Below are 72,089 nucleotides of genomic sequence, written 5' to 3'. Positions count from 1 at the left end.
GGTTGCTAATGAGAGATAGTGGGGAGACTAAGAGATATATGTTATGGGAGACTAAGAGATATATGTTATGAACATCTACATTTATTTTAATAAATTCATAACACTCCCCCTTTGATGTTCATTACAAAGAATATGCCTCATTAAAATCTTTACACAATTGTTATTGTTTAATAACAATCAAATTAATTATGAGAAGATGAAAACTAAATTTAAAAGAAAATTTCTCTATTTATTAGATAATAGAGAATATACAAAGATAAAAAATGATGATGCCACATCACCTCCTCAAGTCCCAACTTTATATATATACTAGAAAATAGAACTGCGCTTCACGCGACTTTGAAAAAAGAATTTAGTATTATCTTTTTTTTTTTACTTTACACTTGACGAAACTGATAAAAAATATGAATTAATTTTTTTTTAAAATGAGGCAGCCTTATAAAAAACAAAAAAAAGCTATTAGCCAGCAATACAAATAAAGAAGCAATGCAAGATAAAAAATAAAATGAGAGAATATATTATAGAGTGATTTTATTCATTCAAATTGTGTGTGTACAAAAAAAAAAGATGAGTTCTCCTTTTATAGTTATATAATCATTCTATGAAATTAATAAAAAATTATGGATCATAATTCCTTGTGAGATAGTGGGAGTTATAGGGAAGCTAAAGTTTGCTAATGAGAGATAGTGGGGAGACTAAGAGATATATGTTATGAACATCTACATTTATTTTAATAAATTCATAACACTCCCCCTTTGATGTTCATTACAAAGAATATGCCTCATTAAAATTGTTACATAATTGTTATTGTGTAATAACAATCAAATTAATTATGAGAAGATGAAAAGCTAAATCTGAAAGAAAAGTTCTCTATTTATTAGATAATAGAGAATATACAAAGATGAGAAATGGTGATGCCACATCACTTCCTCAAGTCCCAACTTTATATATATATATAGATATAGATAGTTTTATTTTTCTTCAAGCACCCACCATATATAACTTATAAAATCTATATGAAAAAACTCTCATAATTAATATAATTTCTCTTTTTCTTTTTAAAATTTTTATCAATTATTACCATAATTATCAAAAAAGAATTTGACATTTATTTATTATCTTCTATTGAGTGCTGTAAATTGATTTTTTCCACGATTATAAAAGTTGAGTATGTAATATTTGAGAAGTGATAATAATTTAAAAAATTAAAAAAAGTTAGATTATTTAAATTAAATATTAATAAAAATTATCATATCAGTGCACCTAAATACTATTTATCCTTTTAGGTTACAAATTATATATTAGTATAAAAGTAATTAGTGTAGGGTAATGATAGATAATGAAATATCAAATATCACAAGTCTTTTAGAAATGGATCTAGACCCAGAAATTAGTCTTTAGAGATGCAAAATGGACCATGTTGGGCTCGAGTTTCGGGTCGGCCCAATCTTGGTTAACAAATGCCAAACCCTGGGATCATGCCAAGTGAGAGAGGCCATTTTCAGTCATAAGATGATTGTGAATGTTTTCATACAAATTAAGAGTTACCCTGTAAGTCCAAAGTTTCAAAGTCGCTTGAACCAATAGTTTTCAAAAAAATTTATTTAATTGACCACGTAAGTTGAGTTATGAAGAATATAAGAGTTAAAAAATTGATATGACTTTACACACTTTTTTTTTTAAAGGTTATCATTTTGATTTATGTTACATTTGATTTTTTTCCTAAAATCGCAATTTAAAAATTAGGATGATTTTACTTTAATAATTATCTAATAAATACCACATTACTTTACACCTCCTCAACTTCAATACACATTTTAGGATATATACTTTTGATATGCTTAATATTATTGAACATATTATTATCGACATACCTTTGAGATGTTTAGCATCATTGAATACTATATTAGCGTTAGTCAACAACTCCGAACAATTTATTTTTTAGCAAAATTACTGATAATTGGTAAGCAAAATTTTTTTTGGCAAAGCAAGAACCCTAAGATTTGAAAATAGAATTTGGATTCATAATAAGTAGAGCTAAGTTTGGTACTGAGTTTTTCATTATAGTGATTAAATAAGAAATAATTAAATTTAACCGTATACTATTATAAAATATAAGCATATACACATCACAAATGATTATAAACACCCTCGACATACTTCTGCACTATATCCAAATTCTTCTAAAAGAAATTTTGAATTAAAAACTTTAAAAAAATTAATTTACTAGTAAAAAAGACTGAAAATATTTAATTGTAAGATAACCTCTAATTTACCTATTCTTTTCCACATTAACAAAAATAATAAGAAGGAAAATTCTATCTTAGCTAGAAAATTAACAAATACGGTTATAATAAGAAGCGTTAAAGCAGTGCAACCTTAATTTTCTTTTTCTTACAAAACCTTAAGCAAATAGAAAATTAACAAATACTTTTTAATGCATATCAGCGTTCCCCAATTGCTGCTTTGTTGTTCCGTTTGTGCAAAACTGTAAAAACATATCTGCATCTGAAAATAAGAAGAGATATATGGGAGAAAAATATACTCAAGGCAGATGCGGCAGTAGATTTTGCTCGAATGAGTGCTGTTTGCAAATCTTGGAGATTTATAATCAAAGAAAATATTAATGACATTCCCGCATTACAGCTCGATTTCCATGGTTGGTGGTTTCAATTGATCAGAATGATAAGGACAGCAAAAGTTTGATATTCTTTGACTTGTGTCAAGGCAGATTCTACAAATTCACCCTCTAGGAGGGTTGCTGCTGTTGTGGATCTTCCAAAGGTTGGCCTGTAATGCTAAAAGGCTCGAAAAGTGAATCCGCAGTTATTTCTCTTCGATCCAATTTCAAGACCACTAATTCCCCTGCCTCCACTATAAACAATTACTAGCTTTGTGTGTTATCGCAAAGTTGATGTTGCAGATCACTTTACTGGAGATTTCTTTACCAAGTTTGAATTATCATCCATAAATGTGCAAAACTGTATAGTTGCAGCGATCAATGTAAATGCTAAGGTCTTGTTTGGTATTGAGGTGCTGTAATTTAAACTACAGTTGTAAAAAAAATTATAATTATGAAATAAATGTTAATAAAATTTAACTATGAGGTAAAAATTAATAGTACGTAGTAAATATAATTTTTAAATAATAATTTTGATAAAATTAGTAAAAATATCATAAATTTTTCATTATACAAATATAAAATCAAATCAACTTAACTTTCAAATTACAATAGCTAATGTTTGCCAAATATTTTAGTGGTGTGGTTTAAAAACTATAAATATTCAATCTTAATCCCAAACGGGATCTAAATTTGGCAATGTGTAATCCACCACGCAAGGATGGACCGTCATTGAAATGGGTGAATTAACTTTTGTTGAAGACATCTTATTCAATAATGGAGTAATTCATGCCTTCATTACTACCTGATAATGTCAAACTAACAAATGAAAACGGCTATGATCAAGATGTTAATTGGAGTTGTTTACATGAATCTAGTTCAGTATGAATAGATAAGATCTATATCACTAACTTCTATTTGGTAGAATTAGCTGTGGAATTGTTAGTTATTCGCAGACAATCAAATATCATTGAGACTCGAGTACAATAAAATAATGGTATAAAGGACTCTACATCTTTATACCATCAAACAAATATATTTCATGCATTCAAGCTTGATCAATATCCTATCAGAATCACCATGCAACCAACCATATTATATAGAGGCTCAACATCGGTTCTTGTTCGACCAAGATATTTTAATGGCTTGGAAAAAGAATTATATTTTCTTTTTAAATCAATTTAATAACGATGATGAACAATGCTTTACTTGCAAATCAGGCATCTTCAATCTAGAAGATGGAAGGATTCAACGATGTTTTCCAAGTATAGATAATTCAATTCATTGTCGTACGACTTGGCTCTCCCCTAACATTAGATGATAAGATGAACAATTATGATTGAATGGTAAGATGTTATTTATCTTTGCCATTACTTGAGATCATTAATTTATAATCCTATATATTCTATCTTTTGTTGTTCGATCATTAATGTACCATCCCTTACTCTTTTGTAAGAACTCGGAGCTATTGAGCTCCAGAAAGTGCAATTAGGAGTTTGGGACTATAATGATCGTATGATCTGCTCAGGGTTGGAACAAGTTTTGAATTATGAAACGAGTGGTACAACTGTATCAATTGCTTACCAGTCAAGGTATTATATATTCTAGGGTTTCGTAAGGTTTTGATTTAAGTGCAGGGACAATTGATAAGTTTAAGTGCGAATCCCTAATTCTTAAGGCTTAGGGAAAGTTGTTGAAAAAATAGCATATGAATATGCTATTTTGAGTGGATCTAACTTAGTGAAAGTGGAAAATCTTGTGAGGCTCGGATTTTACTCCGTTAATACTTCAAAAGTGTATTTTTATTTTCTCAAAATGGTGCTTGGGTGAATGAGAAATTGTCTCTCAAAGTTCACCCTTGAAGTTGGAAATTTGAAAGGAAATGAGACTTATCCCACATGGGAAAAAGAAGCCAAGAGATTAGTGTTTATATATAAACACTTAACCATGCATGAACAAGAATTTTAAGGATAGAATTGCACGAGCACCTGTTTAAGCTTAGTTTTAATAAATTTTAAGGATATAAACACTTAATAGCAATTAAATTGCATATATTGAATTGCGAAATTTAATTTTTATGCTGCTGTTACGTACCCACATGAGTATAAAAAGACACCTTCCTCTTTTGTTTTTGGGCACACTAAAACCAGCACACAAAGCACTTACAATTTTTCTTTCCTCATTCTTTCGTTTTGTTTTCTGATCGAGTTTGCCGCTGTCGTGGTTCGCCGGAATTATTTGTCTGTACTTGATGGAAAATTTGTGCCCGTTGTATTCTGGGAAACAGTTACCAGCAAACTTAAAGTACTTCAGTAGGTGATAAATCTGTTTTAAGGACACTGTGTTACAGGCCTCGGGTTTTATTTTCTTCGTTTCGTTCCATTTCCAATTGTTGTTTTTCTTTTGCTGTTTTTAATATCAGTTGCTTTTTTGCTGTAGTTAAATTACCTACTGGTTTTTATTTGTTTAACTCACTGTGATTATTTTTTCTTACAAAAGTATCAAAGGATAAATAGTTGAGGTTTACCACTTTTACTCTATGCTTTATAGAGAATTAGGGCCCATGATTTAATTAGGTCCATTGTAAAATGGGTTTCCTTAGGCCAATGAAAATCTCACCTATAAATAGTGTATTATTTTTAATCTAAAGGTCATTCCTTCTTATGTGTTATGTTCAAGAACAGTTTGAGAGTTTTGAAGAGCTTTTAGAAATGAAAATAGCTTAATTCTTGAGTTTTTTTTTTAGTTTGTTTAGTGTACACAATCGGATAGAATAATAAGATTCATGAAAGCTCGTATAGAGTCTTGATTTGTGAAGATATTTAGCTGGTTTTAATTTTTTTTAAAATTATGTATTTTCAGTTTTTAAGTAAACATTTGTTTATATGGAACTAGATATTATAAGGACAATTAGAAAGTTAGTTCCATTGAGAATATATTCGTGAATCAATTGATTTATGACTATTATATTCTAATGATGTAAAGAAAAATATATGTCTTATTAGTTATGTTGTTACAAGGTAATTTTCTTATTGCTGTAAAAACTGAATACATTTTTACTTTTAGGAATGCAACGATTTCTTGGAAATCAACAAAGCAAGTTTGTTGTAACTTCCTCTAGCTAACACTGTTGTGAGATCCCAACATTGCAATATTATATAAACTAAAGGTATATGATTAAGATTTGTAATCCATCATATTAAGATTGCACATAAGTTATCTTCAAATATAGATTTCCCAAGAACAATATTTGATGATAATATTAACTGTATAGCTCAAGTCCGAGAAGAAAATATTAACATGTAACATAATAAAATAGGGTAAATGCTTGTGTAGTCCTTACATTATGGGTTAAGTACTCGTTTAATCCGAGTATTTTAAAAGTACCCCAATACATTCTGCGATTAGTTATTATACACTCATGTCCTTATTTTTTCTTGGCTTTTACAACAATATCCTTGCAACAATCTTAGAGACATTAAATGAAAGAAAAAAAACGTTAATTACCAAGTAACCTTAAAAGTAATATAAAAACTTATGTAAATTTTTATTATTATTTTATTTTTAAAGTTAATTTGATAAATAAGCTTTTTATTAATTTTCACTAAAAAGCTTAAGAAAATATAAAGGTAAGAGTGTAATCCTTAGTTAACAATTGAGATGTTTTGGAGTACTTTTTAAAATATAAGAAGTAAATAGGCGCTTATGTCAAAGTATAAAGACTAAGCAATCATATAAATATTTATTCACGAAATCATTACCTATAGCAACTTTCCAAAAGTTGGTGAAGCATGAACATGCATTTTTGAAATAGATTGTCAAAATAATTTTATTATAATGGGATTGCAGACTTTGGAATTTCTAACGTGAACCTTGAGAAAAGTCCCCACCACCATTGTTGGAGGACCGATCAACCAAAAAAGCCAAATTTTGTACGCATGGGGAGGATGAAGACAACCCTAAGCTTTTGTCCTTTTAGGACATGCTTAAGGAGGACCAAAATGGTTGGAAAAAGAATTGACAGGATGAGAAGAAGACTTAAGATATTGTGATTGAAAGATATTGGAAGAAGAATCGACCAAAAAGATATTGTGATTAAAAGAGAAGGTCAATTACCCTTAATATCTTTTTCTTAGAGGATCCATGCTCAGTTAGTCAAGCTGTGGCTAGATATGATTGTGGTCAGATTACTAGCCCGATGGATAGGTTAGAGAGCATTATGTACTAGATTTCTTCCTTGATTGCTTTAAAACTTAAGGAGATGCACAACATGCTCTAACATAAGGTGGATCATTCTTGGACACTATTTCACTTCTTGGGGCATGTCACTGAAATATAAGTGTGCAACCCAAGAGGAGGGGGGGGGGGTGAATTGGTATTTTAAAAATTATCCTAGCAAATTCACACAACAAACAATCTAACGTCTTAATAAAATTGAAAGCAATAAGTTCAATAAAAGCACAATAACAAATGAGTAAGGGAGAAGAGAAACAAACACACGAATTTTTACGTGGTTCGGCAATCCCCGCCTACGTTCACCCCTCCAAGCGATCCAAGCTTGAGGATTTCACTATCCAAGCTTTTCCAAGGCTTCAACCGTTTACAATTGACTTCAAGGTGTCAATAAACCTTTACAATAAAGAGATTATCTCCCAATCTCTTCACTCAAGTGTCACACACACTCAAACACTTACAATTAGGATGAAGAAATGAAAGTTACAACAAAACTCACTCAAAGAGTAGATATTCAAAAATAAAGAACAAGAGATGATTCAATGTTTTGTGATTTGCAAATTGAAAGCTCAATATATCTCGTGTGCTTTTTGTTTATACTTTCTAGAGAGCTTGAAAATGAATTGGATTTGAGTTTATATAGTTTGAGCTCAAAAACTAGCCGTTATGTACATTTTGGTCATAACTGGCTTACCGTTTATGGAATCCGGTTAGCCGCTTTTATATTACCGTTAAGGCAAAAATTTAAATTTCAGAATATCCGGTATGCCGCTTTTCATATCCGGTTAGCCGCGTTTGAAATCCAGATTGCCGCTTGCGAAATCCGGATAGCCGTTTATGCTCCAAAAGCTTACTGCCTAGAATCCAGATTGCCGTTTACCATATCCGGTTAGCCACTTGCTACAGTAACAACTACAGTGAAATATTTTTCAAATTTATAGTTTGACCCCAAAACTTTATAAAACTGTATTATGACCTAAAACGTTATGAAAGCTTTCAAATAGGTCCAATTTCAGAATTTCTAAATAATGCTTTGTCAATCCCAAAATTTTCTGAAATTATGATCCCAAACTAGGTGAAATTATAGAATGACCCAAAATATTTAAATAGTTTCAAATAGATCCAAATCTGAAATTTTAAAACAATATCAAAGGTTTTAAAATACTTTCATTTTAGTCCAAAACACTTTAATTCCATAACATCATTTTCTTAAAAAGCACAATTCATAAATCTTTGTTTAATCAATACATGTGGTTTGTTATCATCAAAATCAATGTTTATAGCCACATAGGCTAACAATCTCCCCCTTTTTGATGATGACAAAACACATTATAAAAATTTAATCTAGTTATTAAAAGCTCCCCCTAAATCAATGTAATTTATTAAAAAGACTCCCCCTGCATACATGCATACTCCCCTTGGATACATGCATATTTTTATAACACTTTTTATAACACATATTAAATTATTCTCCCCCTTCATCATAAAAAAGAATAAAAGCTCCCCCTATCAATCATCAAAGCTGTAATACAAGCACATTAGTTAAAAAAAAAATATCCATAAGCATAAGGAAATCCATATAATCCATAACAAACAATCAAAACAAATCCATATAATCCAAAACAAATACATAATCCAAAAGCATAATAACCATCCATATAGACGAAAATAAAAGAACATAATGCAGTAAATGAAATGTAGGTGTGTCCAAATACAACATAAGAGACTACTGAGGTGGTGAGGATGGTGGTGATGGAGGTGGATACAGATATGGAATGCCGAAGTGCTCAAAGAGAAGGCGCTATCCATGAATGAGCTGCTGCTGCAGCTGCTGAAACTCAGTCTGCCGCACAGAGAGTGTCCGCACCTCATCCATAAGCTGCTGAAGAGTAACCTCTTCAGAGGTAGGAGGCTGTGGAGGTGATGAAGCGGATGTAGAGGCACCAGAAGCTGAAGCAATCACAAGAGGATCTTGGCGTCTACGCTGCCCTCGAAATGAGAGTGAGAAAACGGGTAGCTGATCGGCTGGAACCACAGTATTAAGTGGCCGATCATCACTTGGAGCAAGAAAGATAAACTTGTTTTCAGTGAATTTGACCCAAGTGCCATTTTTCCACTCAAAGCCTAAGCCGAAAATAGCATCATCCCATATACCCTTAGACAGTCTACACGATGGTTCTTGAATCGGCACATCAAAATATTTAAGGATTCGGGTAATGAAGTGACCATATGGAAGGAAGCGGGTAATCAAGGCAGGTATGGTCAACATGGTTCGGATGATAGTATAGCCCAAGTTAACCAGACGACATCTAAGAATATAGTCAATCAAAGCAACGTCCATGTGAGAAACCTCATCCAAATGCCCTGATCTAGGAAGAACAATGGACTGAATAATGCGAAGCAAAATGCAAGTTTGAAGACAAAGACACTGAGTGCGGAAATGAATGGTACAATCTTCAACAAAAAGATCATTTCGCCGACAAATATTACGAACGATGTCAACATGAACATAACTATCAAGTTTAGGAGATTTCCTAGGCGAATAAATTTCTAGGTCAAAATCGGATGATCCTAGGATAGAGTTTAACAGGGAAACATCAAAATCAATCATAACTCCTCCAACATTGGTGATTACTCGAGTCTTGTTCTCCTCGGAAACGTCCATATTCGAGTAAAATACTTTCACCAAGTCGGGATATAAATTCTCCTCAATCATAAGTGTATCAATCCAACCAACATCTCCCAACAATTGAAATAAGTTTCTATGACTAATATTGAGAGTATGAATCCAATCCGGTAAAACATAAAACGTATTGAGTACCTCACGAGTCCTGAAGCTTTGTTGAAACCGTTTAACTAGATGTTTCTTGTTCTGAAAGTGTGTGGAGTCAAAATTGGATTGATTGGAGGTGCCCTTTGCTTCCCGTGACCGGTTGGTTTGTTGAACCGGTTCTTTGCCTTTTCTTCGAACCAACCGAGAGCTTAACATTGTGATTTTGATTGATTTGAAGTTAAAAAGAGCAAAAAGAATGAAGATTATAAAGATTGAAAGAGAGTTTGAGAAACAATTTGGATAAAAAACGGCTAAAGAGGGAGAAATCTAGAGAGAGAAAATTCGGCTGAAAACCTAGGTTGAATTTGGGATCTAGAGATTTAGATGAAGAAAATAAAGTTTAAGGATGATTTTGAGCATATGAAGTGATGAGGAATGATTTTCGTGACTCAATTTGATGCGAAAAGGGAAGAAGATGATGGATTTTGGAGTGAGAGAGAGTGAGGAACCGATTTTTAGAGAGAGAACGAGATATATCCGGTTGGCCGAATGAAGGAGGAAGAAGCATAATCCTTATAACCACGAATCCGGCTAACTAGATTTCTTTAACCGGATATTCGGTTATATTCCAGCAAGCCATTCACGCGAATCCGGCTAACCGGATTTCACTAATCGGTTAGCCGGTTATGGGACAGTGAACAAAAACCCGTATCCAGCTTTCCGGTTTATCTAACCGGTTGTCCGGTTTTGAGGCAGAAAGTTGCCTATCAAATTCAGCTTTTCGAATTTAAGAACCGGTTAGCTGATTGTGAGGCAGAACCATGCAAACCGTAACCAGTTTTCTGGATTTGAAGAACCGGCTGTCCGATTTTGAGGCAGAGAGGAAGCTTAGTAAATCCGGCATTCCGGATTGAATAAATCCAGTTATCCGAATGTTGACCCGAGAGCAACCAAAGCTAATCCGGCTTACTGGTTTGCTAAATTCGGTTATCCGGAATTTGTCCCGAGAGGAATCAATAAGAAAGCGGTTTTCCGGATGAGAGGAAGTGGTATACCGGTTTAGACTTGGAAATCTTTTTGTCTCTAATTGAAATTTGGCAAGCTCTTATACTTGTATTATACACACCATTTTATTTTTGGCTTTTAAAATTGATTAATTTTAAATCATTTTGAGATTTAAAACTTTTCAATGAGCCATTTAATGCATGAAACATAAAATCATAAAATTACAAGCATATCAAGCTATCTAATTCATGAAGCATAAATCCATATAATGACAAACATATCAAGCCATATAGTAAAACATAAGTCAAGATGCAACATTCATCATTCCAAGCTTATGTCTTATCTTTATAAAATGCTCTTCGCTAAGAGGTTTTGTAAAGATATCCGCAAGCTGATTTTTAGTAGAAACAAATTTAATTACAACATCTCCTTTTTGAACATAATCTCTAAGGAAATGATGTCTAATTCTATATGCTTAGTCCTAGAATGTTGAATGGGATTCTTGGAAAGATTTATAGCACTAGTATTGTCACACAAGATAAGTATTTGATCAAGTTTAATACCATAGTCTCTAAGGGTTTGTTTCATCCAAAGAATTTATGCATAACAACTACCTGCGGCAATATATTACACCTCGGTGGTTGAAAGCGCAACCGAGTTTTGTTTCTTACTAAACCAAGAGACAAGTGAATGGCCTAGGAAGTGACATGTTCCACTAGTACTTTTTCTATCAACCTTATATCCGGCAAAATCGGCATCCAAATAACAAGTTAAGTCAATATGAGTTCCCCTAGGATACTAAAGGCCAAGATTAATGGTGCCAATTGTTAACATAAATATTTCTTTATTGATTTTGATGAAAACAAACATGATTAAGATTGATTAATCTTTTAAAAAGCTTAACATAATTTTTATCTATTTTGACAAGTTTCATTAAGTATTTTTATAAAGATTTGGAGACAAAACAGTTATCTTGTAAAACAGTTCACTGTAGTAGTTTTTGTGGAAAACGGCGATCCGACAAGTTTAATAAACGGTTCGCCGATATCAAGCAGAACCGAAGATTAGTCTCTGGACTTAAACAGCGATCCGAAAATTTTCATAAACGGCTTGCCGAGATCAAACAGAACTGAAGGTTAGCCTCTGGACTTAAACGGTGATCCGACATCTAGATAACGACGATCCGACAATTTAAAAAATCAGCCCAACGGTCATATTGACCAGTCAAACGGTGATCCGACATCTAGTTAACGGCGATCCGATAGTGTGCAGAAAGTCAATAACGGCTAGTTTTAAGCTGCACCTATAAATAAGCTCATTCAAATTCAAACAAGAGTTGATCACAACACTACTACTGAGCTTATACTTGAGAATACAATCTTCATTGAGCTTTAAATACATTCTTATTTCATCTATTCACATATTGGGTATTATTTTATAATCTTAAATATTGTGAGAGGCAAAACAAATTTATAATCTTTTATTTGTGAGTGATTGTAAGTGTTGGGATACACTTGGGTTAAGAGATTGGGATAATCTCTGGTTGTAAAGGTTATTGACAGCTTGGAAGTCAAGTGTAAGCATTTGAAGCCTTGGAGGCTTGCTTAGTGGAATCCTCAAGCTCGGAAAGCTTAGAGGCGTGGACGTAGGCGAGGTTGGCCGAACCACGTAAAAATCTCAGTGTTTGAATCTCTCTTCCCCTATCCTTTTTGTTGTGGTTAACTTATTTGTGATTGCTTTGAATTTGTTTCATATTTGCATTGAGTTTTTATTTATAAATTGAATTATTTTAGAATTCCAATTCATCCCCCCTCTTGGGTTGCATAACTAGAATTTCACCAATCAAATATCGAAAAATGCGTTTGACAGCAAGCATGTGTGATTCTTTAGGATAAGATTGAAATCTAGCACACAAGCATACACTAAACATAATATCAGGCCTACTAGCTGTCAATTAGAGTAAGGGTCCGATCATACCTCGATATGTCTTGATATCAGCTTTCTTACCTTTCTCATCTTTGTCCAGCTTGATGGTAGTACTCATTTGAGTGCTTTTTACCGTTCCATTATCATAGCCAAATCTTTTGAGTAGATCTTTCACGTACTTGGCTTGATTTATGAAAATTCATTCCTCGTTTTGTTTGATTTGGAGTCCAAGGAAGTACTTCAACTCTCCCATCATACTCATCTCAAATTCTTTGTTCATACATGATGAAAATTCTTTACACAACAACTCATTAGTAGAACCAAAAATAATATTATCAACATAAATTTGAACAATAAGTATATTTTGGTTCTTATGCTTAACAAATAAAGTTGTGTCCGCTTTTCCCATTGAAAAATCGTTATCCAACAAGAAGTTTTTAAGCCTATCATACCAAGCTCTAGGTGCTTGTTTTAGTCCATACAAAGCCTTAGATAACTTATACACATGATCTGGAAATTTTTCATTTTCAAAACCAGGAGGTTGTTTCACATAAACTTCCTCCATAATATAACCATTTAAGAAAGCACTCTTAGCATCCATTTGATATAAAATAAAATCCTTATGACATGTGTATGCTAACAACATCCTAATGGATTCTAACCTTGTTACAGGTGCAAATATTTCATCAAAATCAATTCATTCTTCTTGGTTGTAACCTTGACCCACTAATCTAGCTTTATTTCTTACAACCACACCGGATTCATCCATTTTGTTTCTAAATACCCATTTAGTGCCTATAATGGATTGATGTTCTGAATTAGAAACTAATTCCCACACATTGTTTCTTTCAAATTGATTCAACTCCTCTTGCATAGCCATAATCCAAGATTCATCATTTTCCGCATCCGCAAAGGATTTTGGTTCAACTTGAAAGATAAATGCAGCATGCTCACATGTGTTCCTAAGAGATGAGCTAGTTGTAACACCTCGTGAGGGATTTCCTAAAATTACATCCTTAGGGTGAGAAGAAACATACCTCCACTCCTTGGAGAGCGTTTGAGAAGTACCTTCATTTTGGTCTGCATTTGTTTCTTCATGGTGCTCCTCTTGAATTCCATGTGGTGTATCTTTTTTGTTGTCAATTGATGCTTCTTCTCGTTGTTCTTCGTCTGCATTATCATCAACAGCTACTTTCTCCGTAGAGGAGGGATTAGACTCATCAAATGTAACATGCATAGATTCTTCCACAACTAAAGTTCTTTTATTATAAACTCTATAAGCTTTGCTTGAGTTTGAATAACCAAGAAAAATGCCAACATCAGATTTTGGATCAAATTTGCCAAGATTATCTTTTGTGTTCAAAATAAAACATTTATATCCAAAGACTTTAAAATAGCCAATGTTGGGTTTTCTATCATTCCAAAGCTCATATGGAGTTTTATTAAGATTAGATCTAATCAACACAGGATTCAAAACATAACAAGCAGTGTTGACGGTTTCGGCCCAAAAATACTTAGGCAAAGAATTTTCATTCAACATGGTTCTAGCCATTTCTTGAATAGACCTATTCTTTCTCTCTACAACTCCATTTTGTTGTGGAGTCCTAAGTGATGAAAATTGATGTTCAATGCCAAGGTCATTACAAAAATTTTCAAATGCATGATTTTCAAATTCTTCACCATGATCACTTCTAATACAAATAATAGAATAACCATTTTCATTTTGAACCTTTTTATAGAAAATTCAAAATGCATCAATGGCATTATCCTTATTAGCTAATAATAATACCCATGTGTATCTAGAATAATCATCTACAATTACAAATGCATAAAATTTGCCACTTAAACTAGCATATCTAGACGGTCCAAACAAATCTATGTGAAGTAATTGAAGCGGTTTTGAAGTAGAGACATGATTCTTGCTTTCGAAGGAAGTTTTGATTTGTTTTCTAAATTGGCAAGCTTAACAAATTCTATCTTTTTGAAAACTGATTTTTGGAAGACCTTTAACCAAATCATTTTTCACGATTTTTGAAATCAAATCCATGCTTGCATGACCTAATCTTCTATGCCACAACCAACCATCATCATGCAATGCAGAGAAACATTTATCATTTGTGTCGATGCACAATCTATATTGATGGTATAGACATTAACACATCTATTTCCTACAAATAAAACTTTCCCATCACATGCATTCTCAATAACACATTTTGATTCATCAAAGACAACTCTATATCCTTTATCACATAATTGACTAATACTAAGCAAGTTGTATTTTAAGTTTTCAACCAAACACACATTTTCAATGAGAGTAGAGGATACATTACCGACATTTCCAATGCCAATGATTTTCCTTTTGAATTATCTCCAAACGATACATCTCCACCATTTTCGATCTTAGTAAAACTTGAAAACCAAGAATAATTCCTTGTCATGTGTCTTGAACAACCGCTGTCCAAGTACCACTTATTCTTCTTCTTCTTCAAGCCATGTAGAGAAAATCTCAAGTTTTAGGTACCCAAACCTTTTTGGGTCCTTGAGAATTAGCAATGGTTCCTTTCGAAACCCAAACACATTTCATACCATAATATGCATTTCTCTTCACTGCACATCTATTTTTCATATCACCATATTGATTACAATAATGACATACAATTTGATTGTTAATAGATGTATTCTTCACAAAATAACTCTTGTAATATTTTTGTTTCAAATTTGACTTATAACCAATGCCTCCTTTGTCAAATACACATTTTTATGAGTTTAGCAAGTTGTCCAACATCTTTTGCCCATTTGTGAATTTTAGCACAATCTCATTTAGTTCATTGCTCTTCTTTCTAAGCATTTCATTTTCATTTTTCAAGTCATTCACGTGTGACTCTAAGTGCTCATGTGGAGTGCTAGAATTCTCAAATGATGCAACTCTATCATGCAATGTTTTATTCTCTAATTCTAGGCATGTAATCTTTGTACTAAATGATTCATTTTCATCTTTAAGCTCTATCATCTTCTTTTTAAGACATATATTCTTTTTACCAATCTTCATCAGCTCATCATACAAATCCTTAAAGGCATCATGTAATTCATCATATGTAGGAAGAACACTTACCTCATCAAGTTCATCACATGATTCTTCCCCAAAGGCCATGAGAGCTAAATTTGTCATTTGTTGTTGCTCATCATCATCACTTGTTTCCTCATTGCTATCATCTCACGTGGCCACCATAGCTTTCTTCTAGAGTTTGTTGAGAAGAGGACATTTCGGTCGTATGTGTCCGGGCTTCTTGCATTCATAACAAGTGATTGGCTCTTTCTTCTCATTTTTATTCTTGTAGCCTTTGAACTTTCTCTGCTCATTATTCTTCTTGTAAAATTTTCTGAATCCTCTAGCTAATATTGCCAACTCCTCATCATCCATCTTGCTTTCCTCATCACTCTCACGTTTTGAAGCCTTAAGAGCAATGTTTTTCTTCTTTTCCTCATGCCCTTTTTCTGCTGCCAAATCTTCTTCATATGAAATGAGAAAACCAATTAAATCATCAATAGGTAATACATTTAAATCTTTGGCTTCCTCAATGGCAGTCCTTTTTGGTCTTCATTCCTTAGGTAGCGACCTAATGACTTTCTTAACTTTTTCGCTATTTGAAAAGGTCTTTCCTAGGGCTCCTAGAGTGTTCACTATGTCCGTAAATCTAGTATACATAGAGTACACATTCTCATTTTGTTCCATTTGGAACAATTCATATTGTCGAGTGTACCTACTTATTTTAGATTCTTTCACTTGGTTTATGCCTTCATAAACAATTTCAAGTTTGTGCCAAATCTCATTAGCACTTTCACAACTAGACACTCTATGAAACTCTTTCATATATAGTGCACAAAACAAGGCATTCATAGCCTTGGAATTTAGAGAAACTTTTCTCTTTTCGAATTCATTCCATTCCCGTGAAGGTTTTAGAATATCTTCCCCGACTTCACTTTTAGTCAAAGGCATGAAAGGACCATCATTAACGATTTCCCAAAATTTCGTAATCTAAGGCTTACAAGTAAATTATCATCCTAGTTTTCCAATACGGGTAATCGTTTCCATCAAAGTAAGGTGGTCTAGTGGTGGACTGTTCTTCCCTAAATGTGGAATCATTTTGAGTTGCCATTGATCTTTAGCTCTAAACAATTATGTCGAAATAGGAGCACCTCGCTCTGATACCAAATGAAATATAATTGTGCAACCTAAGAAGGGGGGTGAATTGATATTTTAAAAATTATCCTAGCTAATCCACAAAACAAACAATCTAACGTCTTAATAAAATTGAAAGCAATAAGTTCAATAAAAGCACAATAACAAATGAGTAAGGGAGAAGAGAAACAAACATATGAATTTTTATGTGGTTCGGCAATCCCTGCCTACGTCCACGCCTCCAAGCGATCTAAGCTTGAGGATTTCACTATCCGAGCATTTCCAAGGCTTCAACCGTTTACAATTGACTTCAAGGTGTCAATAAACCTTTACAACAAAGAGATTATCTCCCAATCTCGTTACTCAAGTGTCTCACACACTCAAACACTTACAATTAGGATAAAGAAATGAAAGTTACAACAAAACTCACTCAAAGAGTAGATATTCAAAAATGAAGAACAAGAGATGATTCAATGTTTTGTGATTTGCAAATTGAAAGCTCAAGATATCTCGTGTGCTTTTTGTTTATACTTGCTAGAGAGCTTGAAAATGAATTGGATTTGAGTTTATATAGTTTGAGCTCAAAAACTAGCCGTTATGTACATTTTGGTCATAACCAGCTTACCGTTTATGGAATCCGGTTAGCCACTTTTATGTTACCGTTAAGGCAAAAATTTGAATTTCAGAATATCAGGTATGCCGCTTTTCATATCCGGTTAGCCGCGTTTGAAATCCGGATTGCCGCTTGCGAAATCCGGATAGCCGTTTATGCTCCAAAAGCTTACTGCCCAGAATCCGGATTACCGTTTACCATATCCGGTTAGCCGCTTGCTACAGTAACAGCTATAGTGATTGTTTTTTAAATCACTTTGTGCTTTGATTATATGCATGATTGTAGGTGATAAAAAAACTCAAGTTTTATGGATGAAATGCTACAACAACAACAGACTTGAAGAAATAATAAAGAATTTGCTTACAGAAGAATTAAATAAGTCTAAATAAAAGAAGATGTTGTAGCAATTCTTGTAGCAATCCAATAGAAAATACAGACAAGACTACCCACGTGTTAACTGACAAAGCAACAACATGCAGCATAAAAAGATATGCAATCCGAAGTTTCCAAAAAAAGAGACACATGGCTACATGCTTTTGGTTGCCCTAATTCCAAGATATAAAAAGAATAAACATGAAAAATGGGGAGAGTCATCATCAAGAAAAATAATAGATAAAACAAAAGAAAAAAAATAAAATAAGAGAGAATTGAGGGCTGCAGTAAAGGATTCCAGAAGTATAAAAAAAAAAAGATCGCGAAGACTTAGCAGAACTCAATTCCTCATATTTCTTTTCTTGTTTTCATCTCTCTATGGGAATGTATTTGATGGCAAAAATGAGTATTGTTATTATTTTGTCGCATATCATGAACTAAACTTTGATGTAGTTGGGTGTTAAATAAGCTTAATGGTTATTCGACTTATATATGTGCGTTGCTTTGAATCTACTGTAACATTTTATCTTGATTTTACTTATACCAAATTCTTATTTTAGTTGACCACTCATTTAGTGGATTCTAGCTAAGAAGGAGCCTAAAAAAGGTCTGACTTAGTGGAATAAATTAAGACAATACATGGTTTTAGATTAAGTTTCTTAAGTTGAGTTAATCTCGATTCGAATAGAGCCATACATGATCTAAGATTAGTGAAGAATTAGACATATGGATTCACCTTGTGGGGTAATTGGAATCTAGAACGTATAATATTTGTGTCTAATGTTAGCATAACAATTGGTCATTGTTAGGTTGTATATAGATATAATCCAACATGCGACAGCTAAGTATGTATGAGGGATTCTGCCCAATGCTGTAGTAGATGATGTAGCAATAGTACTGTAATTGAAAAAAATATTCAATTCCATTAAGTGAGTTTAAGCATTCAACTACTCCTTTCCCATTGAGTATATCTTTATGTTTGCCTCGAGCTTTTTCCTTATTGCATTCTGTTTATTGCATTTTTTAAAAAATTTTTTTAGGTCATTAATTTTGTTAATTATTTTATTTTAATTAGATTGAAATTGCATTGTTAAGATTACTATAGTAAATCGTATAACATCAATTCTTGTGGAAACAATCTGAATACTCATAATTATATTATTTGTTGTGTACATTTGCACATTTATTGTGTACACTTGCACATTTATTGTGTACACTTGCACACTGACACCTATAGCAATACGTATCAACAAGTTTTTAGTGCCGTTACTAGGGATTGAATGCTTATTGTGATTTGTGAAATCAATTTTAGTTAGAGCCAATTTTTAGTTTTCTTTTAATTTGTTTACTGTGTTGACAGAAGTGCTCTAGCAACCCTCGCATGTGTAAATACAAACTTGTTGAATTCCAATTTGATCTAGAAATTGAAAGAACTGTAAGGAGATTGAGAAAAGAGAATAGGAATTTAGGAGAGAGTTATTGTATACACTTGCACATTGACACCTATAGCAATACGTATCAACAAGTTTTTGGCGCCGTTGCCAAGGATTGAATGCTTATTGTGATTTATAAAATCAATTTTAGTTAGTGCCAATTTTTTGTTTCTTTTAATTTGTATATTGTGTTGACATAAGTGCTCTAGCAACCCCCGCATGCATAAATACAAACTTGTTGAATTCCAATTTGATCCAGAAATTGAAAGAACTGTAAGGACATTGAGAAAAGAGAATAGGAATTTAAGATCTGCTGCCATCATAGATGATTTGCAAGATACACAGAATTTGAATCCTCAAAGAGAAATAGAACCAGTCAATGCACAAGGAAGTCAAAAAGGTCAAAATGGATAGATTATTCATGGGCAACTAAGGAACAACAATATTATCTACATGACTGATGATAGAGACAGAACCATTAGAGATTATGTAGTGTTGACCCCTCAAACCATAAATCTAGGATAGTTAAACCCGAAATGCAAGCTGCTAATTTCGAGCTCAAACTAGTGATGTTTCAGATGCTTCAAACAGTTGGGCAATTCAATGGACTACGATCAGAAGATCTTTATCTTCACCTTAAATTGTTTCTGAAAGTAAGTGATGCTTTCGAGATTACTGGAGTATCATAGGAAGCATTGAGACTTAGACTCTTTTTTTTCTTTAAAGGATTGAGCAAGAGCATGGTTGAACTCTCTACCGACTGACTTCATTACTACATGGAATGACTTGACTGGCAATTTTTTTATGAAGTACTTCACATCCACCGAGAATGCAAAATTGAGAAATGAGGCCACATCTTTTTATAAACTTGAAGATGCAAGCTTGTATGATGCATTGGCAAGATTCAAGGAGTTACTTAGGAGATGTCAACATCATGGTATTCCTTTCTGTATATAATTGGAAGCTTTCTACAATGTCTCAACCGAAGTACTAGATCGATGGTAGATGTTTAAGCAAATGGGGCCTTGGTATTTAAGTTTTACAATAAAACTTATGAAATTTTGGAAAAGATAACTAATAATAACTATCACTGGCCATCAACTAGACAAGCTACAACAAGAGGAATAATAGGAGTCTACAATGTAGATGTCTTGATAGCATTATCAGCCCAAGTAACCTCATTAACAAATATGGTGAAGGTAATGACTACTGTTCCAACAATTGTCAACCAAATTACTGAGGTATTTTGTGTTTATTGCAGAGAAGGGCATCTGTTTGATAATTGTCTTGGAAATCCTGCCTTAGTCAACTATGTGGGCAACTATAACAGACAGAACCATAACAATTTTTACTTAAACACTTACAACCCTAGATGGAGACAACACCCAAACTTCTATGGAAAAATCATAATCAAAATGCTACTATACCCAGAGGACAAAACAAGCTTGCTCAACCACCTAGATTTCACCAACAAAATCAAGGGCAAAGAAGCACCAACAATGATCAACTTAGTCTCTTAAAGCTTTGATTAAAGAGTATATTGTGAAAAATAAAACGATTGTCCAAAGTCAAGCTGTATCCTTAAGAAACTTAGAAAATCAGATTGGACAGCTTGCTATAGCATCAACCAACAGACCTCAGAGTAGTTTACCCAGCAATACAGAGGATCAAATAAGAGAAGAAAAAGAACATTGCAAAGTAATTAATTTAATATCTATAAAGGATGTTCATATCTCAGTTGGTGTACTAAAAAAAAGAGTTGAACTCATTTCAACCCAAGAAGAAACTCAAGTTGAAGAAGAACCATAATATTCCACTTTCCAGCACACTGGTGTAAACAACCAAGTTACAGCATCTGTAAAAAATGATGATCTAGTATTTATTGGTGAAGATGTTGCAACACCTACCGCATCAATCCACAACATGAAAAAAGAGAAGTAGTCTATACAACATGCTACGACACAACAATTTAGGCACCCACCACATTTTTCTCAAAGATTTCAGAACAGAAATAAGACAAGCAATTCAGCAAATTCTTAGAAGTGTTGAACCAACTACATATCAATATTCATTTAGTAGAAGCTTTAGAACAAATTTCAAATTATGTGAAGTTCTTGAAGGATATTTTAGTAAGGAAAAGAAGGCTTGGAGAGTTTGAAATAGTTGCTCTGACACAAGAATGCAGTTATATGCTTCATAACAATATACCTCAGAAACTGAAAAATCTAAGAAGTTTTACAATCCTACGCTCTATAAGAACTAAAAACGGTGGCAAAGCACTTTGTGATTTAGGAACTAACATCAGTTTCACGCTTTTATCAGTGTTCAAACAATTGGGAGTTAAAGAAGTTAGACTAATAACAATGACTTTAGAACTTGCTAACAGATTTCATACCTATCCAAAATGCAAGATTGAAAATGTATTGGTGAAGGTGGATAAATTTATTGTTCCAATTGATTTTATAATACTGGATTTTGAGGCAAATAAAGAAGTACCGATCATTTTAGGCAGACTCTTTTTAGCCACAAGAAAGACTTTAATTGATGTGCAAAAAGAGGAATTGACTATGCAGGTTAATGATTAGCAAATTACATTCAACATACTAAATGCCATGAAGAGTCCTGATGATGTTAAAGACTGTAATTTTATCAGTTTTATGGATTTTATTGTAGTAGAGAGATTAAACAGTTGCTGCAGCAATGAAAAAATCAAGATTGTAACATTTGAAGAATTTAAAGATGAAGATCTTGAAACAACTGACATTGCATGGTTAGGAGAAAAGCAACATGGAAAAACTAACAAGCAGTTTGAATCTCTAGATCTTTCAAATAGGGAAGTAAAACCTTCTGTTCCCTATATTGAGTCATCTCCTATTTTAGAACTAAAACTTTTACCTTCACATTTGAAGTATGTTTATCTTGATGACAATGACACACTTCCTATAATCATTTCATTTTCTTTAAATGCAAAACAAGAAAAGAGTTTGGTGGATGTATTGGGGAGATACAAGAAGGCCATTGAATGGACCATGGCAGATATCAAATGAATCAGCCCCTTCACATGCATGCATAAGATTTTACTGGAGGATTATTACAGCGACTCTATAGAGCAATAGAGAAGATTAAATCTCATCATGAAATAAGTTGTGAAGAAAGAGATCATTAAGTGGCTTGACGCTAGAATCATTTACCCAATATTAGATAGCTCATGGGTAGCCCAGTACAGTCTGTTCCAAAGAAAAGTGGAGTAACAGTTGTAGCAAATGAAAATAATGAGCTCATTCCCACTAAAACAGTAACTAAATGAAGAGTCTGCATGAATTATAGAAAGTTAAACAAATCCACGAGGAATGATCACTTTCTATTACCTTTCATAAATTAGATGCCAGACAAACTTGCTGGAAAAGAGTACTACTGCTTCTTAGATGGGTACTCAGGCTATAACCAAATTGTTATAGCACCAGACGATCAGGAAAAGACAACATTCACTTGTCCCTGTAGAACCTTTGCCTTCAGAAAGATGTCATTTGGCCTATGCAATGCTCCAGCAACTTTCCAGAGGTGTATGATGTCTATTTTTTCAGATATGGTTGAGCAAACACTTGAGGTATTCATGGATGATTTTTCAGTTTTTGGGGAATCATATAATGATTGATTGCATAATCTTGAAAATGTGCTAAAAAGATGTAAAGAGACAAACTTAGTGTTGAATTGGGAAAAGTGTCATTTCTTAGTATAAGAAGGAATAGTCCTAGGTCATAGGGTCTCTAGAAAGGGAATAGAGCTAGATAAGTAAAAAATAGAGGTGATTGATAAGCTTTCACTATCTACTTTAGTTAAGAGCATAAGGAGTTTCTTAGGACATGTTGGGTTCTATAGAAGATTTATTAAAGATTTTTCTAAAATATCTAAACCTTTATACATGTTGCTGAAGCATGACAGACCCTTTAATTTTGATGATAATTGTTTAAATGCTTTTGTTGAGTTAAAGAGAGCTCTTGTTTCAGCACTAGTTGTGTAGCATTTGATTAAAGTATGCCTTTTAAGTTGATGTGTGATGCTAGCGACCACTTTGTTAGAGTAGTGCTAGGGCAGAGGAAATGCAAGATTTTTCACTCTATTTATTATACCAACAAGACCTTAACTGATGCACAACTCAACTATACTACCACTGAGAAAGAGTTGCTAGCAGTTGTTTTTTCATTTCATAAATTCAGAGCTTATTTGGTAGACACCAAAGTGACTGTAAAGTCTTTGATTTCAAAGAAAGATGTCAAACTCAGATTGATTAGGTAGATTCTATTACTACAAGAGTTTGACCTAGAGATCAAGGACAACAAAAGAACTAAGAATCAAGTTGCAGATCATCTCTTAAGGCTGGAAGTAGATGCAAACGCTTTAACTAAGGAAGACATAACAAAAACTTTTTCTGATGAGTAGTTGCTAATGATACAGTATGCATAAATGTTACAGCAATCTAAATTTCTATAGTATGCAGATTTTGCTAATTACTCAGTGAGTTGATTACTACCACCTGATTTGAGCTACTAGCAGAAGAAGAAGTTTCTTCATGATGTCAGAAACTATCAGTGGGATAACCCTAGTTGTACAAGATGTGTTCAGACCATGTGATCAGAAGATGTTGATGCAAAAATTTCAAATATCTTATAGTCTTGTCATGCTGCCACATATGGTGGACACTTTGGAGGACATAGAACAACAGCAAAAGTTCTTCAATCAGGTTATTACTAGCCCTCTATTTTTAGAGATGCTTATGAGTTTGCTAAATGCTGTGCAGGTGCCAAAGAACAGGGAACGTCTCTTGAAAGCATGAAATGCTACTAACCAACATCTTGGAAGTTGAACTTTTTGATGTATAGGGAATAAGCTTTATGGGACCATTTGCACACTTTTTTGACAACTTATACATCTTAGTTGTTGTGGACTACGTATCCTAGTTGTACAAGATGTGTTCAGACCGTGTGATCAGAAGATGTTGATGCAGAAATTTCAAATATCTTATAATCTTGTCATGCTGCCACATATGGTGGACACTTTGGAGGACATAGAACAACAACAAAAGTTCTTCAATCAGGTTATTACTAGCCCTCTATTTTTAGAGATGCTTATGAGTTTGCTAAATGCTGTGCAGGTGCCAAAGAACATGGAACGTCTCTTGAAAGCATGAAATGCTACTAACCAACATCTTGGAAGTTGAACTTTTTGATGTATAGGGAATAAGCTTTATGGGACCATTTGCACACTTTTTTGACAACTTATACATCTTAGTTGTTGTGGACTACGTATCCAAGTTGGTAGAAGTTGTAGCATTGCCGGCAAATGATGTCAAGCAGTGGTGAAGTTTTTACAGAAGAATATTTTCTCCAGATTTGACACTCCTAGAGTTATTGTTATTGATGAAGGAACCCATTTTTACAACAAGATGTTTACTGCAGGATTGGTTAAGTATGAGATCAAACATAAAGTTGTTATAACATATAATCCACAAACAAGTGGTCAGGCAGAAGTGTTCAATAAGGAGAAAAAAAAGATTCTGGAGAAAGTGGTAAATCCCAATAGAAAGGATTAGTCTCTTAGACTAAATGACTCATTATGAGCTTACCGAATAGCTTCCAAAACTTCACTTGGCATGTCTCCATACAGAATTGTTTATGGGAAAGCTTGCCATTTGCCATTAGAGCTAGAACATAAAGTATATTGGGCAGTTAAAAAGCTGAACATGGATATGACAGCTGCAGCAGAGCAAAAGAAGCTACAACTTTGTGAGCTAGAAGAGTTACGATTATTCTCCTATGAAAATGCAAGAATCTACAGGGAGAGAACCAAGCAATGACATGACAAGCAAATCCAGCAAAGGGAGCTCATTCAAGGCCACTAAGTCTTGCTCTATAATTTGCAATTAAAACTGTTCCCTAAAAAATTAAAGTCTAGAAGGTTAGGACCTTTCAAACTTATCAAAGTTTATCCTCATGGGGCTGTGGAGCTTCAAGATGAAAGGACAAGTCAGGAATTTAAGGTGATGGACAAAGGGTGAAGCACTACATTGGAGCGCAGTGAATAATCCAAGGGAGGATTTGTTTTTAGAGGATCCAACTTGAGCAATCAGGGACGGTGAAGCTGAAGGATCTAAAATCAAGCATTGACTGGGAGACAACCCAATGAGGGAAGTTATTTCACATTTTTAAAGCACTCAAAATTTAGTTTTAGATATTGTTTAATTTGTCTTATTTATTTTAAATTGTGCATCTAACTTCTATATTTTCTTTTATTTTCTTATCATAAGTAGAAATTGTTAGAGGAATTCTTGAATGTTAAAAAAAAAAATTGGACAAAGAAGCAGAAAGGAAATGTTGTAGCATCACTCATAGCATAGTAGACAGAAGATGGTTCTCAAACAATATATGCATTTACCGTTATTGCTGCAGCAACAAATTGGTTGTTACAGCAACAATTTTTACCGTTGAACTGTCAGTCTTAATTTTTATTGTTGCTGGCTGACACGCTTATGTCAGTGGATCAGAATTTTTTATAAGAAAGATAATGCAATCCCTGATTTTTTGTGACATATATTTCTTCCTTTCCATTAATTTTTTTTTAAATTCAATTTTTTTTACCAAACTTATCATTTTAATTACCTCTCTCTTTCCACTTTCCTTTTACCATAAATTAGGGTTTCACTTTCAACATTTCAATTTCACTATTACTTGCTCTCTTCTCATCTGTAACTCTCAGTATCTGATAAACAGTGAACTCGAAACTCAAGTGCTACAAGTTGTTTAGAGGATTCAATCTCAGCCGACTTGTCGTTTGAGGAGTTCTTCAGAGTAAAACTGACATCCTCTCGTTCGTCAATCAACCTTTACGTAATACACATGATTTGCACGTGTAGTGAAGTTGAAATCTCATAAGCTCAAGAACGACGTCTGTGATTGTCATTTCAAGCTCACTTATGCCGTCTTGTGACAAGCACGTGAGAGAGGAGCTTATTGGTTAGATTTGGCGGGAAGGGTAGTTAGTGTAACAACCCAGAAACAGAGGTTAAAAGGAGTAGGCTCTATCATCGTCTTCACATGTTTTGGGAAACACTGAGAGTAGAGAGAAGATAGAGAGAGAAAGGGGTTAACAAGTTCTTGTTCTCTGTAAATCAAATTCTATTCTTGTATTGTTTTGTGATCTCGATTAGTGAAAGATTGTTGCTTTGTTTCCAGTGGATGTAAGCACCACTTTTTGGTGCTGAACCACTTATACTTGGTGTCTTGTTTCTGATCTTTAAAGCTTTGATTCATGTGTGTATTTGTTGCTGGATAGTCTGTGTTAATCATTCTTAAACCATCGATACAGAACTAGTGTCTTGGGGAGAATTTGGTTAATCATATCAAAGCCAAATTCACAACAGTATCTTCACATTTCTTCCTCACATTCTTATTTTTTCAACACAACAAAACTCATTTTGAATTGTTGTAGCAATGCTAAAAATCAAAGCCCGTACTAGCAGCTTGAAAGATTCAGAACATTTCTACAGCTTCAAAGCCGAGGAGAAATATGAAGAATTTATCAAGCCTCGGAAAATTTTGTAAGAAAAGCGCTTCTAATTTCCAAAACAACCAACTGGGACGATGAACAACATTTACACTGCTGCAGCATGGAAAGGATGGATTAAGTTATGTGCTCACCCCCAACACCCAGTCCTCCCAATTGTTAAGGAGTTCTACTCAAACATGTTACAGTATGACCAACACAACATCTTTGTGAGGTTTAGCCATTGATGTTGGAAAAGTCATTGAACAAGAAATTAGAGAGTATGCCATAAGGAAGCAAAAGTCTGCTGCCTTACTATTTCCTTTACTTATCACAAGCATTTGTAAGACCTCAGGAGTAAAAATTGTGGCAAGCGATAAAAGAATCAAGAATGAAGGGGCTCTCATAGCTAGGACAGTTGAAAGGATTGCTGGAGAATCTACTGCTGCAACAACTCCAAAACATCATGCTGCAACTAAATCACGGCAAGCTACAGGGATTGGGATGATGCTGCAGGAACTTAGTGAAAGCTTGAATGCATGTGTCCAAGAGCAAAAGGAGGAGAATAAGAGGTTTTGGACTTGCTTTCTACATCTTAAAGCACAAAAACATCAATTTTCCATGTATATAAAGAGCAAACATGCAGATTTCCCTAAGTCTCTACTGCAGCAATTCAATTTTCAAAGAGCTAAGGAGATTGCTCCAGCTAAAGAAAGTGAAGAAGCCGAGACTGAAGGAGAGTCAGAAGAAAAGCAGCAGCAAGAAAAAGAAGCAGCAGAAGATGATGAAGAAGAGGAAGAAGCATAGAGTGAAGAAGATGACACAATGTACACTATGGTGTGTTTGACACACTGTATTAGCCATAATGCATTATGATTTATTGCATTAGGGTATACTGCATTAAATTGTAATGCAATACTATATATGTTGTAGTATGAACTATATTATAATAAAATCATATTTTTATATGAATATTGAAATTAAATTAATATTATTTAAATTTTTTAATATTTGAGGTTTTATTAGTAAGTTTTTAAATTAAGTATTAAATATATATATATATATATTAATTTTTACAATAAAAATGATTTAGTAATGTACTTTATTAAATAATAAAAAATATTACAATACAATATAATTTAATATTATATTGTAAAAATATAACACTATATAATTATATAGTATAATATCAATTAAATTACATTATAAAATAATATGATATTAAATTATAAATTTATTTTTATTTGTTAATTTTGAATATAATTGTTTAATTTAAATTTATTTTTAAATTTATCATTTTAGTAAATAATAAATGATTAAATAAAATTGAAATAATTTTATGTACTTAAAGTAAAATAATTAAAATGATTTTATAAAATGAAAGTAAAATAATGTATTATAATTTATTTATCAAATATTTAGGTTTATTACTATCTTATATTATTATTTAAATTACTTTTTTTTTCATTTAAATATAAGTTAATATTAAAAAAATTGAAATTTATTATTATTTATTAAATAATAAAAGTCAGATTATTATATTTAAAAAATAAATTATGTTTTAATGTAATATAGTCTAAACCCTAGCCCACATGAGTTCATTTTACACATCTTTTATTATATTAACCACTTTTTTAATATAGTGCAATGCAAACAGAAATTACAACCAAACATGAGTTTAGAATAATAGTTTTATGCAATGCAATTTGATGTAATACAAGTTGCCAAACATACCGTATAAATAAAGTGATTTATGTCATTGGGTGAACTTAGTCCATTTAATTTAGAGAATTTAAATCCCTACAAGTACGAGAACTTTAACTCTCTCCGTAAAATTAAGTAGCTTTTATAAATGTGCATAATATAAATAGATCTCTCTAAATATTAATTAAAAGAATATATTTTGATATAGAAATAATTTTCTAAGATTCACCGCAATAAAAGTGATCATAGGTTGGTTCTAAAGACTTCATAACCATGGACTTGCGTTAACATGCTTAAACCTTTGCCACTTCATAATTAAGGAAATCACACAATTGCACAATTGAACCCAACTTTTTCATTAAGGCTTTCATTAATCCTTACTACATATTAATATTATAATAATCATTTGATTGGGTTATTTTTACATACCTCCCCTGAGATTTCACGTAATAACAGTTTAATAGAAAATATGGTGGTATTATTACATCTCTCCCCTGCTGTTAGTATTTCTGTCAGTTGACTGTTTATGAGCTGAGAAAATGACAAAAATACCCCTTTAATCCCAGCTGATATTTGGCAATATTCGACGGTAAAGATATGTAAGTATATTCAAAAGTCTAAAATACCCACATCAAACATAAATTTCACATTGCTCACGAGTTTGAGATTTAGGGTAAAAAAAATTAAAAAATGCTTCCCTAACCAATTCAACACCTTCATCCCATCCTCAAACGTTGAGGGGAACCGATTCTCCGGTGCCAACCGCCACAACAATCACATCACAGAGCCTTGCGATTCTCCCGCTCACCCACCCGCCGCCGTGGAACTACAACATCACTACCAGTTTCCTCCTATTCATATCCACCGGCGCGTACCCCTTGTACACATTTGATTTCCCATTCAAACTCATTGCTTCTACGTCGGCACTGTCGTGGCCGCTGTAGCTGCTTCTCTGATACTCCTCTTTCCTCGCAGCCACAGCCGCATTCGGGGAGCCGTAGCTGTTCTTCCGCAGATGAAGCGGGTTGCGTGGTAGGTCCGCCTCCGCATTGGATTGCGGACTGGAGTCAGGCTCGGGAGGGTTTAGTGCAGACTCGGGGAGAAAAATGCGGATCAAGAGCGAAGTAAAAGGATTGATGTGGATATCCTTAGTGGCAACGCCTTCGGTGAAAGAAGAATTGGGAGCAGAAACAGATTCCTTAGGTCGGGTTGTGACTCCGAAATGATCAGATTCGTCAAGCGAAGATTGGTTCCGGTTCTGTAATCAGTACTTCAACAGAAACTTGAAGAACACACTATATTTCCAAATACCAGCTAGGAAATTGTACCTCTCAGCCTTAAAGGGGTATTTTTGTCATTTTTCAACTCATAAATGGTCTACTGACAGAAATACTAACAACAAGGGAGGGATGTAATAATACCATCATACTTTCTATTAAACTGTTATTACGTGAAACCTCACAAGAGGTTATGTAAAAATAACCCTCATTTGACTACTTTCTTTCTCATAGGCTCTCTTGTATTGTTACTATTGTATATTTGTATGTACCCACACAAACAATACAAAGAAAACAAATCCGAGAACGCAACACTGTTTGTTGCTCTCTGTCTTATTCTTGCCCATTTCATCATTCTCTTGAAATGATCCGCCAAAAAACGACATTTGGGTGAGCCTGAAACGCATTATCTGATTTAGGTCTGGTGAAAGAGAGAGGGGGGTAAATACTCATGGAAATTGAGAGAATCAAAGAGTTGTTGCTTCTTTGGTGCAGAATCCGAAGCACTCGTTCGGCACTCGTGGGTGGAAACCATACCGCTTCTAGGTTTTGCACTCGCTAAAACTTCAATCTTTCACATTGTTTTGGCTTTGATTCTTGTTCCATTTACTGATTTATGAACTTTATGCATGGGTATTCTTTTCTTCAACAAATTAAAGCTGTTTCGTGCTCAATTTTCGTTTACATTTGAGCCCCAATTGTGAATGATTATGGGTGTGGTTCGTAGTGGGTATCGAGTTAATAGTCAGTACGAGATAATGAACTCTCAAAATGGGTTGTTGTTGAATCATGACACTGTTTTAGTGTTTAATTTTCCAGATTCAAAGGCTCTACGTGTCATGTTACGATCTGTGTTCTTGGCTATTGTTTTACTCTCATTGGCATGTATTAGGTCCATTGTTAGAGGATCTTCAGCTTCTTTTCTCAATATTGATATTGATGATTATGATTTGGGTTCTAAAAATTTTGAGTTCTTGAATTTGCTATTTCAAGATTTGGGCAATGAGGGTCTTATCAAGAAGGGAGATAAAGCTCTCCTTGTAGGCTCTGGTAATATCGGGCCTGTGATTGCTAGTTCAAAATTCTTTAATGATAATGAGATTCATTTGGTGGTTAAATCAGATTTGGGGCAACTAGGCTCAATTGCAGATGAGAGATTCGATTTTTCGTTTGTTTCCAGCTCTCTTGATACTAAATTTGTTGATCATGTTGTGAAAGTTGGTGGCATTGTGGTTATTCAATTGATTGGTGACATTTCAGATACTTATGAAAAGCCGTCAAATTATAAGTTAGAGTATCTTCGCCGGTACAATTCTACAATTTTGGCGATGAGGAGAACTGCTTTGGCAAATGAGTTGATTGATTCCTCAGCAAAAAGGCAGCTTTGCCAGTGGACCTTGGAGGCCAAAAAAGCAGCATTGAAGGATTTAGAAGATGGCATTGCTTGAGCCATCAAGAAATGCTTTAGCAAAATCTAATAAGTTGTTAAAGAGAATCAAGTTTCTTCCTTAATTATTAGGCGTTTCTGTTGGAAGTTATTCACGTATGGTTTTTGTTGATGTGAGCTTGGCAGAGGAAAAAGGGGGTATAATGGACTGGTTTCATCATAGTTATCTGCTTGATCAAGATTTTGAGATGTACAGCCTAGAGTTGGTGACCGAGGGAGATACTGAAAGATTGCTTCGATTGTTGATGTTTCGGATTGGTTGAAGAAGAATGTGAAGAAAGAGTATGTTGTGAAGAAGGTAGAATCAGAAGTAGCAGAAGAGATGATAGAGAAGAAAGCAGTCTGTTTGGTGGATGAAATGTTTTTGGAGTGTAACAACCAATGGCAGGATGAAGGAAAGAAGAAAAATGATAAGAGCCAGAGGGCCTATTTGGAGTGCATGACTTTGTATAAAAGGCTGAGAGATGAGGGAGTTCCTGTACATCAATGGTGAGGATGAGAAAGAGACCTTACTAGCTAGTTGTCCATCTTGCTAATAAATAAGAAATATGCTTTTAAATTTTGAATTTATTTTTCATGCTTATGTGTTAAATTGTCGGTGGTGGGCGGGTTAGGGAGAGGAATTATAATTTATAGCCCTTTGAAGACTTTGAGGAATTATAATTTATAGCCCTTTGAAGACTTTTTTGTTGGTGCCTTTTGTTATTTCGTTGAAGTAAAGTAGCAGTTTTTAATAAGTGAATTTTCCATGCCACCGAGTATTGACAAGTTGATATTAGATTAAGGGGCCGTTTGTTTTTGTAACTTAATGATTTAATTAACTTAATTTTAATCAGTTAACTCATTAAGTTTGTTTGTTTTTTCAATTTAATGAAAATATTTAGCCATTAAGTCATTAAGTTATTTATTAAGTTAATTTTTTTAGCTTTTTGCTTAGTATAAAAAGTTTGAATAATATCATTAAAAAATATTCTCTAAAATATCCTTATCTAATTAATTAATTTTCATCCTTATTTAAATAAAATTTAATAATTAGGATTATTATTTATCTCTATATAACTTGTGATAATATATAGTGGTAGACTATTATTATTTTTATCTTTTTATTTTCTTCAAATTAGCATTATTTATATTCATAATTTTTTATAAATATTTTTCATATAAAAACATCATAAACTATAATAAAATTGATTAACATATACAATATAAAATATTAAACAGTTGTATTAAATTAAATATGATTTATGTTATGATAATATATTATTATATTTATATTCTTTGAGATGTTCATTATTTATTTAACATTTATAATTTGTAAGGGTATAAATATAAAATATTAGTTTTTAGATTTTTTTTAAGTTAAAAAATAATTTAATATTTATTTTTAGTGATTCAAACGAAAAAATAAATATATTATTTAAATTTAAATATTCAGTTCTATTAAGAATTAAAATTAATTCAAGTGTATTTAAATTTTAGAGAAAAAACAGACACCACCAAAGTATTTGATCCACGGAAGCACCATTTTATCCTTAGCAGAAGACTTATTTCCACTGCCTAATCACAGGATACGGCCGGCCCATTTTAAGTTTTCCATATGTTGGTGGAATATTTTCACTCATTGAACGAGTTTAGGACTACAATATCATTAAACCAGCATAAAAGAACGGTGGGGTTATTTGACTCAATTAATTTCCTCATTTTTTTTAATTAAAATAATAAGAACATCTACAAAAGTCTTTATAAATTTTACTTTTTAAATATTTATTTGTTTACCTATGTGACAAATAAAAAAGTGAAAAAATATGTTATTTTCTAAAAGATTCTTCAAATAAAAATAAGTTAATATTATTTTTATCAAATAATTATATTTTTAAAAGAAAAGTCAATAGCAATTAAAGCACTTCACTCTCATTCTCTAGTAAAAAGTAATAAAATATAAATTGAAGAGGGAGAAAGCAACTCTCCAAATTTGAAGAGAGATGATCATTTTTTATTTGAAGAATTTTAATTGAAGTATATTTTGGAGTCTTAAATATTGATGTGGCTCTTCAAATAAGTAATAAAATTTTATTTGAAGAGTCTTTTGGTGATGCTCTAATCAAATTATAACTATTATTTAATTTATTAATTTTCAAAAATCATAAAAATACGCTTGATCAGCTACTTTCTCTCCCTACTGTAATATTGGCCAAAACTTGAGCCAATTTCTCTCTCTTTCTATTTTTTTTTTTATTCTTTCTTTCCAAATTAATTTTATCTCTCTCTTACATTTCACTATAACATTATAAATTTTTATTAGGGATGTCAAAAATAATCATTCGCCTCGAGGATGAGGCTGATTGGTCCCGACCTTCACTTGATAAGCATAGGGTCTAGTCAAAATCCAAATTTCATGAAAAAAATATAAAATATATGTTATTTTAAATAATTATATTTATTTGGCCCATATGTTACATATATTGAAAATTTTAAACATTTAAAATTCATATTTTCAACTCCAATTTCATTAAAATAAAATTTAAAATCATAAAATTACAAAATAAATTGTAAAATATACATATATAATGTTCTAAAATATAGAATCAAGACTTTTTGAGCTCAGATAAAAAATCATGGCTTGATGCTTAGCTTTTTACGCTTGCCTTAGGTGTTAAAAAAAAAAAAAGGCCCGAGGCAGATCAGGTGTTGCCATACTCGAGACCGGCCCGAATTTTTGCCATTCCTAGATTTTATCTATTATCATTATTCAAAATTTGTGTTTTTGAAATTTGGCCAAAAAATATTTTAATATATTCAGAGTGGTATAGAAACTTTTATTTTCAACTTTTACATGATGGCAATATTCCTTTTATTTTGTTTTAGATTACAATAAGGTTGAATTTGTTAATTTTTGGACAATTTTCGTTTATTGGATGCAATATTTCCGTCATATATCACAATACATTTTTAATAAGGAAGAGAGATGAAAGTAGCTAGAATAAGGTCAACTAAGTAATTGATTAAATTATATTTTCATAATAAAAAAATTTAATTTAGAAAGGGATTGTGGTGAGGAATTTAGTAGGTTTAAATATCTCCACCCTAAAAACATATAGCCCACAAAAAAAAAGAAAAAAAAAGCTAGACTCAACTGTCAAATAATTAAATTGAGTTTTTTTATGATTCAAGAACAAAATCCTAATTAAGAAATATCATTGAGTTTGTTAGTTTCTTTTTTTTCCTTAATTGTCTCAGTAATAGCTATATTATCCAGTGTAGCTATAGCCTCTATCAAAACCCGGGTTTATTTCTTAGGGGTGGTAAAGAGGGTAAAAAAATATATTTGAGCTTGCCCACTCCCCTTAACTTTAAAAAAAAAAAAAGTAATAGCTATATTAACTTAAGATGTAAACTCAACTGTTACAGAACATAGTAAACTTCAATTCACCTTCACTTAAAGCATCATATTTCAATTTACTCCTTAAAAATATGAAAATCTTGATTAACCCCCTAAATACAATTTTTTTTTTAGTTGACTGATAATAATTTAGTAAAGTATGCAAATGCCCTTAACCCTAACGAAATATACTAACTGATAGTTTTGTGATATTAAAAAGAGTAATTTTTTTCTTTCCTTCTCTGTGGTTTGATGTATTTTCAAATTAGACGACAAAATTGAGGATGATTATTCTTGTATTGTTCATCGCTGTGAGATTGATGAGAGTGAAAAAAAAAATGAAAATGATTGTGTTTTGAATTTTTTAATTAAATATGACATTTGTTATAAATTTTGATTTTACTTTTTTTTTAATTTTTAATAAAAATCCCTTTTATTAATATTTTCCTTTTTCTCTTCAACAATCCAAATCATAATCTAACACCATCAAAATCCTATTCGTATTCATCGTAACTAAAAAAGGAAAAAAAAGTTAGGTCACTGTTGAAATATATTAAGTGCGGTGGAAATTAAGCTATCAAATGGTAAAGTCTTGACTTTTAATTAGTTAATTGATCGTCAAGAAAATATATAGATACAATTTTACTCTTTCGGCTATTAAAATTAATGAAGAAATAATGACATTTGAGGTAATATAAAATTTTCATATTTTTAAAAGATAATTAAGGTGCCATATTTACCCAGACATAAATAATAAATTCATGATTATTCAGAAACAAAAAGAAACTCATCAATACAAAAATAATAATCATAATTACAAAGAAAGTTTTTAATTTTTTTATTTGAAATCTTTAGTATTTTTTAAGACTGAACTGCTCATTTACGTATTAGAAAAGTTTTATACTGAAATGAACAAATTGAAAAATCCATGCCGTTTTAAAATGTTCTAGCAAGATTAAAACCAAGATTCATATTCCAACCGAATATTTTTTGTAATCTATTAATATAAAATATACAACAATAACGGCTTCCTACCATTGCTTCTGTAAAGCTACCAGGAATCACAATTATGGATACAAAAAGGGGATTACACAACCAACAAATCTTTCCAATTTTTTTACCAAGGACATATCCCCACTGAATTTACAGAACCTGGAAACTCCAACATGCGCTTTTCCTTTCCCTTTAAAGAAAAAAAAAAAAAATCTAGTATTCTGGCATTCTCAGGCTAATAAACAACGGTAATCTGACAAAAGTGTTTACCTAGGTATTCCGAGATTGAATACCAGCTTCAGCCGCTGATAAGCTCTCATGATACTCATCTATTAAGTAGTCACAAAGTTCCAGAAGCTGATCTGCAAGGGGAGGAATAGCGGGATGGCGTCCATCGTTGTACTTATGGGCATTAAAGGCAATTTGCCATACATCGTGTCTAAAATCCTCTCGGTCCTTGTACTCCATCCGCCTCACCTTACCCCTGATTGTGGACAAATCCATGGGGCGCTCTATGATATCCAGGTAATCAGGAGCTTCTTTCTTGGCCACTGGTTTAAGGTAGAGATATGACAACTCAGTATTTTCTCGGAGGGTCTCTACAATGCGCTCTAATATGTTTGACAGACCAACCTGTAGGATAATTGATTAGGAAATTCGAACAAAACAAGTCCTAGTCCTTAATTGATATAACACTTAAAGGAGAGAAATGCAACAAACCCAACTCAACAATTAGACATAACAATCAATATAGCTCTTCAAACTTATTCCCCTTTTCAACATAAAAGGAACTACCCAGGAACCTTTAATTCGATTATCAACCAACCCCATACAAACCTAATAGTAAGTTTTCAATCTTAGTCCAATTTACTTTATTAAGTAGATATAGAGATATTATCAATGGTTGAAAAATAAGAATGTGCTCAATATGAAAGCACATGTAACAAAATCAAGGATGGAGATAACATAGTGCATACCTTTCCCCCTCTGCGTCGCTTTGTCGGAGGTCCATAATCTGCACTGTGCTTTCCCAACTCTGCGCCAGGTTTCCTCTTTGCACCTCGATCTCTTTCTAGCATCCTTCTATCATTTCTTTTAGCCCTGTAGTCCTCTAAATAATCATCTCCTATTTCAGGTTTTTTCTTCTTCTTTGCTTTTTGGAGGAGTTCTTCCTCTCTCGCTTTTCTGATGGATTCTTCATACCTCCTAAGTTCAGCAAACCTTTCCCGCTCTTCCACAAACCTCCTTTCTTCCTCATAAATCCTCCTTGCCCTTTCTTCTTTGATCCTCTCAGCATTTCTTCTCTTCTCTTCCTCTTCCCACCAATTCCTCTCATCTCTCACTTTCCTTTTTGCTGAATCATTAGTCAATAAAGGGATCTGCTTTTCGCGCTTCTCGAAACTTGACAATTCAACTATTTTCTAAGTTTTTCTATACTCATGTGGGGACCCATCCTGACTAACCCTGTCCAGATCAATAATATCTTTCGGCCGTTTGATTATGATTTTCTTTTGAGGTGGCTCTCTCTCTTTATCAGCAGGTGGACGTATGACAATAGAGGGTTTATGAGATTCAACTAGTTCTCTATCTGTAGTTGTTACGGGCCTAATAAGAATGGAGGGCTTATGAGATTCAACTTGTTCTCTATCTGTATTTGCTGGGGGTCTTATAATAATAGAGGGCTTATGAGATTCAGCTTGGCTTTTATCTACTGTATCTACTGGAGGCCGTATTACAATAGAGGGTTTATGAGACTCTACCTGTGTTTCTTCAGGTCTTGGCTTGTTAGAAATTACTATTCTATTAACCTTACCAACGGACTTATTCGCAGTTTCAACAACATCAGAAGTACTCAGTTGGTCGGAACTTTGTGTAGATGCAACAGGAAATTTATCAGGAAGCTTATCAGCTGAGCTGCACTTGAATTTTACTGGAACCACTTTCGTCTTCAAACTGGATTTTTCTCCTTCAGGAGCTTCGATCAAAGCAATTTTTGTTGCACTTTTAGATATGAGCTTCTTTTTCTTCAGACTTTTCAGCTGGGACTGACTTGAAGGGTCCAGAGAGTTAGATTTCCCCAGGATTTATCCATATCTGCAGTTTCAAGCTGCGTTTCTGGCTCTGCTCTATATCTGGGGCAGTTTTTGTTGGTCCTCATGTGTCCATGCTGGTCAATAAGGAAAAAAATCACTGTAAAAATATATCCTTAAATAACACACAGAAGCTATGTTAACTTCGAATATTCCGCACCTGACCACAAGCTCCACAAACAAAAGTCCCCCTTGATGACTTTTTCTCCTTGAACATCTGGTTTAAAACCAAAAAAATCATATGTTATGATAATCTTCACAGGAAGCATGTATGTGTGCGTGCGCGTGTCTCTCTCTCTCTCTCTCTCTATAGATATATATATATCAAAGCACAGGCTATATGGGGAAAGCAACACTGCAGATCCATGGTACACTGCCTCTGAAATTATTAGTAGCTAGAGAAAACAAGGTGAATATTAAAGTAAAAAAGTACTTCATACATTTATACAAATAAAGGACACGATAACCAAAAAATTCATAGATAATATTAAGATGCACAAAATTCAACTGAACTTAGTTTTAGTAACAAATGTAAAGATATGACCTTATTAATCAATTAATCAGAGTATGCATTCAAAATATTTCCTTTAAATAGGGAGCATATTATATATTAAAATTTAAGAAGCAAAAATAGTAGAGTCTGCTCATTCTTCTCCATCAGATCAAGGCATGACTGGACAGTACAAATATGATTGAGAGAGGGGGAAAAAAAAAAAATTCCTAAAAATCTCTTAACGATGCAGTTCTTACACCATCTACTAACAATCTGCCATGTGAAGTTATAATGTATGCGTGTTTGTTTGCAAGAGTGAGATTGGTCTTATCTAAACAGCAATGGAATTCTAATATCGACACATTCCTTTTACAGTCAATTTTTCAGATATCCACAGATCCTAGAATCAAGGGGAAAATGTTCCACGGTGATAGTGTGATTTGAAGAATCCCAATGCCACCACATGACTTCTGATTCACTGGCCAAGAAAAAATATTTCATCTGACACTTGTCGATAATCAGTAGATCATGGGATGTGATCTCTAAATTTCAAGTCATATAATTAGCCATCAATTCAGAATACTATCATATATAATAGCTGTCCATAAGGATTTACACTGGATGTACTAAAGCATGATTACGACAATACGGAAATCCAGAAATAAATCTATATGCCCTATGGTTGTGAACAACAGGGAGGAACCAACTAGAATAATGATATGATGCAAAAATTAAAACTTGCTTCTATACTCATTTTTGTTATTGCTAGAAAGGATCCTCCCAACAATCACACTTCCGAACTAATTATCGAGTCATCTTTGATCTTGCATATATATTTCTTGTATCACCAGCCAGATCCTCTCAACAGTCACTTTTTCAAACAATTATTCAGTGAACGATTGGGGATTTCACAATTCTTAATATAAAGGATAATCTACCAAATGAAATAAGAGAAAATGATACATATGGCGATATCTACCACTATCTTGACTTTTTTGCCCACTGGCGATATACCATTCTTTTTCATTGCTTGCACCGTTCCAGACAGGTTTCTTTTAGCAATTAGACTCTCCTCCTGTTACCACACATAATAGAGTCAATAGCATCTTCAAATCAAAGAGAAACTGACAACCTAAAGCCACTTACCTCCTTTGGATCTTTAATCTGCTCATTTGCAGCGTGGGATCCATTTGGTTGGACTGTAATTGCAATATGCTTAGCTGGCTTATTTGCCTTCTTAAGCCGTTCAACGATCTCAAGACCAGAAATTGATTGGGCAAGAGATAATCCTCCTTCCACTGGAGCTTTTGTTTTCTTTTTCTTTTTCTTCAGCTTGGCCTCATCATCTGCAAAACATGGTATGGTTGGCCACATCATTAAGTGTTAATATATCATTTTGGAATACAACGAACAAAACAGAGATATACAATAATCACATAATTGTCCACTAAGGCAACGGTTTCAATTCCATTCGAGGAGCTTTGCTTAGCACAGTTAAACAGACAGTCCAAATTTTTTGAAAGAATCCATAAGCTCCACAAATTTCATCATCTGTATTAACTGTGGGCCATCAAAAACTAGAAAAATCCAAAACTAGAAAAATCCATTTCATAAGAGGACTGCATTTGTCATATGTTATTGGTTAGCAGATGTATAAATACAGCTAATGCTCAAAAACTGCAATCTTATGTTACTTTATATATAGAGTATGTATCAAATAATCAGGTATAAACTGGTAATCTTTTTACATTTTAAAACCGATATAGATTATTTATCATGAATTAATAGACAATGGAAGAATTATCAGTAAGCATAATATGTTGATATTTTCCGACTACTAAGATTTCTCCAACAATCCTAACATATAAAGAAGATTTTGGAATTGCACAACAAAAAGATTACTGACATCAACCTATTTAAGATCTATCCATATACATACTTCAAAAAATAATATTAAAAACAAAACAAAACAAACATCCCTAATCTGTAATGAGTCTACAGTATAACCGACAAATGCTTACATTTAATTCTTCAGAGAAAATTAAAATAAGCAGTTAGAAAACAAATAATCCATACCATCCATGAGTAGCCTGCATAATTCAGCCACTTCAGCTGCGTCATCTTCAATTTCCTCTTCTGCCTGTACTTGGATAGGACACCTTCTCATTTTAAGACCCTTAACACCTTCCACTTTGTCATGCTTTGTATCATAATTACTCTCTTCCTCTTCAAATTCCTCAGCATCAAGCAAATTTTCTAGATCTCCAGCAAATGAATCCAGATCACTGTGCTCAGAGTCACTTCCAATTTCATCGTCATCAGCAGCTGAAAGAGACTGAACTTGTCTATCCCAAATCTCCTAACACTTTCCTCTGGTCTGCTGTTGCAGCTGAAGAAATGGCATTCGCTGGCCACGTGCATACTTGCTAATAGTTGTTGGATCAACCTGGACAGCTGATGCTGCTTGCTCACTTGAAAGCTTGCGTATCATAGCAATACGATGCCATCTTGTCTGCTTTGCAATCATTTCCTCAGGCACATTGAACTTAAGAAGAACCTAGTGATAAAAAACGATAATGCTATTACATTGTTCTAAATATATAGAGTTATAAATTTTAGGTTATTTATTAGAAAACACGGGATTAAGTTTCCTACAGTAGGAAATAAGTGAAAACAATGATGATTTTTTTTTTGGGGGCAGGGGACAGAAAATTGTGGACCCATTCAGATAAAAGTAGAAAATTTCACTTTTTTCATTCAAACTCACATCATAAGCTGTAGAAAAGAAGTAAAAAAGATAAAAATAAAAAACCTAAATGACTGCAATAAATTGAATTCGGACTTCAGATAAACATACAACCCGTAAAGGATGAAGAGATCTTTGTTTCAATCTTCAGAAGTCCCCAATTTCATTAGTTTTAGTTAGTGCTCTGACATAAGAAAAATACCTGTCACTTTCCTACACGATTACGGGATTTATTAGAGACAGAACTACCATTATTGTTCCCTCACCTATCAACTTAGGTTTTGGGATTAATAGTTCCTCAAAAGAAACAAAGTCAAGAGGTTACGTTGACATGATTTTACCAATCCTATGCAATCCCAACTTCTGACACTCCATCTGATTGATCAGCTCAATATAACTTAAGAGAGGTCATTGATTAAGTCCTCAGATATCCTATAGATTATCTACAAAATTTAATCAATTCCAACCAAATGAAATTCTAAGGCATGCAGCCTCTTGTTTCTTGAGGCCAGGCCAAGAGGGCAACAGATGACCCCAAATATCATATAATTTTTGCTGGTATCCACACTATACCTCCAAATATCATATAATTTTCCTGCTAATATTTGGACAAGAAAAGTTCAAGAAACTAATCGACTGTCAAGTAAAATGCCGATAATTGTTTCTAAGTTAAAAGATGTGCTTCATCTTAAGCATCTTAAGCTCAAAAACAGAGATTAATGGAGCTATTAAAATCCCAATTTGTCACCTCTCTTGCAGCCTCCATGCTCAGTCTACGAAGATCAGCATCTGTTCCAGTAACAGTGGAACCTCCTCGATTAGCAGCTACTTTTTTCTTCACCATTGCACTTGACACTGAAGCTTTAGGAGCAGCACGGACATAACTAAATCCTAGGCCCCGACCGGATGGATCACCAACACCAGTTATTTCCAAACGCTCAATGTTTTCCCTGTCCTGAACTTAAATAGATGGAGAATATAGAGTAAACAATACAAAAATATAAATGCAAAAGAGAAAAGGAAAAACAGGAAGTGGTGTTTGTTGAGTGTAATGCCCCAAAAACCATCCATAATATGAATGATAAAGTAAATAATTACCCCCCTCCCCCCCAAAAAAAAAAGGGTTGAACAGCCCCAGTGAAACTGAATGGGATACCACACCCAGAATTGAATAATTAAAGATTGGCAAATAGCTCCAGCACAAAGCAGAAATATTTTCTCAACAAACAGGTCTATAATGAAATATACAACAAGATTCAATACCTCCCATGCATTTTTCCCCCCTGCTTCAAAAGAAGGAAATCTTTCATGCTATAAATCTCCAAATTTCATCAAATTTCACACTATCCCACTATTTAACCAAACACTAAGAAAACATTACAAGGAGCCATTATAACTGGATGCTTGCCAGTATAGTTAAATAAATTGATGCTTTCCCAATGAGAGAAAGTCGTGCATAGTACCTAACTTAAACACAATTAAGAGCATGAAATGAATAAGAGGAACAGAAGGAAATCAATGGATCAAAAGTAAATCTTAAGGACTCTAATTGGCAAGTTTACCCAAATTAGTTAATATTCAAAATGATGCAGCTGCAGAAACATAAACCAATCTCAGTTCTGTCCACTCCCACTTTAATATTTACTGCCTACTTTTATGCTATATCCATTTATTTGCGGTATTCAAAATATCTTCAACTTTGTAATTAATCTTTTACTTGATGTGCTCAAGTTAACTCAGAAATAGATGCACGTTCCCCTTATTTAAATTTGTCTCATCCTGCAAACTAAATTACTAGCACTCTAGCAGTGACTAAAAAATCCTCGCTATCTTTATAAAATTTCATGGGACTTAGCAATACAGGGATGGACCAGTGCAATAACTAACCTGTTGCCCAACAACAGCAACCTTATCAATCCGTCTAATGGAAATTTTTCCCTTTGCAGATCGGACCAACAAAAAATCAGTTGTTGCCACCTTATGGGGAAAAACAGGAGCCCCATACATGTTTGTTTCAAGAGAGGACTGACTGCAACCAGCTTTTATGTCTCCGAGGAAAGGGGACTTATCACCAGGCTCTAGTGTCAGGACATTCCCCAGGCAGTTGTTTCCACCACACAGCAGAGCGCCGGCTTGATCCCCTGGGGAAGACTTTTGATAATAAGTACATAGGTTTGCACCCATTCCAACATTGCTCAACAGCAGAGGTCTTTCCTCACAATACCTGCCAAAATAAAGAGTAATGGTAATCTCAAACTTTCTTTATTCTCAAACTTTCTTTATTTATATACAAATGAAATTTATTACCATTCAGAACCCAAGGCAAAAGCAAAGCTTGTTGGTTTGTTGGTGGTATCACATCATCAATCCTAGCAATACTTCGAATATTTACTTCCCAACTTACTTTTTTTTTTATTTACACACTATGATGAAAAATATGAATACTAGCAGGTATTCATAGCGAACCAGCAGTACACTAAAAGCACATAAAATAAAATAATAATCTATTTAATTTCTATTTTAATTGATCTAGCACAGCATTAAGCATTTGACATAAATAAATAATAATAGCAAAAAGAAAAGAGAAGTAAGATTAAGGAACTGTGCTGTTAAGTCTTCAGACAAAGATAGTAAAAGCAAAATGGCTCATTAATTATTCCAAAACTCAATTAATGACATTTCTTGTTCAAAAACTCAGTTAACGGCATTTATATTTTCTAATTAACAAGTCATCCAAGTTTAGAAATATCAGCAGTTAAGTAGTGCCAATTATTATCATACATGCTTAACGAACTACGTTTATTTATAAAGAAATCTCTGATGGTGATGGACTCACTTCATGTGCCTCTCATAGCAACTACTACAGCAAAAACCTATCCACCAAGGCTTGACTGCAATGCTCTCCCAATTAAGGAACTTTGCTCCTAAGTTTTACTGACTACAAAAAATGTATACTTTTATTCTCGTTGATTTGATTAGAATAGATTTCAATTTCAGAACATATTTGAAGTCCACATAAATTCTGTTAGTATGACCATCCGATAATATCAATCCATCTGTGCAGTGATCTTCTATGCATGACACACAATAAAAGTCCAAGTGAATATAATGAAAGACAATAAAATGGGATATAAACAGAGAAAAGAGAAAAGTACTTACTCCATTAGAAATACATGACCATCTTTCACAGAAAGATCTGATTTCTTCTTAAATGCACCGGGAGGGCGTAAAGATTTATTCTCCCCAGGAAGCTTTGTGCCCTTGGCAAAAAATGTATTTTTGCGCGTATAAGATGAATCAGGGAATTTGGGCGAACATTTTGGTCAGCAAGAGATTTATGGTCTTCAAGCTCCTTCCCCAAGTAAAATAGTTTAACAGATTCTGCAGGCTTGAAATCTACAAGAACAAAAGAACAAATTAAGATGTTATCCTTCTTAACAAATTCTGAAGTCTTAAACCTTAAAATCATCAATGACACCAAACATTTATTGATAAGAACTACACATATAGAGTGATAAATGTCAGTCAAAGAAAAATGACAACCTAGCTTCTTCGAAGCCTTTGCTTTGATGGAATAGACTGTTTCCTCAGTGTCCACATGCAGTTTACTTCCTTTGCCCCCTAAGCTCTTTACTATAACTTTCATGGGTCCTTGTGTTGGCAGCTTTCCTTGTTCTTTGACAGCCATCTCACTGTCATGTGGATACCATAGAGCTTTTGGGCCGGTGAAAATTAGCTATATCTTTACTGAAAACAGTGGGTAAAAAACAATTGCATAAGATGAAATGCGGTAACGAAGTGATTCAGTTGCATAAGCAACTTGGGAAATCATACAGAACAGATATAAAAGAAAAAAAAAATATTACTAACAGTAGGTGCCTGTCTACAGGTTTAGGAAACCTGGTTAATTTTGCATCAATCACTAGCCATTAACTCTCGAATTCTGTATTCTCAATAAATTGAAGAAATCGTTATAGAATACAGACTGAAATCAAGCAGAAGCCCAATTCTTAGTTAAAGGTGATATATTAGCACTTGGATCTTGCTTCCATATAAGGGACATTTGCGGGGAGAGAGCAAATGACAGGACACAATTTTGGAAGCCTCTGTTCATTCTTTCAGTGTGGTTTAACAATACTCTCTAATGAATTAAAATAAATAAATAAAATAAAATAAATTGATATTAGCGACTTTTGAGGAGACAAAGAGAGAGAGCAAATGACAGGAAACAAATTTTGAAGCTTCTTTTCATTCTTTCAGAGTGGTTTAACAATACTCTCAAATGAATTAAAATAAATAAATAAAATAAAATAAATTGGTAAATGGATAAAACTTGTTTAGTGGGCTCGTTTTTTAGGAAAATACTACAGTAACAAGAAATGAAATGAATCATTTCCATTCTTAGAGTTTGTGAAGGAAATCAGAAAACGACATATTGGCATTCTCAAATTTTTGTTCTCTGCCAAGGGTCACACCAATTTGACTTTGTATGATCATTGCAATAAATTTTGTGGGTCCTACAATAAAGATGTCTTATTTCCATTATTATAATATATAAGAATATGAACAAATGTGAATATAATTATAAATTGATTCATATTATCTTAAATATTATTATGTTATAAATACAACACAATAAAAAATACATTACTATTTTAAAAAATACAAAATTAACTTTTTTGGAATATTTGTAAAAACTTAAAAAGTAATGCACAAAAAATATAATTATCTAACTAAATAAATTTTTAGTGACATAATATATTTATTATATTACATTATGATATTATATAGAAACTTTCATATTTATCTACTAAAGTAATAAAAGACAATTTAAAAAAATGACACTTTATGACAATTAACTCACCCCAAAAAAAAAAATCAACTATAAAAAAATCATTAAATAATGAGTAATCCTTTACCCTCTCTCACTGTTCCAACTTTTTCAGACAAACAACCAAACATCTTTTCATTGTTTTCATTTTCATATGCTATTTTTAAAATAAGTTACCAAACACGTTTTTATTTTTAAAAGTATCGCATCAAAAACACAATTTTTCTTCTCTAAACAAATATAAAAAACATCAATTGGAAAACAATACCAAACACACCCTTAGACATTCTTAAGAAACGATGTACATGGCACAAACAGAATTACTAACAGAGATCTGAAAAACTTACAAGTGACAGTGCAGACAACATAGTTATTAGAATGCTTAACTTTCCTTCTCAAAAAAAAAAAAAAAAAAAAAAAAAAGAAGAGAAACACTGCAGACAACATGGAATGGATCCTTACTTGCTTAACTTCAGTTCCATTGTCTGAAGCTTAAGTGCAGGTGCAAAATGATGAGCTCTGATACCATGAGCAGTTCGTTTGTTAGAATTTGATTGCAGGTGCTGGGATATTTTCCCATTCATATAGAACTTGTCATTAGCAATATTGAATTTCCAGTCAGACTCATATTTTTGACCCGGCGGCTCAGTAAAATCCCCACCACTTGGCTTTGCAGATCAAGTTATGATCATAGCCCCTGCATGAAGCAGGGGATGTTCAACATGCTTGTTATCCAGAATTTCAAAGAGTATCTGCTCATCTTGAAGATCAAGAATCAGCTTAGGCTTTCCTACAGCATCCACTGGCTCCCATATAATATTGTCTAACCAAGATCCTTCCATCATATCTCTGTTCTGCAATGAATGTTTGCTAAGGCGTTTTACAGCATCGCTTTGGCAGAGCTTCATTGAAACATTCTCTTTTATACCATTTGCATGATTATGATTATCCAGATCCAGCTGAGATTCTAACCTCAAAAGCTGAGGATGGTATCTGCTTTCTGTGAACAGATGACTTGTATTATCTGAAGAACTTTTAGAACCAAAGGTCTCCGACAAAACAGGAGAATTTTGCATATTAACAATACAATCCTTCTCATTTGGGCTCATAGATCTCTCATGAAGATTATTTTGTGCAGTATCAAGTTCAATGCCCCTCATTAAAGCAGATTCTACGTCGGCTCCAGCGATTTTATGACTCTCTCTAGAATTGTCACTCGCTGCAGGAGAATTGTCCCAGAGGATGTTTTCTTCCCAATCATGCTGATCAAGAGGGAAAACGTTCGGACTCGACATTGACTTCCATCCTACAGAAAGATTTACATTTGACTCCTCTTTCATTGGCTCTGAACAAATACAAGAGTCCTTCCATTGCTCATCACGCTGTTCCGATATAGTGGCAGCATCTTGCTCGACACCAAACTTTACTAATTCCAAGTCATCATCATTAAGTGAGGAGATATCATGCTGAAAAATATTGGCCTGTTTAAATAATGGAAAACCTAGACCAGAGCCCTTTAGATACACCTCTTCATCCTCTTCAACAAGACTTGAAACGTCCATGGTGTTGTATTTATCTGGAAATAAAGGGTGGAACGGAGGATCCAGATAATTAAAACAAGAACAAAGTAAAAACCGTGAATGTAAGTTTACGAAGAATAGCTCCCAGAATTCAAGAAAATTGGAAGCACTAAAAACAAAACCACCTACCTTTAGGAGTGAAATTCCTTTGATCTCTTTTCTTCCCCTTCTTCAAGGGCTCATGAATACCAAAAATTTCGGAGAACCTTAAGATCACCTTTCCTTCTTCCACACATAAAACTGGAAGTGGAGTCGAAACTTGTCCGTCTAATGGCCCTTTCAGAATATCAGCAAGCTCCTGTTGGCTTTTATGTTAACAGACTAAAAAAATTGGTTTTTAATGGTATTAAACAAACATGTCAGCAAGATTGGGTTTTGCATTTGCGAGATGACAGACATAATTATATCGATAAACTTAAATGGAATAAAAGAAAGACAGATGCTGCACGTCCAAGAAATAGGTAGCTTGACACAAACCGATCCACACAGGACAACAAAATATCTTTACCCACTATATCTTCGGCATCAACTATTAAAAGTGCAGAATCACACCACCTCTTGCTTATGGATGAATGATGAAATCACAGTCAACCTTTTTCAGTTTATTTCAAAAAGACTAATCATTTCTTTCTTTCTTTCTTTTCTTTTTTTTTTTTTGAGGGCTAAGAGACTAATTCTTTCATTTCACACACAAGATAATGAAACATACAAATAATAGTACAAATGAAGTACACTATTCAATGTTTATAATTGACATCTATATAAACCGTGAGGTGAGGTTTATGTCTATCACTTATCCTACATATGTGTAGATGGAACTCTGCTAGTGGGAAGTATGCGGATCAAATGAACTGGTTTCAGCCAATTTCTTCTTTCTTTTTGGGGCGGGGGGGGGGGGGGGGGGGGGGGGGGAAACGTTCAGGTTTTGATTACTCATAATTTCAGATAAATTGATAAGATATAGGGCCCACTTGGGACTGCTGCACTGTGCACAACAGTACAGAACAGGGCCATAATATCTAGCAACCTTTGCAACATGCAGCAACTGATATGAGTAATTCATTCCGAGGAAAAATAAGACTCATTATTTGGCTTTGTATCCAAATGCAATCCAGTGAGATGGAGTGATATAATGGAAATCATGTAGTGGGCCCAATCATGAAGTTTGTAAAATTCATTCTTGAAATTGCATTATTCACGAAAAACAAATAGACCTTCATTTAATTTCATTAAATGTCCATCTCTATACATATGACAACAGGAATATGATAAGAGCAAGTTTTGACAACACGATTTCCCAACACGTAGATCAGCAGGAGACAAAAGATATGAGTAGGCAAAGAACTCGTATACTTATTTGATTAACCCACAAGTTTTGATGGTTTGATAACAAGTGCATAAAAAACACCTACAAAAAAAGCCCAACATAAAAAAGCACCCACAAACTACAGGTTGTACCACCTGCCCATATGGTCGGTAACTAGTTTGACCAAGAAGCAAAAATACACACATACAACAAGAGTAGTTTCCGCAAAGCAGCTCAGGACTTAATTATTGCCACAATTACACATTTCCAAAACAGTGTTACTAATAAACATTTGTTGCTTCTAACCAAATAGTGCATATTTCCTCAGAATTTTCATTGCAAATATGTTACGTAATTAATTTTCCCATAGGATATCCTACAAGCTCGATGCCACATCATGCCATATCATGAATGCAGGATATTCATCTAAGATATGAATCAAACAATCCTGAAAAGCAAAAGCATATCATCCTGAATCCACTGATTCAGAGTAATCGCATTTCATTTGCAACAATTCCACCACTTTCTTTCATAGTCTTTAGAGTGAAAAGTGGAAACTAAGGGTTACTCATCAAAACACTTTTTTAGACATTCTAATACAAGAAGACATTTACACGATAAAAGAAATTGGAAAAAAAAAATCGTATGAGCAATGGAATGACAATATCTAGAAATTATAAGAAAATTACTAGCCACCAACTGACCTCATCATAATCTTGTACCCCAGCTGTCGTATCTTCTTCAGCACCCAAAGAGCCAACTTGTAGATTGCCCTCTGGGGATTTTTCCCCATCTGGAACTGCTATAGCACACTCAGCCTGCTCCCCTGGAAATAAGACAGAAAGTCAAACACCAAATAAAACTATGAAAAGAAAATCAATTGTCAAAAGTTATCAAATGGTCAAGAACCAATGATAACTAGATATCCAAAGAATAAATTACTATACATTCAGGAAAGAAGGAAACTCAGTCTCCAAAAAATGACAAGCATAAAACCATTCTGGTCTCCACAGATAAAATTCTCCTATCACTAGGTAAGATTGCTTCATTAGATAACCTATAAACATTCAAGTAAGTTCACCATAATTTGTAAGAGACAAAAAGGCTGGGGTCAGTAAACATGGCAAAGGCTAAGTCGCATTCAAACTATGTACTCACCATCCAACAACATAACAAATCAAAGCAAGTTTCTTCTTACATGTGAAGAAGTTACAGAACAATAAAAAACCCATACTCATACAAACAGTCGATGAAAAATGAACATAGATATGAAAATTTCTGTTTAGACAATCTGATGCTGAAAACACTCCAACCAAACAGATGTTAGAGCTGGGCAAAGATAAATCGTATTTTCATGGATACATGATGACAAACCAAACCAAATGTCCACATGAAATAAACAATTACAATGATCATAACAATAAAAGTACACACACACACATTGAAATATCTGTATATATAAGGTTAGTAGTTTTAAATCTAAGATTAGGTAAAGTAAACCTGATAAGGTTGTTGTTGTATCTTCAGTTTCTTTATCCACCTCCTCATGTTCCTTTTCCAGCTCCTCGTCCTCATCATAATTTTCATCATCAAATGGAAAAGCTGTAGGTTTCAAAGCAGCAAGAGAAACTTCAGCAGCAAAGTATTCCTTCTTTGGTAACAAGTAGTCCTCCTCGCTAGCAATTTGAATCTCTGGCCCCTTATACTGCTCATCAATATCTTCATAATCTACCGCATCTTCAGCCTTCTCGTCATAATCTAGAAGTACAAAACCAAAAAAATTTAATCACAAAACTTAACCAGAAAGAACAACTATTTAAAACCGTGAATTGGACTGAAGTTCCATCCATCATTCAGTAAATCTAAAATAGGAATAATCCCATCTGTCCACCTAACAATAAATCAGGTATTGAAGCTGTAATCTAGTACAAAAGATCATTAACTAGATTGTGATGAAAAAAATAATCATCTGTCTGCTAGAGGGTAAAGAAATTATAACCTCGGTAGTAAAAAGTACCAAGGAAAAATTTATAGTCAGAAACTGCATAAAGAACGAACCAATATAGAGGGTAAAGCTTCTTAATTCATCAATGACAAAACACAGACCATCAAAGAAGATAATGAATATTACAAAAGTGAACCAGAGGTCCATTAACTAAAATCTTCCCCGCAGTGTAGAACACCAAAAGCTATACAAAATTTTCAAAAAGGAACCCTTGAAACCCAAGACATCAGAATAAGAATCCAAACTAACAAAATTAACTCAAAACTGGATCCCAATCAAGCTGAATGAAAAAGAATGTGTAATCTTGAAAATCCTTGGAAGTTGACACCCAAATAGTAGAAAAGAATCGAATCCCGTCCTATAACCATTAAATATCTTCATCTTTTTCTCCTGAAAAGATACGGCTATTTCTTTCTTGCCGAATCACCCAAAAGAGAACTCCATACAAAGGTAATATCACAATTGATTATGATAGGTTATACTAATTGTGGAATTAAGGGTATCAAAGGCCAAGCTGTATTTGACTGGAGGGTAATTCCACTTACTGAAACCACTTCACACATATCCAAATCCCAAAATAATAGCAAAAGAAGGCCCCCTACTGGATATTGGACAATAATAAGTCTTGCATGGACCATTCTGTTTGTGCTAATGATTCAAAGACTTTTCCATTACTATTAATGCTAAATGCTTCTACAATGTCTTTAAACAAAGGAAATAATTATTAAGAAAACAAGTTGATGAAACAAAGATACTAACAGAAAACCAAAAACTGCATGAGAGATTTTCCTGGGAAACAAACATCACCTCGTTCAATAGCATCTACCGGCGGTTGTGGTGAATTTACTGACAACTAAAAGGTGAAAAACCTCATTAGTATCATACCATTGAAGAGACACTAAAGATTCCACCAACCAAACACTAAAAACAAAAAAGTTGAAAACATGATTGAGAATTCCATACGTCTATATCCGTGAGAGACGGACCCAACTTGTCAGCAACTGCAGCAAGGTGCTCCTTTGCGTCCTGAAAATTAATTGCATCACTACCATTAATGTGATCAACAGTTCTAGAGACGAACTCTGATGGCCCAAGAAAAAAAATGAAAGAAAATTCCAAATCTATAAAAACAGAAATTGTAAACTCCTTTTGGCCATACGAAAGCAAAATTAAATGTCATTCTGTAGAGACCAAATGGATACAAAAACATGATATAATGATACGTCATTATTTTCTTCAGCATATGTACCACAGATCAATACATAATAGCAGAACTGACACCAATGAGCATCAAAATTATCAGGTCTAGCCTTCTTATTTCCAATAAGTGGATGCATCAAAAGAGTAGAATTCAACCATGGTTCCCAAAGTAAATGCCTCAAAAAAAATCAAAAGATTTGTGACATGGATGAACTTTATAACATGCACAATTCACAAGGAAAAGCTAAAAACATCCAACTGAAGACTGTCATGCATAGACTTGTCGGCATGCAGCTAGCTATTATCATTATTAGTTAATTTATATGCAAATTTATACATGAAACATGTTCAGATTATCACCTCATCAAGGTAATCAACATCGAGATCGCCAGCATTGTCAACATTCCCGAACATAAACCCCAAAAGCCTGTTACCTTCGCTAACATCCTCATATTCTTCCGCATCATCTGGAAAATCAATCAACCAAACAAGATTTGAGAATAAAAATTTTCATGCCGTGTACAAACACATTTTAAGGTGTCAAAAGAAAATAAAAATGCAGTACATATAGACAACAAGCAAATGCTCAACCAATCGTGAAAAGGTTCCATGTAAAACCATTTCTAAAAGAAACAGTCTGTCACATGTTACATAATAATTACAGCATTCATTAGACTGGAGACCAACCTTTATGTTGTCATTCGTACTAGAGACTATTTGTAACTAATCAGCAATAAATTGGTGAAGTGAAACCAAAAACAAGTGAGCTACTTTCTGATGAAGCATCCTGGACATGTCCATTGATAGACTCTGAGCACTTCTTACCATAAAATCTTTTTTCAAAACAAAAAAAAGGAACAAAAACTCTGAGCACTCACTCCCAGCAAAAACGGAAATGAATTCATAAAATGAAAGTTCTAAAATGCAGTACTAACGAGATAATTTCACTTAGGAGCCATTTAGATATTTCAAATGACGATATTTTGCATATTAAAGGAGTAATCAATACAACATTTTGATGGTTCATACAGTATGCATTACAAATTTAATTTATACTCTCAAACCTAGTCTTTCCGCCTCTATTTTCATTATGCAACTACAAATTCATGTGTATATTAATAGTTCATAGAAGACTATTCAAGTACAGTACAACATAATACACTTTTTTTTTCCCCGAAATGAAAGTAAATATAACATTAAATCAAGAACTCACTAGACTATGAAGCAACCAACCTTCATCTCTGCCATCCTTAGAAGCACTACCCGAATCGTAGCCAGCCATCTTTTTAGTTACAGCTCTGAAGTAACAATCAAAGTTGAATCAGAAACAGGTAACAAATACTCAGAAGACCCATAATAGAAATTCCAAGTTCTGCACTTTTTCTTCTTTGCAGTAAATTTAAGGGAAAATACCAGTAAGTTATAAATTATAAACCCTAAAATGGCAAAGCTCATACTGACAAAAAATTCATTGTAAAGAATTAAAAAATTGCTAGAACGAAAAATAAAAAATTACTTAAGTAATTGCAACAAGAGGTTACTATAACTTCATTTGAATAACTGAATTTCAAAAGGAAACAAAGCGAAGACAAGCTAAATTCACAAGGAAAGGTAATCGCCACAAAAAAGATAAGATATGCACACACATATTTATTTATTTATTTATATGAGAGGTAAAAGCAAACCTCTTAGGTTACAGAGATTTTATCATTGCAATCGAGAATATGAATACGCTCATGTAGAAGAACTAGAACAAGATTCGATTTGAATTGGCAAGGAGAACAGAGAAAGTGAGCGAGAGCGAGACAACAAAAGCGGAGATGGGGGACTAACAGATTATTTTTATATCAATATTATGTGAATAAATTAATAAAGTTTTCGCATCTGAAACGGATATGGAGAGGTCGGGTTTTAGAGGAAGGCGGTCACAAATACGCGTTTGCATCGGGTTAATTGCAACCTGATACAAAACAAATCCTATTGGCCATACCATTGAGAAATTTCGTGGCTTCGACGGAGACAGCTCCAACCCGATCTCCCGCGGTCTAGTACAAAAGCCTCACACTCATGAGATTTGAAGTTTCAGGCTGAGATAACTCGTCTAAACTCTAATTAATCGGCTTGATTCCTGAACCGACTTATGAGACTAGTAAGGCTTCGCTGTCCTCCCCATAATTGGTATTTTCTAGGTTGGTAAATTGCATTGCAGGTTTGAGCTGGGTTTTTTCAAGCCCAAGCCCATGTAATTGGTAAGGGGCCCAAACGTTCTAAAAGTCCGTCCAAATTTAAGAGGGCCGGGCTTTGATTTTTAATAATTTAATAAATTTTTATTTTTATTTCTTTTTTAGTGGGTGAGAGCTACATATGGCACTTTCATTTATAGATGGAAACTTTTCCAACAACATATCAATTATCCACCAAATCTCAAAAAAAAAAAATAATAATGTACATATAAGTGAAAAATTTGCTTAATTTTGATGACAAACAGAGAAAGTGCCTATAAAATAAAAATCTGCAAATTACAAGTGATAAAATACATAAACTAGGTAAATGTTAAATACCCTTTAATAATTTTTAAAAGAATTTGTGGTTGAAACTGAAACACAATGGTTCTTCTTCGTTATCCACTTTCTATGGCAACAATGAAACATTCTTGTTCTTCTTCTTCTTCACTCTCTCTCTCTCGATTCTTCCACAAAACTACTCTTCATTACAACATCAACAATGGCTTCAGTGATCTCCGAATTTCTACAATAATTAAAAAAAATCCAAGCTTACTTGGGGTGGAGTTGGTGATGGTTTGCTGTTGGTTCGCGTGAGTTCCTGGTGCTGCTGGTTTCGGGTGGAGTTGGAGCTGAGATCGCTGCTGCTGCATTGTGCGCGTTTGATTGGCTACAGCTACGTCGCACGGGTGGTGCTGGTGGGTGTGGGTCGCTGTTGCGTCGCCTGTTTGGTGCTATACTGCTGCTGGGTTGCTGGCTCTGCCGCGTCGCTCGTGGACGGTGGATCGCTAGTGAAGATGGTGGCTCCTTAATTCGGTGTGAGGATGAGGCAGTAAACGTCAGCTTTTGGCTGCCGGTGGAAAGTGCAGTGAGAGGCTGATGGAGCGGCTGGAGAAGTGGAGATAAATTTAGGGATTTTAGGTTTTGGGAATTTGGTAAAGTCTAATACCATCAAAATCCTTTTCCTAATCTAACACCATCTGTTAGGCTGCTGTTCTTAGATAGCAGCAACGAATTGAAGAGAAGAATTATAGAAGAATAATGAGGAGAGGGAGAATTGTGTGGGATGTACCCCATTTCCTTCAAAATACCCAATATATACCTAAAATTATAACACTCTTAAATTTTACACATATATACTCTAAAAAATTAGAGAAAATACAAAAATAGCCACGACTAAATCCTCATAAAATTAAACCCAACTCCTCGAAGTCGGGTAAATAGTCGAGAATACTCGACTTCAACCAAACCATACACAATTAGTAATTTAGCATAAATTCTCGACTTTTTCATATTAGTCGGGTAAATAGTCTAGAATACTCGACTTCAATTGAAATAAAAAATTATTTGAAAAATTCTTAATTTTTTCAAGTAAGTCGAGTAAAGAGTCGAGAATACCTGACTTTAATTTAACCTTATCTAATATTCATTCAGCAAAAATTCTTGACTTTTCATTGAAGTTCGGTAATTGGTTGGGAATACTCTACTTAAATTGAAATGAAAATTTTCCTTTTAATTAAGTCAGGAAAAAAGTCGAGTATACTCGACTTTGGTTGCGTTATTATGTAGAAGTCATGAGAGAGGAAGTAAACGTAAATAGATGGTTGATAAGTGCATATTTTCCATATATTTTGCTATTAATTTCTCCATCTTTTTCTTGTTTTGGTCTTAAATATTCTAGTTATTTTAGTTAATTTTTAATTTAGTAAATTATATTTTATTGTGTTAATTTTTATCTTAGTTTTATTTATTTTGTTATTTTAGATATATTCTGGAATTAAAGAGAAATTAAATCGGAGTATTCAGGAAAGAAATTTGATTGAAGATTGAGAGACAAAAGTGTACAAGAGATCAAGAATTGGAAGGAATTAGAAAATAAAGAATATTCGCCCATTAAAGCTTGTATGGGCCAAGCAAAATGAATGTTGCACATGGAGCTAAAATTGGAAAATGGAAGTAAAAAAGGAAGCCAAGCCAATTAACAAGCCAAGCCATCACATGAAAGCAAAATTGGAAAACAAATATTGCAAACCAAAAGTGGCCAGCACGTGAAAGGAAGGAGAATAAAGCCTTTTGGCTTTAGGAAATCATGGCAAAATCATTATTGGCTTATTAATTGAAGCATGAAAGTGGCGGTTATGGGCTTTGGATTTAATTCTTTCCATGCAAGGATTTAAAAGAAGCCACAATTGAAGCATTATAAAAAGGATCAAGCGGAAGCAACACAAGAGGAGAATCGGCAACCAAGAGGGGAATCGGCACCAAGAGAAACTGAACAATTTGTAGCCGCAAAGGAGAAGAAAAAATCAGCAACCAGAATTAAATTGAAGCAAAGGCAGCCGCTTGAATTAATCTCCATGATTAGTTTTGTCAATTCTTTTATTCCCAATTCAATTATGTTAGGCTAGATTTTTATTTGGTTGAGGGTGAATTCAAAACCCCGAACATGTCACATGATTAATTTTTAATTTCTATCATTCAATTTATTTAATTGAGATTGTTTATGTTCTTCTATAATTAATGTTCATGGTTTATTCTTATTTTACTTGAGTAGCCAATTAGATAGGACTTGAATAAATTCTATTGCTAGATTAAAATTCTTGATCCGTAATTGTCTTGATATTTTAATCATTAGTGGTATGTTGGAATCAGTGATTTCGATTGGAGAACATAACCTAAGTTAAATAATCCGAACTTGTGTGTTTATTGCCTAGATCAACCTAATATCTTTCTCTGTTTAATGCTTCTATTATCTTAAATTTAAAGAGCTTGTTTTAAATTATTTAATGGTTAGAGATTAGATGAAGAGCTTGTTTTGCCTAACGACACACTAAGGAAAGATTGAGACTAACAGAGCTTATTGTTGTCTACGGTTGATAATTTCAATATAAATTGATGATAGAATTGATATATTATGTGCATGTTTGGTGGTGGCGAATGATCATTTAACCAAAGTTTTCATCATTATTATTTCTTTCTCCTTTAATTAGAGTTTTTATTAAATTCTTGTTCGTAGTTTCAATTTCTTTATTTCTTACTATTTAGTTAAAAACTCATAAACCCCCCTTTTATTTATAATTGGCATTTTGGGTTATTTTCAGGGACCTCCCCTGAGGTTTAGTGTATCTACAGTCGGATAGAAAGTATGCATGTAATTACAGGGACCTCCCCTGGCGTTAGTGTTCCGTTAAATGGACTGTCAGTTGACTGTTTAAATTCCAAAAATGCCCCTCCCGCCAAAATCTATTTTGATTCATATGATTAACTGATGGATAATAGAATTCACACAAAAATATCCAATGGATAAAAAAAAATTACACACTAAAAAAAATAAACATTTTTCTGCCAATATTACCGTTGTAAATAAACGGTAATATTCAGCAGCAGAGCCTATAAATGGAGCCTTTTGTAGGCTTAATAAATCACCATAGCACACTCTCTTCTTCTTCTATTTCTTTTAAAAAATTCTTAAAAACTTTGGTTCTGCAATTTGTTCAAACTGATCACTCATTCAGTTGAACTCATCAACAAAATCATTCAAAAAAATCAAGCTTAAACACTGCCTGAAAGCCATGGATTCTCAAAGCTCTAATACATCAAGCACATCAACCATGGAACAAGTTTATGAGCCAGCTTGGAGGAACTTTGTTAATGGAAAGCTCATTAGGTTTTCAAACCGTATATGCAAATGCCGTATGAGAGCTGAAGTAAAGATATCTGAATCAGATAACAACCCTCACAAGCTTTACTATAAATGCATGAACAAAACAAACTGTGGGTACTTCAAGTGGTGGGTTCCAGAAAGGAATGATTTCAACAATGGAGCTTTTTTTGAAGGAAATATGACTGCAATTGTGAATGTTGATGCCCTGCATGCTATTGAAGCTAATGTGAATGAAGTGAAGACTCTAGTAAAGAAGTTACAAAAATCTAGATTTAGTGAAGGGGCTGTGAAGATGATGATGTACTTGAATCTAACATTCTTTATACTCAATCTACTAATGCTTAAGATGTAATAGCTTATGTAATCCTATCTATATCTATGAAAGGCTATAGTAAAGTGTAGTTGTTCTAGTGCTTTTCAAATGCTATGTGGCAAAACCTAGTTGGAAGCCTATAATATCAATGAAATCTAGTCGAACTCCTTATATGCACTACAATATTAGCATATATATGATAGATAAGTGATAATTACAATAATAAGTAAATAATATACTTTAACTTATAAGAAGCAAAATCAGATCAATAACAAAAAGCATAATGAATAACACAAATAATATATACTTTAACTTATAATTTCATATTCATTCCAGCAGTATCAAATGTCATCAATGGCTGAATTCGATCAACCTATACAAATCAGCAGTAGCCAATGTATATAGTAGCAGCATGCGTGTGTTTATACATAAACATCACAAGTACAAAATAAACAAAAACTCAAACCTATATCTATGGTTGAGTGACAAAAAGATGATACAACATCTTCATCATTCTAATGCTTACAATTTAAGGTGATGCATCATCTAACCCCTCAAAAATATTTTGTAGATGGGATTAGCTTGGCTTCTGCTGTCTTCACTTCATAAGTACAGCTTGATGTTTTCAATGCTATTGGATGCATTAATTTACTAGTGATCACTCCTGAGTAAGTTGTCCTTCATGATTAAAGTAAACAAATTAAAACGTAACTTGTGGTTGTATTAAATCATGAAAAAAAAAACTAACATTCTGGACACTATTCTGTCCAGAATGTAAGTTAAAACATGCTGTCAAGATTACATACCATTTCCATGGACACTATTCTGGCTGAGATTCACAGAACCAGTAGTAGCAGTAGATCCCAATGACTCTCCTTTATCCTATATGTAGACAATTAAATAATGGATTAGTATAACACAATTTATAATAAAAGCAATATACACCAAAATTACAAACAATGAATAAATATGACCTGATGGACTTTCTTTTTCGGAAATTTCTTAGTTTTTCCCCCTCTCTCAGTAACTTTGCAGCTTCTGACGTTGTGGCCCTACTGATCGCATTTAGAACACCTTACGCTTGAGCTCCTCTTAAATGCCTTATTTTCACCAGCCTCCTTTCCTCTTGGTTTGAGGCCTACCAGCAGCCCTTTATGACAAGTGGTGGTAACAGATTATCATGCAAAAGTAAAGGCCATCTGCTTTCATCAGGCACTGAATGCAGCTGGTGAGAATAAGTTTTCTTGAATGCAGTTTTCCTTAATAAATTATGGATGTAATCATTCACGTTATATCTCATTGCATCAATGCAACACATGGCATGCTTGCAAGGTAAGCCTGATACATCCCACTCCCCACAATCACAATGCTTCGTGCCTAAATCAACAACACACCTCTTAGAAATATCTTCCATTACTTCAAAGGTTTTGTCATGACCAAATATAACTGACAATGTTCTAGATTCAACCCTTGCTTCTATAACCTTCCTCCAAACAAATGGAGGCAGCTCATCTTGCCAAGTGTTGGCCTGCTCATATCTTTTGTGTATCAATATCATAATCTTCCTTCTAATCTCCTCAAGCATTCTTACAATGGGCATGCCTCTGAAGTTACTGATCCAATTATTAAAAGATTCAGTCATATTGTTTGTGACATGCGAACACTTGATTTGTATAGGGAAGCAATGCTTAGCCCAACAAACCACTGGAATTTGCAACAACCATTTGTGAGCAGCAAGGTAGATACTATAAATTTCAGCCATATGGTTATTGAAATAAACTTGATTTGCACTTCTGCATGCAGCCCAAAATTCTTTTTTCAGCAACATACCAGGAAACTTTTGCTTGAAGTTTGAATAAATATGCCTACAACAGTACCTTTTTAAAGCATGAGGAAAAACCCTCTCAAGAGCATTCAATATCCCCTTTTGTCTGTCACTCATAAAGCAAAGACCCTCACCACCATTACAGCCTATTTGCTCATATAGTTTCTCCATAAAGTAAGTCCAAGACTCAGTGTTTTCATTGTCTACTACACACATGGCTAACGGATATATGCCATAGTTGGCATCTACACTAACAACAGACAATATGACCCCTTTATACAGACCCTTAAGGTGACAACCATCTACACCTATAAATTGCCTACAACCTTCAAAGAATCCCCTCCTATTAGCATCAAAAAACACAAAAAAAAAATTTAAAATGAGGATTCACCCCACCACCTAACCAATCTTTTTCTAACGAGACTGTTGAACCGGGATTAGAGGATAAGATAACATTCATATACCTGAATAGCTTTGTGAAGCTAGCCTTGTGATCTTGACCGAGCATTTTCTTACTATTATTATTACTAATACTATTTTATTTATAATTGACATTTTCTTTAGTTAGATTAATTTATATTATTATTACTATTATTATTACTACTATTATTTTATTTTAAATCTTGCTTTAGAGTTGATAATAAATATAACTAGCATAGTCTATGTGGGATCGATCCTTACTCGCTTTGTACTAATTATTTATATTAGTGCTAAGGTTTTAAATTTGATGTACCTTAACGACACTACCAAATTTTTGGCGCCGTTGCCAGGGGACTAGCATTTAGTTTGTTTATTATCACTTGTTTTATTTTATTATTTTTACTTATTTTTTTCTTTCCCTCTCATTTTATTTATTTATTTTGTTTTAATTAGTTATTTTTTGTTCTATATTTAGATTTTCATGAGCATACAGGACATTTGATTGAAACTCGAACAACTTAGAGCAACCTCATCATATTCAGAACTCGATTTCGCCATCCACATTCCACTCTTGAAGACAGAGCCAGGCAGCCCAGAACCCGAACCAATGGCTCAGAACAACAATCGAACACTTAAAGAGTTGGCAGCTCCTAACTTGGACCAGCAACCCTTATGCATTGAGAATCCAAACCCTCAGGTAAACTTTGAACTCAAATCTAGGATGATTCATCTTCTTCCTACTTTTCATGGTCTTGCAAGAGAGGAGCCAAATAAACACTTGAAGGAGTTCCATGTGGTTTGCTCCACAATGAAACCAGCCGGAGTTTCTGAAGAGCAAGTTAAGCTAATGGCCTTCCCATTCTCTTTGGTGGATTCAGCCAAGGAATGGTTGTACTATCTTCCCTCTGGTACTGTCACTACATGGAATGAGATGCGTCAGCTATTTTTGGAGAAATATTTCCTAGCATCAAAAGCTGGCAGTATTCGAAAAAAAATTTGTGGAATCCGACAATATAATGAAGAGTCACTTTATGACTATTGGGAACGATTCAAAAAGCTATGTGCTAGTTGCCCCTACCATCAAATAAGTGATCAACTCCTTATTCAATATTTTTATGAGGGTCTACTCCCTATGGATAGGAGTATGATTGATGCAGCTAGTGGAGGAGCACTCGTAGATAAGACACTAGAGGCAGCCCGAAATCTCATTGCTAACATGGCTGCTAATTCCCAACAGTTCAACACCAGGAACGATCTACTGCTGCCGCCTAAGCGAGTCAATGAGGTAAGTACTACTTCGCTCTAACAACAAGTTTCAAATCTTACTTCTTTGGTGCAACAATTAGCCCTAGGGCAACAGGTGAGACCATGTGGCGTCTGTTCCATGGTCGGGCATGCGACTGATATGTGCCCTACTCTCCAAGAGGGTTCACATGAGCAAGCCAACGCAGTTGAGGGGTTCCTAGGCCAACCAAGACAAAGGTATGACCCCTATTATAATTTTTACAATGAAAGGTGGAAGGATCACCCTAATTTTAAGTATGGGAACCAACAACAAGGCATTCCTAATGTGGCACCATCTCGACCACTGGGCTACCCCCAACAGCGGGTGCAACAGCCTTACCAAGTTCAGCCACCTCCACCTCCTCAAAATCAAGGTACGTCTTTGGAAGACCTTGTAAAAGCTCTCGCTACTAACTCTATGCAATTCCAACAGACTACCCAGACACAGCTCCAATATTTAGAGAATTAAATTGGCCAATTGGGCACATCTATGAGTTAGATAGAGGCTAGAACTTCAGGAAAGTTACCTTCTCAACCAGAAATTAATCCAAAGGAGAATGCTAGCGCTATGTCTCTTAGGAGCGGAAAACAGTTGGAACCATTATTAGCTAAGCCATCAAAAGTGTCCACAACAGCATCGCACTCTGTGACCAATCCCTCCCTTGAGGCTATTCCTTTAACAAGGAAATATGATTCCCACTCTGCATTGCCAGTCGACCCATCTAGCCAAGGAAGTAACCCCTCACTTCGAATTAAGGCTATCTCAATTCCTCCACTATTTCCTAGCAGGTTTAAATAATCCAAGAAATGGGAGCAAGAAAAAAAGATCCTTGAGACCTTTCGTAAAGTCGAGGTAAATATTCCTCTACTTGATGCTATTAAACAAGTGCCGTGTTATGTAAAGTTTTTAAAGGAATTATGCAGCAACAAGCGAAAGTTGAGCGGTAACGAAAAGGTAAGTGTATGAGAGAATGTTTCTGTTGTACTTCAAAGAAAACTTCTTCCTAAGTGCAAGGATCCAGGTACTTTTACTATCCCTTGCACTATTGGCAATACCATATTCAAAAGATGTATGCTAGATTTAGGGGCCTCAATTAATGTTATGCCATATTCGATTTATAACTCCTTAAATTTAGGTCCAATGGAAGAAACTGGTATAATTATTCAATTGGCTGATAGATCTAATGCTTACCCGAAGGGGGTTGTGGAAGATGTTCATGTGCAGGTCAATGAATTGGTCTTTCCAACTGATTTTTATATCCTTGAAATGGACGATGAATCATCGCCCAATCCCACTCCTATTCTGTTGGGGCGACCATTCCTTAAGACAACCCGAACCAAGATTGATGTTCACGATAGAACCCTCGCAATGGAATTCGATGGTGAAGTGATCCACTTCAATATCTTTGAGGCAATGAGGTATCCTAGTGATGCACATTCTGTCTTTGCCATAGATGATATTAATACTTTGGTGCAGGATGATTCTAAGGAACAAGCAAATTTGATAAAGTTGGATGATGAGGTAGAGGAAGCTATGGTGATCTTAAATGGAGCAGTCACATTACGTACTAATGGGTATAATGTCTCTTACCTTGAATTGCCTTTATTAAATGAGAAACTTTTACCTTCAATTGTGCAGGCACCTACCTTAGAACTTAAGCCACTCCCAGAGCACCTGCAATATATTTACTTGGGTGAGAATAAAACACTTCCAATCATAATTGCTAAAACCTCACTTCGGTTCAACAAGAAAAGCTAATTAAGGTGCTTCGGGATCACAAGACGGCGATTGGCTAGACCATTGCCAACATTAAGGGAATTAGTCCTTCCATGTGCATGCATCGTATTTTGCTAGAGGAAGGGTCTAAACCAACGAGAGATGCACAACGCCGCCTTAATCCACCAATAATGAAAGTCGTAAAAAAGGAGATACTGAAACTCCTTAATGTGGGGATTATTTATCCCATTTCTGATAGTAAATGGGTGAGTCCTGTGCAGGTAATTCCAAAAAAATCAGGCATCACAGTGGTCAAGAATGAAGAAAACAAGCTTGTGCCAACTAGAGTTCAAACTGGGTGGAGAGTTTGCATTGACTATCGTAAACTGAATGCAGCCTCTCGCAAGGATCATTTTCCTCTGCCATTCATTGATCAAATGCTTGAAAGGTTAAGGGGTCACTCTCATTATTGTTTTCTTGATGGTTACTTAGGTTATAATCAGATCGTTATCACTCCGGAAGACCAAGAGAAAACGACCTTCACTTGCCCCTTCGGAACATTTGCTTATCGACGCATGTCGTTTGGTCTCTGTAACGCTCCTGCCACTTTCCAAAGGTGTATGATGAGTATTTTTTCTTATTATGTGGAGAACATCATTGAGGTATTTATGAATGATTTTACAGTTTATGGTGATTCTTTCGATAAATGTTTAGATAACCTTACACTTGTTCTTAAACGATGCATTGACACTAACCTTGTGCTTAATTGGGAAAAATGTCATTTTATAGTTAATTAAGGTATTGTATTAGGCCATGTTATTTCTGAAAGGGGGATTGAAGTTGATAAATCTAAGATAAATCTTATTCGTTCCTTACCACCTCCCACTAGTGTGAGGGAGGTTCGTTCTTTTCTTGGTTATGTAGGTTTCTATCGCAGGTTTATCAAAGTCTTCTCCAAGATAGCATTACCCCTCTGCAACTTACTTCAAAAGGATGCAACGTTTGACTTCAATGAAGAGTGCCAAAGAGCTTTTAAGAAGTTAAAAGAGGTTTTGACATTGGCCCCTGTGATTCAACCACCGAACTGGGATTTACCATTTGAGATTATGTGCGATGCCAGTGACTATGCTGTTGGAGCCGTGTTGGGCCAGCGTGTGGGCAAGTTTCCTCATGTCATTTATTATGCCTCTCGTACATTGAATGATGCACAACTTAACTACTCCACTACCGAGAAAGAACTTTTAGCAGTTATCTTTGCCTTAGAGAAATTTTGTTCTTATTTAATTGGATCTAAGGTAATCTTTTACTCTGACCATGCAGTTATTAGGTACTTGCTCACCAAAAAGGATGCCAAGCCGCGCCTTATTCGATGGATACTTCTATTGCAAGAATTTGACTTAGAGATTCTACATAAGAGAGGTTTTGAGAATTTGGTGGCAGATCATTTAAGTCGACTTACCTATAACGAAGATGCACTTCCATTGCATGAGAACTTTCCAGATGAGCAGTTATTACATGTAGGTATAGTTACTCCTTGGTATGCAGATATTGTCAATTACTTGGTTACCATGACAATACCGAAAAAGATAACCCGTGCATAAAAGGCCAAGATCAAGAGTGATGCCAAGTACTATGTGTGGGATGAGCCATACTTGTGGAAGCATTGTTCTGATCAAGTTATTAGAAGGTGCGTACCCGAAACTGAATTTACTTATATTCTCACATTTTGTCATACTTTGGCTTGTGGAGGACATTTTGGACCAAAGAGAACAGCCCTTAAGGTACTTGTGAGCGGTTTTTATTGGCTATCACTATTTAAGGACGCATATTTGTTTTGCAAATCTTGTGATCGTTGCAGAGAACAGGTAATTTGGGACCTAAAAATCAAATGCCGCAATCTCCCATTCTTATAGTTGAGATTTTTTATGTTTGGGGCATCGATTTCATGAGACAATTTCCTCCATCGTTTGGTAATCTCTATATTGTTCTTGCGGTTATGTTTCAAAATGGGTGGAAGCAAAAGCCACCCGAACTAACGATTCTAAGGTTGTGGTAGATTTTATAAAGAGTAACATCTTTACAAGGTTTGGAACACCAAAGACAATTATCAGCGACAGAGACACTCACTTTTGTAACAGGTCAGTAGAAGCCCTCTTTCAAAAATACAACATCACTCACAAGGTGTCTACATCTTATCATCCCCAAACTAGTGGGCAAGCTGAGGTGTCTAATAGGGAAGTGAAATCAATCCTTGAAAAGACAGTTAATCCGAATAGAAAGGACTGGAGCCTATGGGTTGATGATGCACTTTGGGCATATAGGGCTTTATACAAAGCGCCTATTGGTATGTCACCCTACAGGTTAGTATATGGTAAGTCTTGTCATCTTCCAATGGAACTTGAACATAAAGCTTAGTGGGCTATGAAACAATGTAACATGAAATTGGACGGCACCGGCCAGCACAGAAAGTTCCAATTCCAAGAATTAGAGGAAATTCGAAATGACGCCTATGAGAATTCATGAATCTATAAGGAAAATACTAAGGCTTTTCATGATAAGCAGATCTTGAGAAAGAGTTTTGAAGTTGGACATAAAGTTTTGTTATTCCATTCTCGCCTTAAGTTATTTCCAGGTAAATTACGTTCTCGATGGGTTGGGCTTTTTGTTGTTACTAATATTTTTCCTCATGGTGCAGTTGAGATCAGGAGCTTAAAGACAGGTAAAGAGTTGAAAGCTAATGGTCATAGGTTGAAGCCTTACTATGAAAACTTTCAGACACTCAATGTAGAGGAGGCTCCACCTTATGAATCTGCGTACATTGATGAGTGAAACTTGAGAATTATATCAGGCTGAGGACAATAAACCAAGCGCTTATTGGGAGGCAACCCAATGGCTGGAGAAAAGATTTTGAGAGCACGCCATAATAGATTTGATCTTTCTCCCTTTCATTCTCATTTACTTTATCCACTCTGTTGAATTTTGTTTGTTTCTGTTTGTGTGTCTCATCTCATTTCCCCATGTTTAATTATTTATTTTGTTAACTTAGGCTTACATTGAGGACAATGTAAGAATTAAGTGTGGGGGGGGGGATTTCGAACTTAGTTTTTATTGCTTTGTCTTTTTCTTTTTATAAAAAAAAAAACAACAACAACAACAACATTGTTGTGAATATTAGCCAGTGATAAGAATTTGATTGACAATTAATATGGTTCTTAGAAAATGTTGAATATTAACTTAGTTTATACTTGATTCTTGTGTTGATTTTTTCTTAATTAAGATTCTTTAAACCATGAACACTAATATCAATTCTTTCATAATTTTGACTTAGAATTTGAGATTGACGCAACCTGAGTTGAGAATTTTAAATTGAGTAAATGATTGTTTGTCTTGATTCTTATCTCCACAATACAGTGTAGTATACATAGGCACCATAGTCAGAAATAGCTACTTATAACCCTTAAGAGTGAAACTATCCTTGAGTAATTTGGGCCTATGTGCCACCAGTATGTAGATGATAATCTACCATGAGAAGAAGGCTACCTTAAGGGGTAGAGTGAAAGCTCCTGACTATAAAAAAAAAAAAGAGAAAAAAATCAAAAGAAAATGCACACAAATGCCTGTAAAAGAAAAAAAAATTGGAGATCAAGATGATAAGATTAGTTTGACCTACTCTTTTCTTTGTTCGAGGCAAAGGCTGTTGATATTGAAGATTTTGGGAATGGATTTTAATTGAATTGATTCACACACACACTATGAGAATCAAAAGAGAGATGTGATTGACTATTGAATTAAAGTTAGAACTTCGATAATATTTGAAATCTTCTTTGAGCTATATGACTTATACAATCTTTGAGGCTAGTTTTATTTTAAATTCCTTTGTTCTTTTTCTGCTATAAAAAAAAAGAAAAAAAGAAAATACAATGATGTTTGTGGGTATTATCGCTGAAGCCCTTACGAGACTATAACTCGTCCACTAGGGCCGCCTAGGGGTTTAAAGGTTTGTTGCACACGCTAAATGCAATCATGATTTCCTACGAAAGTGGACTAGTTTAGGTTTTCTTTTTATTTTATTTTTGTTCTAGGTTTGCTCGAGGACGAGCAAAGGGTAAGTGTGGGGGAATTTGATAAGTGCATATTTTCCATATATTTTGCTATTAATTTCTCCATCGTTTTTTTGTTTTGGTCTTAAATATTCTAGTTATTTTAGTTAATTTTTAATTTAGTAAATTATATTTTATTGTGTTAATTTTTATCTTAGTTTTATTTATTTTGTTATTTTAGATATATTCTGGAATTAAAGAGAAATTAAATCAGAGCATTCAGGAAAAAAATTTGATTGAAGATTGAGAGACAAAAATGTACAAGAGATCAAGAATTGGAAGGAATTAGAAAATAAAGAATATTCTCCCATTAAAGCTTGTATGGGCCAAGCAAAATTAATGTTGCACATGGAGCTAAATTTGGAAAATGGAAGTCAAAAAGGAAGCCAAGCCAATTAACAAGCCAAGCCATCACATGAAAGCAAAATTGGAAAACAAAGATTGCAAACCAAAAGTGGCCAGCACGTGAAAGGAAGGAGAGTAAAGCCTTTTGGCTTTAGGAAATCATGGTCAAATCATTATTGACTTATTAATTGAAGCATAAAAGTGGTGGTTTTGGGCTTTGGATTTAATTCTTTCCATGCAAGGATTTAAAAAAAGCCACAATTGAAGCATTATAAAAAGGATCCAGCGGAAGCAACACAAGAGGAGAATCGGCAACCAAGAGGGGAATCGACACCAAGAGAAACTGAACAATTTGCAGCCGCAAAGGAGAAGAAAAAATCAGCAGCCAGAATTAAATTGAAGCAAAGGTAGCCGCTTGAATTAATCTCTATGATTGGTTTTGTCAATTCTTTTATTCTCAATTCAATTATGTTAGGCTAGATTTTTATTTGGTTGAGGGTAAATTCAAAACCCCGAACATGTCACATGATTAATTTTTAATTTTTATCATTTAATTTATTTAATTGAGATTGTTTATGTTCTTCTATAATTAATGTTCATGGTTTATTCTTGTTTTACTTAAGTAGCCAATTAGATAGGACTTGAATAAATTCTATTGCTAGATTAAAATTATTGATCCGTAATTGTCTTGATATTTTAATCATTAGTGGCAGGTTGGAATCAGTGATTTCGATTGGAGAACATAACCTAGGTTAAATAATCCGAACTTGTGTGTTTATTGCCTAGATCAACCTAATATCTTTCTCTGTTTAATGCTTCTATTATCTTAAATTTAAAGAGCTTGTTTTAAATTATTTAATGGTTAGAGATTAGGTGAAGAGCTTGTTTTGCCTAACGACACACTAAGAAAAAATTGAGACTAACAGAGCTTATTGTTATCTACGGTTGATAGTTTCAATATAAATTTATGATAGAATTGATATATTATGTGCATGTTTGGTGGTGGCGAATGATCCTTTAACCAAAGTTTTAATCATTATTATTTCTTTTTCTTTTAATTAGAGTTTATTTTAAATTATTGTTCGTAGTTTTAATTTCTTTATTTCTTACTATTTAATTAAAAATTCATAAACCCCCCTTTTATTTATAATTGGCATTTTCTTTAGTTAGATTAATTTATATTATTATTACTATTATTATTACTACTATTATTTTATTTTAAATCTTGCTTTAGAGTTGATAATAAATATAACTAGCATAGTCTCTGTGGGATCTATCCTTACTCGCTCTGTACTAATTATTTATATTAGTGGTAAGGTTTTAATTTGGTGCACCTTAACGACACTACCAATGGTTTTTTTTGGTTATTTTTTACTTTTTACACTTTCATGAGGTATATGTATGTAATAGGGTACAAATTTGGTATTTAAGGACAAATGGGGTATATTTAAATAAAAAACCCATGAGGAGAGGTGGCCAGGGGGGAAATGAGAGTTTTTTAAGTAATTGTTATTCTTTATTAATCTAACAACAGTTTCTTATACAAAGCCAAAGAAATCCGACTAAAATAATAATTCCTGGTAACATAATAACTAACTTAGTAACTAATCCTTAATAGAAAAGGAAATAATGTAGAATTGAGACCAAGAAGGGCATCTCCAATGCTTAACACTATTATGGTGTAATACTAATATAAAAAATATATTTTTTTCACACTAAATTATTATTTCATCTATAACACATTTACACCAAATTTTACACAAAAAAAAATCTTCTTTTTATTCTCAAGAATTAATCCAATTAACACAATAAATATTACTATTAATATAGATAATTAAGTAATGAGTAATTTTATATCGATTAACAAAAAAAATATATAGAAAATTATTAAATTTTCATTTAATTAACTAAATTAGTACATTATGAAAATTAAACATTACATTAATATAGAAAAATACAATAACAATAATACTACTCTAGTTATTCGAATTACTAAATTCATCCCATAAATGATCAATTAATACATTTCGGAGTGCAATGTGAGCCTCTTTATCCTTGATTTGTTTGTGTCGAACAAGAAATTCTTAAAATCTAGTATTCTCATCTACCCTCATATCAACGATTGGTATTGGCGCTTGCATCCAATCATTAATTGTTGCATTAACATCACATTCATCTTCGATGATCATATTGTGCATAATAATGCAAGCAGTTATTGTTCAAAAAACATGATGGTCCAGCAACAATTGCAAAACATGATTGAAGGACTCTGAAATATAAGTGTGCAACCCAAGAGGGAGGTGAATTAGAATTTTAAAAATTATCCTAGCAAATCCACACAATAAGCAATCTAATGTTTTAATAAAAATTGAAAGCAATAAGTTTAATAAAAGTACAATAACTAATGAGTAAGGGAGAAGAGAAACAAACACTCGAATTTTTACGTAGTTCGGCAAACCCCGCATACGTCTACGCCTCCAAGCGATCCAAGCTTGAGGATTTCACTATCCAAGCCTTTCCAAGGCTTCAACCATTTACAATTGACTTCAAGGTGTCAATGAACCTTTACAACAAAGAGATTATCTCCCAATCTCTTCACTCAAGTGTCTCACACACTCAAACTCTTACAATTGAGATGAAGAAATGAAAGTTACAATGAAACTCACTCAATGAGTAGATATTCAAAAATGAAGAACAAGAAATGATTCAATGTTTTGTGTTTTGTAAGTTGAAGGCTCAAGATATCTCGTGTGCTTTTTGTTTATGCTTGTTGGAGAGATTGAAAATGAGTTGGATTTGAGTTCTTATAGTTTGAGCTCAAAAAGTAGCCGTTATGCACATTTTGGTCATAACCGGTTTGCCGTTTATGGACATCCAGTTAGCCGCTTAATGTTACCGTTACAGCCACAATTTTGAATTTCTGAACATTTGGTATACCGCTTTGTGAAATCCGGATAGCCGTTTATGCTCCAGAAGCTTACTGCCCAACAACCGGATTACCGTTTGTCAGGATCCGGTTAGCCGCTTTCAATTTGAATAGATTCTGCCCAAAATTCGGCTTGCCAGTTTTTCACATCCGGTTAGCCGCTTGCTACAGTGACTGCTACAGTGAAATATTTTCTAAAATTACAGTTTGATCCTAAAACTTTATAAAACTGTATTATGACCCAAAATGTTATGAAAATTTACAAATAGGTCCAATTTCAGAATTTTAAATAATGCTTTGTCAATCCCAAAACTTTCTAAAATTATGATTTCACCCAAACCATGTGAAATTATAGAATGACCTAAAAATATTTAAATAGTTTCAAATAGGTCCAAATTTGAAATTTAAAATACTATTAAAGATTTTAAAATACTTTCATTTTAGTCCAAAATACTTTAATTCCATAACATCATTTTCTTATTATAAAAGCGCAATTCATAAATCTTTGCTTAATCAATACATGTGGCTTGTTATCATCAAAATCAATATTTATAGCCATATAGGCTAACAGACTCCAAATGCACGTTCTACATCTTTCCGACATGCTTCTTGTTTCATAGCAAATAATTTCTTTTTAGGACCACGTGGATCATGGATAGTTTGTACAAGAGTAGACCATTTTGGGTAGATACCATCAGCTAAATAATAACCCATATTATATTTGTTCCGTTTAATGACATAAATCGAGCGAATGTGTTACTGGCACAAGATAAGAAATACAATAAAGGGTTCAAATTTGATTATGTATGGCCTATCCTCAAAGATATTAAAAAATTTGGTGATGATAATAGCATTGCAACACCATACTTTCAAAGGCAAAGTAGCGAATTTGTGCCATCACAATCAAATTCTCCCGTTCCGAAGTCTCCAACATCAACATCTTCTAGTCTATCATCATTTTCACTAAATATAAATGACGAGCATGTTAACGATTGTTCTACTCAACGACCCATTGGAGTAAAGAAGGCAAAAGGAAAAAGGAAAGTTGAAGATCAAAATTCACTAGTTATTAATACTATTAAAGAAGACAATCGGCAACTTTATGAAATTCTTCAAAAGGCAGTGACGATAGGCAACAAAATTATCAAATTCAAATGATACGAGCCCAAAATGGGAAAACAAAATTGGAGATGGTCACATATCGTGAAGAAAACAAAATTTTACTTAAAGATTTAAATTCGATAAGTGATCCGAGCTTGCGTTAATATTTTAAAAATGAACAAATTCAGATTTTGTAGAGAAGATCTCAGCAAGGCCAAGCATCTCAAAATACTTCCAATAATATTGACCAATATTTTGATGATATTGGAGGATCTAATAATGATATCCCAAAATATTAAATAATTGTTCTAATTTATGCTGCTAGTAGTAGTTTTTTTAATTTTTGTTAATTGAACTTTGTATTTTTAATTTTGTAATATGTAATCTAGTAATTAATGTTATTGACATTTTATTTATATTATTAATT

The 72,089-nt window shown here is 33.8% G+C and overlaps 2 protein-coding genes, 1 non-coding gene and 1 pseudogene across 3 annotated transcripts; 1 reads left to right on the top strand and 3 right to left on the bottom strand.

Moving 5' to 3' along the window:
* Window positions 1-19,989: 19,989 nt before the first annotated feature.
* On the bottom strand, window positions 19,990-20,096 carry LOC112496681 (small nucleolar RNA R71). The gene has a single exon (XR_003063199.2). It is a non-coding gene; the product is annotated as a small nucleolar RNA R71 (small nucleolar RNA).
* A 9,844-nt stretch (window positions 20,097-29,940) lies between these two features.
* Window positions 29,941-31,988, top strand: LOC102622454 (uncharacterized). The gene is made up of 2 exons (XM_006494540.4): window positions 29,941-30,221; window positions 30,495-31,988. The coding sequence occupies exon 2, from the start codon at window positions 30,515-30,517 to the stop codon at window positions 31,121-31,123; it is 609 nt and encodes a 202-aa protein (XP_006494603.2). The 5' UTR covers window positions 29,941-30,221; window positions 30,495-30,514; the 3' UTR covers window positions 31,124-31,988.
* Window positions 31,989-35,468: 3,480 nt separating this feature from the next.
* Window positions 35,469-53,900, bottom strand: LOC102624207 (transcription initiation factor TFIID subunit 1-like; annotated as a pseudogene).
* Window positions 53,901-59,082: 5,182 nt separating this feature from the next.
* On the bottom strand, window positions 59,083-60,277 carry LOC127899355 (uncharacterized). The gene is made up of 2 exons (XM_052432711.1): window positions 60,234-60,277; window positions 59,083-60,112 (listed from the first exon to the last, which is right to left on the bottom strand). Exons 1-2 carry the CDS (start codon window positions 60,275-60,277, stop codon window positions 59,083-59,085), a joined length of 1,074 nt encoding a protein of 357 aa, XP_052288671.1.
* Between the last annotated feature and the right edge of the window lie 11,812 nt (window positions 60,278-72,089).

Source organism: Citrus sinensis, chromosome 8, assembly GCF_022201045.2.
Source record: "Citrus sinensis cultivar Valencia sweet orange chromosome 8, DVS_A1.0, whole genome shotgun sequence".
Lineage (NCBI taxonomy): Eukaryota > Viridiplantae > Streptophyta > Magnoliopsida > Sapindales > Rutaceae > Citrus > Citrus sinensis.
Note: the sequence above shows the minus strand (reverse complement) of the source record. Positions and strands in the feature narration are given on the sequence as shown.

What these genes read in the sequence shown, in the direction of transcription:
- LOC102622454 (XM_006494540.4), top strand. Translation starts at nt 30,515, where the DNA reads ATGTTACGATCTGTGTTCTTGGCTATTGTTTTACTCTCATTGGCATGT.
- LOC127899355 (XM_052432711.1), bottom strand. Translation starts at nt 60,277, where the DNA reads ATGCTCGGTCAAGATCACAAGGCTAGCTTCACAAAGCTATTCAG. An exon ending in AGCTTCACAAAGCTATTCAG is followed by an intron (nt 60,113 to 60,233) that starts GTATATGAATGT and finishes TGATGCTAATAG; the next exon opens with GAGGGGATTCTTTGAAGGTT.